Genomic DNA, 60948 nt, shown 5'->3' with positions numbered 1-60948 from the left:
TATCTCACCAGGAATCATCCACGGAGCCCTCCACTCAACATCTTTCGACTGAAGGTTCTGAAGTAGCGCTATCCAATTCTCTTCTGGCACATCCACCTTCCTAGATGAAGCTACTATATCTTTCAACGGTGAGTAATCCTCGAAGAAGACCCGACAAGCCACTTTGTCTATCAATCAGAAGTGACTGTAGAACCAAGCTAAAAGTAACTGAGCAGAACCAACAAACCTACCTGCACTGGCCCTCCTACATGCATTCAAGGACCTGAATGTCTCTGCCAAGATTGCAGGAACAGAAGTGACCTGTTTACTAAGTCGATGGAAGAGATCCGTGGTCACCTCGTCTACATATCCCAAGGCCCTGGGGAAAACCATCAATCCTATAAGCTTAAGGAAAAAATGTCTACCCTCTCCGCCTCGTCTGGATGCGTCTGGATCAGTTCTTTCAGAGCCCCCCACAGAATGCATTTACTCTCACCCTTTTCCTTGATTCTAGCCATGATCCACTGCTCACTCATCCCCATAATGGTTATCAGCTTCTTACCAAAGGCTGGGACACAAGCAGCTCGAGAATAAATCCTATCACACTGAAATCTAGGACACCGAAATAAGGCGGTGTACTCCTCCACAGTAGGCACTAAATCCACCTCCCCAAAGGTAAAACAACTGTATGGAGGGTTCCAAAACTGAGCGAGAGCTCGAAACAAGTGCTCATCAATCTGAATATCAAGTAAGTGAGGTAAATCTCCGTAATTACCGTAGAATGACTGTTTAGTCACATTACCCCACTGATCCCAAATATCCTTAAGCTCCTGCAGATTATTCTGTGTGACACTAATGCGAGTGTAGTCTGACAGCTTCGACATATAACCCACAGCTATACTATCCCCCTTTTCTAGTTGAGTTTGCTCAGACCATCTATGGACGTTAGCGTTGCCCTCCACTCTATCAAGAAGTCCGTTCTCCATAATAAAACTTCCTAACTTAGAAACTGACCGTGAATCGATACCTTTGTAAATGTAAAATGACATGCAAACAAAAGAAAAAAAATAGTTAGTATCACATGATATTAATAAACTCAAGAATGATATGTGAGGGTAATATCTAAAGTATAATTCTAACTAAGTTGAGCTCTTACGGTTTTTCTATATGAGGTTTTAGTTCTAAAGTTGAGGTACCTGAACCAGCAGATTATTCGATCCTCACCCATTATAGGCTCATTTGAATCGAGTTCAGTTCAGGGGAATACATTTCCCTATAGCTACACGGAGATGAAAATCTCACGAAACCATAGGTACGTATGTATCTCGAAAGTGATCAATTATCCTGCACGGAGGCGAAAACCTCACGAAGGCGTAGTTTCTCACTCTCACTTAAGGGTGTGACCACAACGGTCATGCAAATGCAATGCGTATCAGAATATAGCAACACATGTAATAATACAAACACATGTAATGCAAAGAGGATTAAATTTTAAAATTTTTAATTTCCGACATTAAGACAATAGATAATCAATTACACGGCTTGACTCTCTTATTGGTCCCCAGTGGACTCGCCAAGCTGTCGAGACCATTTCTAAATCGAGTTTTGGAAAATGAGAATCAACTTTAAGAAAAACGAAAATGGGAGTCGCCACCAATCTTTTTAGGTGTGATTGGATCACCTTATAAAATATTTTGTTTTAAAACATCAATTTTGGTCTACGAAAGTCGAGAAAATGGATTCGGGAGTCGGTTACGTACGAGGAAGGGTTAGCACCCTCGTAACGCCCCAAAATTGGTACCTAATTGATTATCAAGTGTCTTTAATGTCGAAAATTTGAAAGTTTTAAGATGCAAACCTTTTTTAATTAGAATGTCTCAATTTTGAAAATTAAGGCTCACTTATTTCAAACGAGTCAAAACATCACATCCAATAAGTTAGGACGCAATATTTTAAAACCTTCGAAACTAAGCTCGTCTTTCGAAAATTTCTATCTCGGAATAACAAAACGCCTTATCCAGTAAGTTAGGATACTATGTTTTGAAATCTCGAAATAATTGTTTAAGTTTTGAAAACTCAAAATCACTTAGAAGGGTGCTTGACTATTCGAATTCAACGAGAAAAGTCGCAACCCAGTAAGTTAGGGCACTACCTTTCTCGAAGTTTCCAAACATCAAGCATTGCCTTTTATTTTTATTTTTTAAAAAAACCTTGGAATATTATTTTAAATGACGTTTTAGGATGACATATTAATGCATCATGAAGTATAGATGTACAAAATATTCTAACATTTCCATACAAACATAAATAATATCATTAAGACAAAACTAAATAACATGAACATACATTTAATGAAAAAAAAATCATACTAGGGTAAATATAAGATAATAAACAAATAAAAACATGAGTGAACTAAAAGAAAAACATAATACATGCAAAAATTATACAACAATATATATCATAAAATAGCACATAAAAGAAATAATTAAACATAGCATATAAAAAAAATGAAACTATGCACAAATAAGATAAATGACATACACTAAAAAAATGAATAAATAGAACATTTACAAATTATAAAAATATAATGCAATAGTTCAAAATACATGAAATGATAATATAATATTTATACATGCATAGAAAATATATATTTGAAAATAAACTATATAACAAGGTTAAATATTATAATATATAAAATACATAATCAAATGTATAAAAGATAGGAATAAATATACATATTTGAAAAATGAAGAAGTTAAAATAAAAAAAGGTTGAAAAACTAAGATAGACGAAGAATAAAATAAGAACAAACCATAGAGAGTAAGAACGCAAGAGGGAGAGAAATTTGAGTGAATGCTCTCAAGAATTCTTATTGCTTCTCAAAACTCCAGTGATTTACAATGAAGGGAGAGGCCTCTATTTATAGTTGAGTCTCCCCAAATCCAACGGTACAGATCAATTACATCAACGGTTAAGATTAAAGGATATCTACAAATTAAATCTCCAAGATTACAAAATCATATCTTCAAGATTGCATATCATATCATATCATATCTAAGATTATATCATATCTAAGATTGCATATCCTTAAAGATTATATTTCCATATGAGTCAAGCTTATAGATGGACCTTAAATCTTTTCAAGTAATGGGCCATTCCGATTGGACCAAATTATATGTTTGTAATTTTGTACTGGACTTGGACTTTGTTTTATTTTTATTTTTTGGGGTTTATTATTTTAAATACTGAAATGGGCCGAGCAAAATTGAGTGTCTACAGGAATTAATTTATTTATCTTTTAAATAAAAAAAATATAATCTAACTCTTAATATAAGACATCTATGATACTTTTATCTACCATATTGATACTTAATATGAAACTAAAATAAAAAAATAATAACAAGACCTTAAAAAGACAAAACCTTAGCCTCGATAATTAAATCCGAAACTGAATTAGCAAAAAAAATCCAACCAATAAAAAGGAAGGAGATTTGGATATGTTGAGTCCAATGAAAAGAAAACAAGTTCTAATTAGGGTTAAACATTCTCTAGTCGAGTCGAATTGAGTCAAAAAATTTTGAGGTAGTTGAGTTGGCAAATCTTATTTTAACAACTAAACTCAATTTGATATTTTTGCAAATTAAATCAAATCTAGTAAAAAAATTTCGAATTAACTTGAATCGAGTTAACGAATCTTATTATTTATACTCAATGCTACGTTTACATGGACTGATTATTTAACTACATAAACAATATAACGGTTTTATCTTTAAACTTAATGGGTAAACATTTATCAAAACGAAGTAGTTTTGCATTTTCTTATTCAAATTTTCAGATAACTCGAATTGTGTAATTCATATTTAAGTTAAAATGAAAATTTTGATTTTTTATTCGAGTTGATCTGAATAATTTGATTAGTTCAAATAGCTCAAACTATTTAATTCAAATTTTGAATTTTTTATCAAATTTTTCGAATTGAATCGGATTTTGCTCACCCTTAATTCTAACTAACAAAATATTGAATAATTAATTAAATTAATATTGAAAAATTAGAATAACTAATAACTGAGAATTCAAAACATTAAAAATTTTCACACAAGTATTGCTATTTTTTCGTTAAAAAACAAACATTTTGATTCGAAATTGTAGAAAGCAAATTTGTTTTAAAAAAATGATCAAATGAGATTAATGTGTAAATTTAAGGGTTTTTTTATAATTATTTGCGATATCAATTTCTAGTATAATTTTGTTTTTAAAATTCTATTTTGAATTCATTTTTTTTGCCTAGTTACTATGCTAACATCCGGGCGGGTTATTGTCTGTCTTTTTTTTCTCCTCCACTAACCATTTCTTTATTTCATTCTTCTCGTTCACTCCATATGTCTTCTATCTTTTCAGTTTGCAGATTTATTTTGTGGGTATCTTTGTTGTTTTCACATGTTGTAATGGACAGATGACAATGTTTGTTATTCACTAAAACTTCATCGGTCAAAAGTAATTTTTCTAGAAAAGTGGGTTGCTCTTCATTAGCTTCTTAATCTGTTTCTGTTTTGAGAGTATTTCAGAGTAATAAATAATTTCACAAGTCGATTTGGACTCGTGTTGTCTTAAATTTTATATGTTTTTTATTTGTTTTTCGATTGTTTAATAAATCTTCAGTTTTAAAAGTTTTTGTCTGCTCTTGTAGCACGTTTTTTACTCTTGCTTATGCATGTAATCTTTCTTTTGTAAGTAATTTTAAGGATGATTTTGTTATCGCCCTCTTTAGTTTGGTGAATGCTCGATTCTTTTATCGATTTTTACTCGCTGCTTTGGACCATTCGGGATTGATTTCATATTAAGTGCTTGCAAATTGCAGTAACTTCAGAAATGTCATACTTAAATTGTGACAAACCAATTGTAACGTGTCACAATGTTCTATTGATGTTAAGGCTAAAACTTTTGTTGTGTTAATGAAGCTTGTACTTTTAACATTTACAATAGTATTATTATTATTTCCTATGAATTGTATGATTGAATTCAGCATTAATTCTATTGCGATTAATTAGAATTATTCTAAAAAATAATAGTTACTGTCATATTTTATTTTAGAAAAGAAAATTTCTAAAAGGAATGTGAAAAAACACGTGGAACCACCATGCAAATGCCAAGTTCCAAATTTTCACCAAAAAAATGAAAGGAACATTAGACCTCGTTACAGTGTTCTAAAACACCAACAAAGACAACTACTAGTAGTCAAATCTCGATGAAAGCTAAGTCCCAGCCTCGGTTATGGAACTCAAATGCCACCATTTTTATTCATCTTTCCATTTATTCATATTCCATTCCTTCTTCTTCTTCTTCTTCACGCTTCTGTACTCTTCCTTTAAAACCAACTTCCATCCTTTCCCTTCCTTGATTTTATTTCTCCCCTACACTTACCAATTTTCTTTTTTATTTTTTCTATAATTATTGGAATTTCTTTTTGTTTTTCCCTTTTTTCCTTTTTTGGTTGCAATGTACAGTGCGGATCGTTGCTTGTTCGTTGATTCGATCAGGGTCTCACGACAAGATGGCTTGTTTCTCAGTGACAAAACAGGTCCTTCCTCGTTTGTTTCATCCATTTCACTAAAGACCCAGAAATGTTTTGTCGATAAAAACGAAAATGTGTGTTTGGTTTCGTGTTCTTTGGGTGGTCAAACCCTGGGTCCTGTGAAGTCGAGGAGAAGTGGTGGCAAAGGGGGATGGGTTTTATCGGTGAGTTTGTCGAGGGAGGAAGGGTATGTTGGGGACTCAGGAGAAGATTGGGGGCAAAACGGGGATAACAATTTGGAAACGGTGGAAGAGGTGAAAGAGAAGAAGGGATCAGGTGCTTTGAATACCACCAAACATCTCTGGGCTGGTGCTGTTGCTGCTATGGTTTCAAGGTTTTACCTTTCTTTTTCTCCCTTCTTTTAAAAAAAATTGTTGGAAAAAAGTGGGGATGAAGACAATGATAGGAGATTCGTTTGTGTTTGATTTATCTTTTGTTTGAGATGGAATATTAAATGACAAAACTTTGATGGTAAATATTCACTGTTTCAAGACTTTTCTGCTTTGATGTGTTTTATTTGGCTAACTATAAAAAAATGTAAGAACTGTTTAATCAGAACTGTAAATGCTGAAATAAAGGATAGATTAATAAGTATGAGAGCTGGAATTGGAAGGTAATACAAATTATTACAAAGCATACCTGTTATAACATGTTGCAGAAATGGATGGATGGTTTTGTTTTTATGTTGTACTTTTGGATCTAATGTTTCAATTGTAGTACCTTAACTGCTTGCTGTTTGGTTCTGATTGTTTGATTGAATCGCGGTTTGCATCTCAAAAGGTTTGTTTGTTTTTGCCACAGGACATTCATTGCTCCATTGGAGAGATTGAAGTTGGAATACATAGTTCGTGGTGAAAAGAAAAGCCTTATAGAATTAATTAAGTGGATTGCAGCTTCGGAAGGGTTGAAAGGTTTTTGGAAAGGGAATTTTCTCAATATTCTTCGTACGGCTCCTTTTAAGGCTATCAATTTCTATGCTTACGATATTTATAGAAGTCAACTGTTGAAATTATACGGGAATAAGGAAGCCACGAATTCGGAGATGTTTCTTGCTGGTGCTGCGGCTGGGATTACTGCAACTTTGCTCTGCTTACCAATGGACACTGTATGTAACTATTTAGGACTTTGTTATTTGGTTACATGTTAGCCTGTTGTGTTTGTGGTCTTGGTTCAGGTGTGGGGAACTTTCTAGAATTTGATTTCTTTGTGTTTTGAAGTATTCTTAGTATATGATTTTAGATTTGTCTGCTTGATCTGATAAGAAGCAAGGATGGAACTTGAAATGCTCTTATATGTAGTGTTCATACAAGGGATACCCTCCTCCTGATAGGTCCCACCTTTTCGATCTTTTTGGCTTAAGTGCCCTTTCCAAGGTTTCGCATTATGCCATGCTCAAGCCATCTCTTCCATTCATCAAAACTAGGATTAAAATGCAATAATCGTGTTATTGTTGCTGCAAGAGTGTTATGCTTAAAGTTTATCTTATTTTGATTGGGGTGTGGGAATGTTTCGAGGTCTAAAGTAAATTACGGGATGAGACATTTCCTTTTTGTATATGTGCCCTTTCATGTACACTTTCTAAGAATTCCGTATGCTTTGCTATTGCCTAGTAATTCTCAATTGTTCTAGGCATATGTGTTCCACATTTTGCAGAAAAGTACAAGTTCTATGTGTACCCTTTTGTACCCCCGTTCCGATACAATTGGTTATGACTGATGCTATTTGATTATCGACTCTGCTGGAGTAATTTTATTTGTGTTGATTATGATGTTTGAACTTGCTGTTCCGTTAAAATCATTACTAAATCACCCTATATATCTACTTGCAGATCAGGACAGTAATGGTAGCTCCGGGTGGGGAAGCTTTGGGAGGTTTGATTGGTGCTTTTCGTCATATGATTCAGACCGAAGGGTTCTTTTCTCTTTATAAGGGACTAGTCCCCTCGATTATAAGCATGGCACCTTCAGGTGCAGTCTTCTACGGTGTCTATGATATATTGAAGTCTGCCTATCTTCATTCTCCCGAAGGGAGAAAAAGAATTCTAGACATGAAACAAGGTGGTCAAGAACTGAATGCATTCGAACAATTGGAATTAGGTCCCGTTAGAACATTATTGTACGGGGCGATTGCAGGTGCGTGTTCTGAAGCTGCTACTTATCCATTTGAAGTCGTGAGGAGGCATCTTCAAATGCAAGTCCGTGCGACAAAGTTAGGTGCATTGGCAACCTGTGTCAAGATAGTTCAGCAAGGTGGAATTTCCGCTCTTTATGCAGGATTAATCCCCAGCTTATTGCAGGTACTAAATAAATTTGTCTAGTTAATCAACTATAGCTCAATAAACTGCTTTTGAACTTTCATAGATGTCAAGCTTCAACTGCATCATATTTGATCGATCTGAATTTCTGTTCGGAGATAGATATTGTTATAGGGAATCCAGAAAAATTATAAAGGAACTTGCATGTTGAAGCATATTAAAGATCATTCTCTATCAGTTTTGCGTGCATCAGTTGTCAAGACGCATATAACTCACCAAACATTGCATCAATTTGTTGTTTCAGGTTTCTCAGTTTTTTTCCCTTCTTTTAACTTTAATTCATTTCAGGTATTACCATCAGCTGCCATAAGTTACTTGGTTTATGAGTTCATGAAGATAGTTCTCAAGGTGGAGCCAGCATAGACGAATTTTATCCACTTGACTAAAAACATTGGATCAGAGGTAACTTCGGTGTCGATTGAGGCTGCTGATGTTGTTTTATTTCATGAGAGGGAAAAAAGAAAGGCCTAAGTCGAGTTCGAAATTTACCTATACCATTTTACAAGAACAATAGAGAGATGGTAAACAGTCTTGTTTCTGAAATTCAGTTTGACATGATGTTTGTTTAAACTTACCATATTTCATAGTTCAACCTCATTGGGGTATATGTTTATGCTAAACATGTATTGCAGCTGTGTTTTTAGTTTCATAGACTGCTTCAATGATTATAAATTTATGATTGAATAAACCAGTTTCGAGCAGTTTGCTCTTTTATCAATATGTTGATCAATTTTTTATCAGTCGATCCACTTTCAACAACACTGGAAATGGGGCTCAAGTTGACTGATTTTGAGGGAAAAAAAAAAAAGAAAACACTGAACCTTTTTTTCGGATGTATATTGTTGATGTGGCAAGGTAATGTAAACCACAAATTGATGAGGTTTTCCAAGGAGCAATCAGCTCTGCTACCATAACAAAATATGTGAAAATCTGTATTTGTAACCAATGAATGTACCAAATATATAGGTCAAAAAGCTACGCTATTAAAGTCAACTCTCCTAACACCTACATTCTAATTACAGGACATCCAAAGCTGTAAAAACAACAGCTTCTCTATCTCCTCATTTGCAAATAGCCCCTTCTTATTTCACATTTACTGATTCTAGCATATCTGCACAGTTTGTCTATTTGTTTTTTTTTTTCCTTTTTTACTGATTCTAGAACAGCAACTCATGGTCAAAGCCAAACCCTCTTCCTCAGCTATTCTTGTTTGCACCAAGACTTTCATAAAATAAGATATACCCATGATCTGTATTACTTGAGTACTCCTGGGCTGACCCAAAAAATGTCTGAACTGCAGACTCGTCAATCATCTCCACGTTTTCATCGTCAAAAAATAACCAGTGGTTATGGCTTTTCACCAGGCTAACATAGTGCCCATGGTTAGGCCCGCTTCCCACGTGAACGACTACAGCAAACAGAGAATACTCCGAATCTGCATCTTCCACAGTATTGCTCAGCTTCAGCTCGAGCGGAAACACAACACGGTATGAGAGCTTCTTGTACCGGCCAAGCTGCTCAATGTACTTGAATCGTTTTAAATGGATGACCAGGATGTGAGGAGGCTTCTTTATCTTCATTCTCTTCTGGGCTTCTTGCAAACTGCAAGCAAACAAATATTATCAATAATTATTGAGCCTTAACTCAATTGGCACTGTTGCTATTGTAGCAATCAAGAAGATATAAGTTTTGAGTTAGTTTAAGCACATTTTTCTTTAACGGTTGGCGAGGAATTATATATATATTTTAAGAAAAAGACAATATGGTTAACTGCTCCATGCAAGTTTCATGTTTGAACCACTAAGAAGAAAGAAAAACTATGACCATATTTGACACCATCTACTAAGAAAACCTCAGCTTTACATTTTTGGTCTTTGGTCAGCGATTCTGAAAATCTCACAAAGGATAATGATAGTCAAGTAAAATATTTGTTGTGAATATAAATTACTTTATAAGACGAATCCTAATCATGTGAGAAACTAGAACACAACAAATAATGAAAAAAAATAGAGTATAAAAGAAAATCACCTGCAGCACTTGTCACAGAAAAAATTGTCCTCAGCGTTCAATGTCTCAGTAGAACTAAAATTTTTCAAACAGCTAGTAATTGAGCTGTTCTGTTCAATGTCAAGGCTCAAGTCAAAGAAAGTTTCATCTCTCGCTGTCACTGTCTCACATCGCAAGCATCTGGTCTCATTGGTAAGTATTCCCTGTTTCAAATTGCTCCATGAGATAATGAGGTTTTTCCTAAAATACATGACACACACAGACGTACCCAGAGAGAAGGGCAAAATATTATTAATAAATGAACTGACAATTATATAGCATTCCTTGATAAGCATTGTCAACAAAAAATAATTAGTTAAGTGAAAAAGATAGTAGCAACCACCTTTTCCGTGCCATTCACAAATGTGAGATCATAATTGAAAGAAAAGAAAAGCAGTAGTGAAAGTACCAATATTAATCGAAGATGAAGTGTAGATGCAAGGATGCACATAAGAGGTTTACCGGTGATGTGATATCCTGCAACATTTCTAGATGGTAATGCTTGTATTCAGTTTTCTATGTCTATCAGTGGACAGAATAGATTAATTTGCGACAGCGCAGAGATGATTTCTAGACCTAATAGCTTCTTACAATTCTAGACATGTCGCTGAGGTTTCCAGTTACATGGTATCTTAATTTAAATATAACCTGAGCAAAGAAATAACTTGATTTCATCTATATTTCATATCAAGCAAAATAAATAAAGCACAAAACAAGAACGATTCAGAATATAAGAACACAGTAAACAACAAGAACACTTACCTGAAAATTCTTGTGTACCCATGTAACCAGAGGCTCTTTTTGAACGCCATTTGCTTGAGGATTCTTTGGACCATTTGCAACCTTTTCAGGTGGTGAAGTTTCAGCCTCATTTTTTGCTGTTCGAGCCTCTTTCTCCAATATGTCAACAAGTTCGTTTAGCAAAAAATTCAAGAACTCGTGGGCATCCTACCAAGAGAGAGGGGGAGAGAGAGAGAGAGTTATTCTCTTCCACACTTTCCATTAAAGATGATAAGGAAATTCAATATGGTGGACATGAAAGGAAAAGGCTACTACATCAGAATAATTGAAGCCTTGAATAAGCAAAAGAGATGATGAATTTAGAGGAAGAAATAAGGTTCTTGATTTCTATTACCTGGTGCATATAGCTTCGGAAAAGCTCATTTTGTTTCTTCAATCTCTGTACAAAGCGCTTTGGAGCAATGACACCTGTTTTCTTCTTCTGTGAACTTATCTGAACATAAAGAACAATCAATACTTAGTCCAGGTAGTAATCAAGTAAAAACCACATATGTGGCACCTATGAGAGAAGGGGAGGAAAGATTTACCAGAACATCTATAACATTTGCTAGAAACAGAAAAGCATCATCTTCCCTACAAAATTTGAACTCCAAAAAATTCAAGCAAAACATTTTTTAGGAGCTAAGCAATTTCCTAACGGATAATACATAGAAGTACCAAATGAAACCCTTTGAGAAAAGGAAAGGAAATATATAGAAAAGAAACAGTTATGAGGTGGGTACTCTTGGACAGGAAAGAAACAGATCATAAGCACAGCAAATTATAGGATTTACAGATAAAATTGACTTATTTTAAAAAATTGCACACACATTGTTCTTTCTTGTATGAAGCCGGGACCTCATGCAAATTAAGATGGGAACTTACAGAAATAAGCCAGTTAACAACAATATTAATCTTAATTTCTGATTAGATCCTGTCATATTCATCATGAAGATGGTATATTGAACTTTCATACTTCTATCCATTGCACATGGGCTCCTAAGTGTGTCTAATAAGAAAAGAAAGAAAATTATTAAATGAATCAAATCAGTGGACCATTCTTGAAAACCAAGATCAAGGCTTGACAATGCAACCTATGTGCATTGTTTTGGTAAAAAGAAACTAACGCTGATGTTGACTTTTCGAAAAAACACATGGCAACACCTTTGGCTGACAATAGGACAAATACCACCTTGGAAGGAAAAAGCAACCTACTCTAAAGAACTATTGCTCCTCAACACTGCACTTTTAGCAGAGCTTTTACCTGTGTAAACAGATCAGCCAAGCATATCAGTAGATTCTCTTCAGCATCAGCACCATTTTTATAATTTGAATAATATTCTAGCAGCTGTTCACGGAATGGGACACAAAAATAAAGTGCCTGAAAAAAATTGAGAAAATGAAATGAGACATTGGTTGAAGCTGAGAGGACATTGTCGCCCAACAAATTTAAATACAAACATTCAACACTCAACACAACACATAAAACTATTAGGATTACCATATCCTTCCCAAATAACCATACATGTGCTAATCAAGTAAAACTAATTAGAAAGCAAGGAATAGAATAAAGTATCACGAAAGATCTCAGAGTAAGTACCATAGCACAAATGAAAAAGAAAAAAGTCATAGGGACTAAAGAGTCTGGTAACGAGTATATAGCACTTAAAATTTGAAGTTGCATTCATTCAGAAATGATTGTTCAGACAATTCAAATGAACAATGGACGAAGGAACAAAAGCAATATTAAAAATATTAAATATACGCATGAACAATGAAATCTGAATTGCATAAATAGTAATAATGTATTAGATCATTGTTTAGTTTAGCACCAATACCAAAATTCTAACTCTAGACTGCTTTCCGTTTCTAATATTAATTGATAGCCATTGTGGTCAATATTTGGTCTAGAAAGTATATCTAAAATCTAAACTTTCTAATTTCAATCTAACTTGTGATATACCACCTGAATGCATACACGAAATGAAATTACCCGAGAAATTAACTGCTAAACAAGAAAATGATAGAGTCGAATCCAACCAATTCACTTCAGGATTCACAAATTTACTTGCTTCCTACAGCTATCATTTGAGTCAAATGAACACATTATAAAATCATTAACAAGGATAACCAGATAAATGCTGCTGCGATCAAAAAATAAAAACCTTCAAACTTGCAGATAAAATAATAAGAAACATGTACCAACAATAAATTTGCACAAATGTAGGAATATTAAAAAAATTGTTCAAAGCTTAAAATTTAAAATCAATCAAATTTAAAGCATTGAAACTAACATAGACGATTAAATTCAACATAATCTTCTGGAAAAAGAAATCGAATTAGATTCAAAATTGAATTGTAAATGAAAAAAAGAAACCTGCAACACGCTGTTACAATAGCAAGTGTTGCCAAAGTTTTCAAGGCCAAAATATCTTTCGCCTTCAGGAAACTGGTCGCCCAAAGCCTTCTCGAGTTTTGAACCCGCCGCCCCCATTTAATACAAAAAAATTAAGTTTAATTACAACCTCGAACTCAGATCTTGTTCTGACCGATTCAACTCAAACGATTCTCTCTCTCCATTAACGAGTGGCTCTATCTCCGCTCTGTTTGATTTGAATAAATTGAATCGATTTAGGGTTTGGTTGGTTGAAGGAAAGCTTTTCTTTTCTCCTGTTTATATTTATATATTTTTTTGGTTTTTTTGAGAGAGAATTTAATAGAGACGATAGATGAAGAAAATAAAGGAGGAAAAAAATGGTGGCGCACTACGACTGGCACTAAATATAAATAAAATTAAGATAGGGATGAGAAAAGTAAATATATAAATATATAAAAAGAGAAATTAATGAGTAAAAGGCTAAAATATACCAGCAGTCCCTGTAATTTCTAGGAATTTCATACTTTTACTTTTTAGATTTCAAAATTCAGCTCCAATTGTTAGACTATTAAAATTATTTTATTAAATTCAGGTTCATTACAATGTTATTCTTTTAGTTGCATGACTATCAAGTGAGTATATTTTATATTTTAAAATGTCACACTATTAAATTTAAAAATATTAACAATTGGACCTAAATATTAAACTATGAAAAGAAAAAAGATTAAATTATTAAAAATAAAAATATAGAGACTAAATGTTAAATATGTGAAAAGTATAGGGACTCATGATATATTTTAACCTTAGTAAAAGTAAATTACTATTGACGCTTTCTTGCACTCAACGTCACGTGATGATGCCGTTGCCAAGCTGTAAAACCAAATTATATGGAGATTTTGGATGAATTTTGTAATATTAAATTTTATAATAAACAAATGTTCCAAATTTGCTAGATTTTAAATAAGATTTGAATTTAAAATTTATAGAAGTAAAAAATATTATTAATAAAATTTGTGATTTATTAGTAAAAGTAACTATAAGCAAAAAAAAATTAATTAAGTTAACATATTAGCTTTAACCACTGTTAACTGTAATTATTTTGTTGATGTGATTAATATTTCAATTAAATAGTGACACGTGATATTTTATTGTATGGTCAAATATTTAAAAAAAATTTAAAATACTTAGAATAAATTTTATTTTTTCCAAATTCATTAATAGTAATTATTTAGATAATTATTAAAATTATAAAAAATAGTAGTTATTAATAATTATAAGAAATTGTTAAAAATTATAAAAAAAATTATAGAAATTATTAAAAATGATCTTCATTCGTTCTTTTAAACCAACACCCATTATCTTCACCTTCAATTGCAACCACTCTTGCACCACCCCTGCACTGTCGAGCCACCATCTCCCCGACTCCTAGCCACCCAATGAGATTGCCCAGCTCTCCGTTGCTTTCCACCATCTTTGCCACTCTTTGCAATAAAGCTTTTGCTACACCCTCCCCTCATTCCAACTTCATTGCACCATTGCAGGAACCAAGCGACTTGGAATGGGATACCAGTTCTTGGATAACCAAGACATGGTGACCAAATGATCAATGTTTGAGGTGATAAGGGCAGGTGGATGGGAGCTTTGTATGAAGAGTAGGGATGGGCTTAAACCATTTGGTGAAAGGTGTGGAGATTGAGGACAAAATCAAGGAGATGATGGAGAACCAAATGATGAAAATGGAATCTACAATAATCACTGAAATAGCAAAGCAAAGGTGTGCATGGGCCCGGCTACCCGGCGCAGCCCGAAGGCCCGCCCGAAATGTGGGAGGGTTTGGACAAAAATATATGCCTGAAAAATGGGCTTAGACAAAAAAATAAGGCCCGTTTAAAAAATGGGTCTGGCCTCGGGTAAAGTATTTTTAGCTCGGGCCCGGCCTAGCCCGATTCATTAAATGACAAAAAAAACTGCATTTTTTTATTTTTGAATGCTATTTTCTTGTTATTTTCTCCATATTTTGCTACCATTTTACTATTATGTTTCTACTATTTTGTTGTTATTGTTTGGATATTGTATAAAATTTATTTTATTGTTAATTTTCTTATTATTTTAAAGGCATTTGTTAAATTTTTTTATTATTTTAGAGGTATTTGCTTGTTAAGTTGCATTTATCTCAGTGTTATTTAAGTCTACATATTTTTTAAAATTTATTTTCAATTTATTGGGAAATATTTATTTTAATGTTTTTAGTATTTTTGATGTATTATATATATTTAAAAATAATATAAAAAAATATAAAAATTAATACGGCAGGGCCGGGCCGGGCCTGAGTTTTAGTATTTTTATTCGGGTCAGACTTGGGCAAAATTTTAGGCCCATTTTTTGGGCCTGGCCCGGCCTGAGCCCAATAAATGGACACAATTTTTTAGTTGAGCCCGACCTGAACTCGGCGCGGCCCGGCCCGGCCCATGAACACCTCTAGTCAGAGGTTGGTGGGGGTTGTGAGAATATGAAGACATTTTTCTAGAGCTTGAAAAGGAACCGATGACGTTTTTATATATATTTTTATAGTCTAATAAATTAAATTTTTATATTTTACTATTTTTATAATTCTTAATAAATTTTAAATAATTTTCTATAATTTTTTTATAATGTTTATATTTTTTATAATCATCTAAAATTTAATGTAAGGATGGTTATATTTATTAGGATTTTTTATTTTTTAAAATATTTGTTTACACATAATTATCACGTCATTTGATTGGTCTATCAATCACGTTAACAAAATTTAATGGTCAAGCTTGATCAACATTAATAGAGAGGCTTAATTGATTATTTTTTTCATCTTTAAAGACTCATTTGGGTGCTAAATTTTATTGATGGCTTAATTGATTTTTTATTTTTCACTATGTTTTTTTTAATTAGTAAGCCTTTTATTTTATTTAAAATCCTAATTAACTCAATTAAATTTAATTAAATCTAATAAATTATTAGATATTGAAAAATATGAAAAAACTTTTGTGTCATTGTGATTTCAATTATTATTTTTAGTTATGCTATATACTTTGTCTAAGTGGTACAATTATGAATTGTCTAAAAATAGAGTTATATAATTATCAATAAAGTTATCCTGTCATTAAGATTTAGCTATTAGTTGATACAAGGATCAAATAAGACAAAAATGACAATGATGTTGGGCGGTTCAACTTACTTAGGGTAAGGCAGAGAGCCGCTATGCACGGTGGTCAAGTTATGGCAATAATAGGGTCAGTGGAAGAGGAAGGATGAGAGGGAGAAGAGAGGAAGATGATCCATTTTTTCTGTTAGGACTAAGGGTCTATATACCCTTATGTATGATATTGAAGTGTCACATGTTGTCTTCCCATGAGTGAGCCAGAGTCAAGTTGGCCAAGTGGTCTATCATTGTAGGATTAGGTAAAGTAGCGATTGCACTTAACCCTTCATTAATTTATACCACCACTTGTGGAGCATTTTCAACTCTCTTAGCCTCAGGTTCCCCTATTCTAGCAATTTCACCCATGCCCCCCAATTGCCCTGCGTCTTACCAAAGGCTCCACAAACTCCTCGACTTCTTCAGAAGACATCTTCTTAATAGGTCTTTGACTGCTCGCACCTCCAATTTCTCTATGCCTCACTAAATGCACTTCTAACCCTTTGCTATATTCAAAGGGCACCACTGTAGTCTATTTGTTGGTACACCACTTATGATTTGAGCATAACCTATACCATACAAGGAAAAAGCAAGCCTTAGAGGGTTACTCCAAAGATTATGCTAGCAACCTTATTGGTACTGCCATGAGGCTAGGCTTCCAAATGATGTGGAACCTTTAGCTCTCTATTCTAAAAGCCATTTTGAAAATCATTATATACCTATTGGGGTTTACACTCATCAAACAATGCTTGTACAGCTTTCTAACAGTAATTGATAAACCATAATATATACATATTTTTACCTCATGCTTGGCATATTTATGGATGATTTTTCCTTGGTTTCATTGAATTTGATGTTCCTAATCCTTTAATTTCATGTTTTATACTCAGGAAAGCTTAGGATAGCAAAAAGAGCGAGAAAATGGCCAAAAACAAACAAATTGGGCCTAAATCAGTGTTTCACACAGCCTAGGCACTTCCACACGGGTGATCCACATGCCCGTGTGTCATGGCTATGTCAACATTAATCCTCAGAATTACACACGGCCTGAGCACCTTCACACAGGCGTGGTACACGAGCGTGTCCCTGTCGAGCCCAAGTCTAGTTCTACTCGGAAAAGGCTAATTTTAGGCTATTTTAGGCATTCGAAAGTCTATATAAACACCCTAGAAGAGGATTAGAGGGGACACGAAGAGTTGAAAGCAGAAAATACTCAAGGACAGCCACCAGAATCACCTCAGAGGCAGGATCTACATCAAGACTAAAGAATTCCAATTTCCTAGAAGTTCTTTGGGTTTCTTTATGTTTTGTTGTTTCTCAAACTTTGAGATGTTTTCCATTATTATTGTAACGCCTTCACACCCGAGATCGTCGCCAGAGTCGAGTTTGAGGTGTTACTAAAATTAATTCATTAATTTAACAGCTCAAATAATTTATTTTTAAAATTTCCAGACAAGCTAGCCAACTGCATCACAGTCACTTAAAAATTCATATCTCGAGTTCCGAAAGTCAAAATTAAGATCCGTAAATTTTCCATGAAACTAGACTCATATATATATTTAATAATTTTTTTCTATAATTTTTTGTCAAGCCAATTAATTACAATTTATTAGTTAAATCTCCCATGTTTCAGGGTTCAACTACTCTGACCCCTGTGTATTTTGAATCAGATATCTCCCTGTACAGAGTTTCAATGACTATTCTGTTTGTTTCTTATAAAACTAGACTCAACAAGGATTTCATAAATGTAAGATAAAACTCCAAATTGTTTTTGTAAAATTTATAGTGAATTTTTAAAGTCAGAACAGGGGATACAGAGATCACTCTGACCCTGTTCCACCTAAACTTAAATATCTTACAAAATATAATTCATATACCTGTTTTGTTCCATCCATATGAAAATAGACTCATCAAGCTTCAATTTCATGACTTACTCATCATTTAATTCCATTTCTACTATTTTTAGTGATTTTTCAAATTTATATCACTGCTGCTGTCAGATTCTGTTTTATGGCAAATTTTACTTTACTATATATTTTCATAGACTAAATAGCATTTTAAACATACATAACATCAAATATGACTTAGATTGGCCATTCCAATGGCTAATCATTTACAACCCCTTTTCTCGCCAAACCATAGCCATATCATAAGATCATTTACACAAAGTGAGTATTTTGCCATACATGCCACGTTCAAAACACACAAGCCATTTTACCAATTTAGGCCTTCGGTTAGTGTCGACGAATCTTCAACCTATCCCGATTCTCAAGCCAGCTTGTCAACAACTACAATGAATGAAAAGGAGGGGGTAAGCATAAATGCTTAGTAAGTTCACATGCAAATAGCAAGTAACATAATCATGAAATTCCACATAAAACATCATTTGCATAAACAACACCAAGACATTCATGTTTCATTTGCATTTAATATCTTTCTACGATTTCATCATACCAAGTTCTCAACCCGAGGATTTAAATACATACATGTCAAATTTTTTCATTCACCACACTTACCAATATGTCACCTTTGTTTTACGCATTCTTCTCATTCACTTAAGATTCACCCGTTGAACACATCAGAATATAATTCGAATACGCGGATTTCATGAACGTAAGTGCCATACTCGCAACTAGACAATCTCAATAGCCTGCGGAACTTATGTAGCCAAGCTACCATGTAACCCGCCCATAAGTGAACTCAGACTCAACTCAACGAGCTCGGGCGTTCGCATCCATAAGTAAACTCGGACTCAACTCAACGAGTTCGGATGCCTAGTTACAACTCACGAACTCGGACTCAACTCAACGAGTTCGAAACTCAAGTATCCTAGTGACATGTCACTTGTATTCTAATCTATTCCTAAGGTTCAAACGGGGTTTTTCCTCGATCTCACATCTTTTCCTTCTTCCACGGGATATCGGAACCGATACTCGGTGATAGTTCATACTCATCAAGTAATTCACATAATTACATATTATTCAACAATAACCACAAAACATAACATTTCATGATAATAATAAGCATCATATCATATAAACAACATTAAATTGCTCAAAATGACAATTATGTTACTACATTTACACATGAACTTACCTCGATACAAAATATTAGCAATCGAGCCTATTCTTCGTAAACTTTGTTTTTCCCTCGATCGCAACTTGAATCTTGTTTCTCTTGATCTATAATGCCAAATTAATCTTATTTAATACATACATTCATCAAAACAGCATTTAATACGAACTTTGGAAAAATTACATTTTTGCCCCTAAATTTTTGCATAATTACACTTTTGCCCCTAGACTCGGGAATTAAACTTCATCCCTTATTCTTATGTTTTATGACATGCTGATGGTTTTTCCTTTCTATGGCAACATCAAATTCACACTCTAACATGTACTTATGACTATTAGGTATTTTTACCGATTAAGCCCTTTTACTCGTTTTCGCTTAAAACCGAGTAGCACAAGTTGTCTAACATAATTTAAAACCTCACATTCTATCATAAAACACCAAAATACACAAATTTCACCTATGGGTATTTTTCCAAATATGAACCCTAGGTTGAATTATTGCTAGCATAAGTTAATTTGAGCTACCGGGGTTTCAAAAACATAAAAATCATTAAAAACAGTGCATGAAATCACTTATTATGAAGCTTAAAAGTTGAAGAAACCCTAGCTATGGGGAGAGGTAAAATTCGGCAGCAACAATACGGAGAAGATGATCATTTTGTGTTATTTTTCCCATTTTATTTCATTTAATATTCAAATGACCAAAATGCCCTTACTACTAAACTTTCCAAAAATTCCATCCATGTCCAATTTTTTGTCCATAGACTTAGAAATTGGTCAAATTTATATTTAAGACCTCCTCATTAATATTCCAAAGCAATTCCATACTAAAAACTCCTAGAATGCAAATTTTGCAAATTATTCGATTTAGTCCCTAATTTCAATTTAAGCACTTTAGGCATAGGATTTCATCACGAAATTTTCACACAATCATGCAATCATATCATAAACATCAAAATAATTATAAAATAATTATTTCTATCTTGGATTTGTGGTCACGAAACTACTATTCCGATTAGGCCCTAATTCGGGATATTATAATTATTATGAACTAAACTCCCTAAATACCTAAGGGAGATAAAACCTGAGACGAAACTTATTATTATTTGAGTTATATGATAAACACTTGTTCTTATTCTTAATTGTGAATTTAACTCTTACTTTAATATTCCAGGATATTAATTTAGATTTTTGATGTGCTTATTCAGTGGAGCAAAAATCTCTTTCTAAGAGTAGATCATTCATAATTAAGCGGAGTTGCATGCAATCCTAGAGATAGGACGACATAAATCTACCGAATTAGAGTCAAATCTAATAAGGGAATTCATAGATCGTGTTAATGCGACAATAGAAGTTTTAATTAGAAAGAGATTTTAATTAATCAACCTAGAGTCAGTTGTTTTTAGTCTCGAGAGAGATATTAACATAAATCTAGGATTTCTGCGGATTAAGTCAAGTAAATGAGTCGTCTAATTCAAAGGTAATAATTGAAGTCTAGATGAATTCTTCCTTGGGTATTGTCTTCTCCAATGGTTTTCAAAAAAGTATTTTTCAACTTTAATCTCTGTCGTAATCTTAGTTAATTAGATAATTAGTTTTAGATAAAATATTCTCTTAAATTTAGGCTATATAATAAGAAGATAGTTATTACTAGTACTTTTAGTCTTCGTGGATACGATATTTCCAGTCTCACCATAACTATACTACTGTTCGATAGGTGCGCTTTCCTTAAGTCGAATTTTTAGTTAGTTTCACGACCATCAAGTTTTTGGCGCCGTTGCCGGGGACTAAGATATTAGGAACGCTTAATTTTTATTACTTTAGCCATTCTTTATTTTTATTGCAATTTAATTTTGTTTTTAATTTTTCTTAATTACTAAATATTATTTTCTTTACATCTGGCAGGTTTTTATAGTTTATGACTAGAAGAAACCTGTCAGGACCTCTACTTTTCGACAGTGAGATTGAAAGCACAGCTTGCAGAAACCAAAGAGAAATAAGGCGAAGCCTACAATACATAAAGGAAGGGCAAGAGGACGATATTCACACCACAACCGAGGAGATAGCTGAAAATCAGAATAATGCACTACCTCCTGTAGTTGCTGCAAATCCAGTAAATCAGAATCTTGTTCCTCGTACTATGTATGATTATACAAAACCTACTTTAACAGGAACTGAATCGAATATAGTTAGGCCTGTTGTTGCTGCAAATAATTTTGAAATGAAACCTAACACGATTCAAATGATACAACAGTTTGTTCAGTTTGATGGTTTGCAGGACGAAGATCCAAACACTTATTTATAAAATTTTCTGGAATTCTACGACACTTTTAAGATCAATGGCGTTTCTGAGGATGCCATTCGCCTTAGGTTGTTTCCATTCTCATTGAGGAACAAAGGTAAACAATGGCTAAACTAGTTACAACGAGGGTCAATCACTACTTGGGAACAAATGACCGAAAAATTTTTACTAAAATATTTTTCGCCGGCTAAAATGGCTAAACTAAGGAATGATATTTCTTCTTTTGTGCAAATGGATTTAGAAACACTCTACGATGCATGGGAGAGGTACAAGGATCTATTGAGAAGGTGCCATCACCATGGGTTACCTCTTTGGCTACAAGTTCAAACTTTCCATAACAGTTTGAATCCTTCGACTAGACAGATGATTGACGCAGCTGCTGGTGGGACTATTAACAATAAGACACCTGAAGAGGCTTATGAGTTTATAGAAGAGATGTCACTGAATAATTATCAGTGGCAAGTCATGAGGACAAAGCCGACGAAAGCAGCCGGCATTTTTAATGTCGATTCAATTACCATGCTTTCTAATCAGGTAGAACTTTTGAATAGGAAAATTGATGGTTTACTCGGTTCTTCACAGGTATATCCAGTAATGCAGTGTGATGTAAGTAGAGGTAGAACGAGCACTTTAAACTATCCATCCTACGGCCCTAACATGGAAAATGAGCAAATGAACTTTATGGATAATAATCCTCGACCTCAAAATAATCTTTATAGTAACACTTATAATGCAGGTTGGAAGAACCACCCAAATTCTCATGGGGAGGCCAAGGAAATCAAAGACCACCACCCCCTCCAAGCTTCCAACAACAACCTTACCAGCCAGAGAAAAAGCCGAACCTTGAGAAAATGATGACAAAATTTATCTTAGTAGCAGAGACTCATTTTTTAGAATACTGAAACTGCACTTAAAAATCAGCAAGCATCAATTCAAAACTTGAGAATCAAATAGGACAGCTGGCTAAGATGATTTCAGAGAGACCACCAGAGAGCTTACCTAGCAATACCGAACCCAATCCAAAAGAGCATGTGAAAGCAGTTACATTAAGGAGTGGGAAGGTGTTAGCTAAATCTGAAAAGAAGTTGCAACCAGAACCTGATAGAAAAGAAGGTGAGGAGGAAAAACCCGAAAACAATGGAAAACCGATTTTGATGGAATATAAACCATCAATCTCATACCCAGCAAAGTTGAAGAAAGACCGCATGGATGCACAATTTGGTAAATTTCTCGAATTTTTTAAACAATTACATATTAATTTACCTTTTGTTAAAGCTATCTCGCATATGCCTACATATGCAAAATTTTTAAAGGAGCTTCTAACAGATAAAAGGAAGTTTGAAGACTTGTCTACAGTGAAACTCAACGAGGAATACTCAGCCATACTCCAAAATAAACTGCCAACCAAACTGAAAGATCCAGGAAGTTTTACAATTCCCTGCTTAATTGGTAGTTTGAATGTTGAGAAGGCACTAGCTGATTTAGGCGCTAACAATAAATTTGATGCCATATAAAATGTTCAAGCAACTTGGTCTTGGGGAACCGAAACCCACTAGGATGAGTATTCAACTGGCTGATAGATCTGTTAAATATCCTAGGGGTATTATAAAGGACGTACTTGTAAAAGTAGATAATTTTATATTCCCTGTTGATTTTGTTGTGCTTGACATGGATGAGGATGTTGAGGTACCTTTAATTTTAAGTCGTCTATTTTTAGCCATTGTTAGGGCTGTTATTGATGTGGGTGATGGTAAACTTGTGCTCAGAGTAGGTGACGAAGAGATTATTTTTAAAATTTATGATGCCATGAGATTTTCTAGGGAATAGGATGACTCATGTTATTTTATTGACTCTATTGATCATGCTACTCAAGACTCTTTACAGGAAATCATACATAAGGACACATTGGAACTGTGTCTTACCCAAGGAGAGGAGGTAAATGATGATGACTCTGAGATAAGTAAGATAAAAGCTTAACTAAATTCCAATGAGCCTTCACTGAGACAGAAGAGCTACGAGGGTATTGGGGTAAACAATGAATTAAATTAAAACCCTCTGTTGAAGAACCGCCTAAATTGGAATTAAAGCAATTAGCAGATCACTTAGAATACGCGTTTCTTGGAGATAATTCCACATTACCAGTAATTATTGCTTCAGATTTACAACCAACTGAAAAAGACGAGTTACTCAAAGTATTAAAGGAGCATAAAAGAGCCATAGCTTGGAAGATTTCTAACATAAGAGGGATTAACCCTTCTTTTTGCATACATAAAATTTTAATGGAAGATGAATTCAAACCTTGTGTGCAAGCTCAAAGACGGTTGAATCCTAACATGAAAGAAGTCGTAAAAACTGAGGTAATTAAACTTCTAGATGTTGGAATTATTTATCCTATTTCTGATAGTTTCTGGGTAAGTCCTATGCAGGTTGTTCCTAAGAAAGGAGGCATGACTATTGTGGAAAATAAGAAGAACGAATTAATTCCAACACGAACAGTCACGGGATGGAAAGTCTGCATTGACTATAGGAAATTAAACGATACCACAAGAAAAGATCACTTTCCCCTACCATTCATTGATCAGATGTTGGAAAGATTATCCGGACATATGTATTATTGCTTCCTAAATGGACTCTCCGTGTAACACCCCCTAACCCCAAACCATCGTCAGAATAGGGTTACGAAGCATTACCGAACATATTGGTTAATTTACAAACAATTCATGAATAAACAACAAACATATTAAAATTAAATCATTAAGTCTCTTTTACGAACCCTCGAGGCCTAAATCACGTATTATAAATGAATAGAGACTTAGTCAAGTACTCTGGAATTTTTTTCGTAATATAATTACTTTTTATTTATTTATTTTATTATTATTATTTAAAAAAAACTCAATATAACCTTTTTAGAAACATCTAACCTTCCCTGAAACTTCAAATTTGCAACCAATTCAACACAAACAACAACTCAATAAATACAATCTTCATCCAAATCACATTCATTTCATAACAATATCACTAGTTCTTATTTTATCTAACATTATATCCATTCATACTTTCAAGTAGTATTTAAACATCTTAGTTAATTTCCATTCATATCACATATCAACTTATATTAACTTAACTAATATATTCATGAGTTAATACAAAACATAGTCATATAAGCTCCTATACATGCCATATAAACCATTTAAAGTATTTATAACAAAATCTACTGGAAAATCGAGATATTGTAACTTGAGCGTGATGATCCGATTCTCTGACCCTCCCGTTAATCTACAAAGAGCAATAAACATTACAAGTAAGCTGACTATAGCTTAGTAAGTTCGTCGGCTTTAACTATAAATCTTACCAAATATTAGTTTTCCAAGATTCAAATCATATGGACATTTCAAGTAAGTTACTTTAATCTTGTAAGTCATAATCTCATTTAAAAAAATTTACTTAATTGAGCTCAATAATAATAATGATAACATTACTTACATTTCTTTTTCCACACGTTACATTTACGACTTACCAACTTGTCCATTCAAGGAACGGCTTACGAATTTGAGTATATCGTGATTTGAAGCCCGAAGTCTAGCTAAAGCACATAAGTGCTAAACGGAAACCCGAAGGCTAACTGAAGTACACAAGTGTTAAACGGTAGCCCGAAGGCTAACTGAAGCACACAAGTGCTAAATGGAAGCCCGAAGGCTAACTGAAGCACACAAGTGCTAAACGGAAGCCTGAAGGCTAACTGAAGCTCATCAAAGCTGAATTGAAACCCTAAAAGGTTAACTGAAACTCATATGAGTTGATGGAAGCTTGTAACAGCTAAATAGAAAGAAAACAAATACTTAATCTCGATTTACTTGGGCAATTTACCGTCAATTCATCTTTTTGACTGAACGATCGTACTCATTTCCTGCGTTCCGTTCCTCCGAAATACTCAGTTTAATTTCGTAACTTCTGTACATGATTTACTTATTTTCAACACTTAAAATACATAAATATTAATTATCATTCATAAAATAATATTGAAATTTAATAATTTAACCGTACGAACTTACCCGAAACAATTTGCAGTAGTTGTAGAGATTTCTGGAACTATTCCGGAATTTTCTCTTTTCCTCGTTTATCCTCGATTTCTTGATTGATAATATAAAATTTTTCCATTTATTCATTAGTATTTATTCAAATTCTACTCTAATTTATAGCTTATGCACTTTAATTTTTGAAATTGCACTTTTACCCCAAATTTTATAATTTTTACAATTTAGTCCCTACTCAATTAATCCTCCAATTGAACTAATTTTTCTCAATTAACACTTTATTATATTACTTTAAACTACTTTATAACCTTTTAAACCATAATTTCAGTATTAGACCTTAATTCCAAACTTTTCACAATTAGGTCCTAAAAATCAATTTCCACTAAAATTGCTTAATAAAATCATCATATAATAAGATTAAAACTTCAAATCCATCCTAAATCATCATAAAATTACAGAAATTATTCATGGAAACTTTCAATTTCACTCATAGAATAAAAACAAATGAATTTAATAGTAGGACCTAGTTGTAAAAGTCATATAAATATAAAAATTACAAAGAACAAGCAAGAATTAAATTTACATGATGCAAAAAATATGAAAAATAGGCTTATTTCAGGCCTCATATGGCATTTTTAGCAGATGAAAAAGAAGAAAAATGAAGAAAAACCTAGATAATTCCAATTTAGTCCTAACTTTATTTACTTAGTCTTAGCAATATTCCAATTTTGCCCTTATTTCACTAATTTCCTGACTTTTTCTTAGCTATTGCCATCCAAAATATCTCCCTTGGGAAAATTTTCTCTTTTGGTCCTTCCTCATTAGAGACTTAAGTAATTTAATCACTTTCACAAGTTTTACACCTTTACAATTTAGTCCTTTTTTATTTAATTAACCACCCAAACGATAAAATTTTCTAACAAAAATTTAACAACATATTACTAACACTCCATAAATATTTATAAAAATATTTTTGGCTCGATTTTACGAGATTGAGGTCTCGATACCTAGTTTTCAACTTAATTTATTTAATAATTTCTCTTTAAATTTTAATTTCACCTATTTAAAATATTTCTAACATCTCTCTCACTTCTAAATATTATTTTATTTTAATTTCCTAATTCCAGTCGTCAGATTTAGAGATCTCGAATCACTGTTCCGACACCACTGAAATTTTAGGCTATTATACTCTGGTTATTTCCAAATCTCGATAGCTCCTGAGGACTAAGAGAAAACAACATTTACATGTCCATACGGTACGTTTTCTTATCAACAAATGCCTTTTGGATTATGTAATGCTCCTGCTACTTTTCAGCGATGCATGTTAGCCATTTTTGATGAACTCATGAAAGACATTATGGAAGTATTTATGGATGACTTCTCGGTATTCGGTAACTCTTTCCATCTTTTCCTTAAAAATTTAAAACGAGTTTTAATTAGATGTGAGGAAACAAATCTTGTACTGAATTGGGAAAAATATTACTTCATAATTCGTGAAGGAATTGTGTTAGGCCATAAAATTTCTAGTAAGGGAATCGAGGTTGATAAAGCAAAAGTTGAAACTATTGAGAAACTACCTCCCCCTAATTCAGTTAAGGCTATTCGTAGTTTTTTAGGTCATGCTGGATTTTATAGAAGATTTATTAAAGACTTTTCTAAAATAGCTAAGCCTTTAACGAATTTGCTAGAGAAAGACCTACCTTCTAATTTCAGTCAGAATTGTTTAGAAGTGTTCAATACTCTTAAGGATAAATTAATTAACGCTCCGATTGTAGTTTCACCTGATTGGAATTTACCTTTTGAACTAATGTATGATGCGAGTGATTTTGCAGTAGGAGCGGTTCTTGGACAGTGGAAAGACAAGCACTTTCAACCAATTTATTATGCTAGCAAAAAATTGACAGCTGCACAAGAAAACTATATGACGACTGAGAAAGAATTGTTGGCTGTGGTTTTTGCATTCAATAAATTTAGACCATATTTAATATTATCTAAAGTTGTCGTTTACACTGACCATTCAGCTCTTCGATTCCTCCTTACTAAAACAGATACAAAACCTTGACTAATAAGATGGATTTTATTGTTGCAGGAATTCGATTTAAAAATTCAAGATAAGAAATGAGCAGAAAATCTTGCAGCAGATCATCTATCCAGATTAGAAAACCCACATCTCAATGAACTGAACGAACAAGAGATAAATGACTCATTCCCTGAAAAACAACTTTTTTCTATCTCTGACTCTGAGGAACTTTGGTTTGCAGACATTGCGAATTATTTAGCCGCTAACATTATACCAAAAGGGTTGACACATCAGCAAAAGAAGCGATTCTTCACTGATGTGAAAAACTATTTTTAGGAAGAACCTTTTTTTTCGTATATGTGCAGATCAAGTAATTCGAATATGCGTTACAAAGACAGAAGCGATTAAAATTTTGGAGCATTGTCACTCATGACCGACTGGGGGACATTACAGTGAACCAGAACCTCACATAAAAAACTCGAATCAGGTTTTCACTGGCCCACACTATTCAAAGACACCAACAGGTATGTTGCTACTTGCGATAAATGCCAAAGAACAGGTAATATTTCTAAACGTGACGAAATGCCCCAAACGTACATGCTCTCATGTGAAATATTTGATGTATGGGGTATTGATTTCATAGGTCCATTCCCTAGCTCATTTGGAAATAAATACATATTAGTAGCCGTTGATTATATGTCTAAATGGGTGAAAACCCAAGCCTTACCTACTAATGATGCTAGAGTAGTGGTGAAGTTCCTTAAGAAACTTTTCTCTCGATTTGGAACACCTAGAGTAATCATGATAAGGGCACTCATTTCTGTAATACTGAATTTGATAAAACTCTTAAGAAATATGGAGTTTACCACAGAACAGCTACCCCTTACCATCCTCAAACTAGTAGACAAGTCGAAGTCGCTAACTGAGAACTTAAACGCATTCTAGAAAAGACTGTAGAGTCAAATAGGAAAGATTGGGCAAAGAAAATAGATGATGCTTTATGGGCCCATAGAACCGCTTTTAAGACCCCCATAGGAACATCCCCTTACAGACTTGTTTATGGGAAAAGTTGTCATTTACCGTTTGAATTGGAGCATAAAACATTCTGGGTTATAAAATTTCTAAATCCCAAACTCGCAGGTGAAAGGAGATTGATGCAGCTGAACGAGTTAGATGAATGACGAGCTAATGCCTATGAGAATTCACGAATATACAAAAAAGCAACAAAACACTGCCATGATGCTCGTTTAAAGCAAAACAAACAATTTAAAGTTGGAGATCTTGTCCTGTTATACAACTCAAGGCTCAAATTATTCCATGGGAAGCTTAAATCATGATGGTCAGTCTATTCGTTGTCCAAACGGTCTTTCCATATGTCACAGTAGAGGTAAGTCACCCAACCCAAGGCACTTTCAAGGTAAATGGACATCGGTTTAAACTTTATAAGGGTGAGGATTTCAAAGATAAAGGAGAGGAGCTACGGCTCCGCAAAACTGAATAAACATACCTACCAGGTAAAGTCAAGCTTAGACTCTAAATAAGCGCTTCTCGGGAGGCAACCCGAGCACTAACCCCACTAAATAACTTAGTTGTTTTTCCTTTTGCTTTATAATCTGACTGCAGGTATTTTCGACATGCACAACCATGAACACGTGCGAGGCAGCCATGGGAGTCACACGACCTATCACACGAGCATGCTTGAGGCCGTGTGAGAACTTACCCAAAAATTGAAACGATAAACGAAGTCAGAATAAAACACGGGCATAGGCCATGGCAGTGCTTAAAGGCCGTGGCCTACGCAATCCTGATTAATTGACACGGGCGTGTTGGATTGAACACGGGTGTGGGAGAAATGAAAGGGAGTAGCACATGGCCGTGCGATATGGTCGTGTGAGTCACACGGCCTAGACACATGGGCGTGTCCGCAGGCCATGTGCGATACTGACTTGAAATATCAACCCACAAGCATAAGCCATGAACACGGGCGTGGAGAACCTAACATGGGCGTGGGAGAAATGAAGGAAAGTGTACATGGCCATGCGACGCAGCCTTACGCACCACTCGGCCTGAGAACACAGGCATGTCAAAGGGCCCGTGTACGAACCTGACTACGATTCCGCGAAAAACACGGGCTGGGAGCATACCACCGTGTGGCTCAAAACGGGGCTTACACGACTGTGGCCCCATTTTTATTTCCCCATTAACCCTAATTTCTTCCTATCTCCCTTCACTATTGATAAACCGTAATTTATACATATTTCTATCCTAAGCTTAGCACATTTTATAGATGATTTTTCCTTAAAATTGGTGAATTCGATGCTCCTAATGCCTTAATTTCATGTTTTATACTTAGGTGAGCATAGGAGAGTGAAAGGAACGAGAAACGGGCCAAAAATTGAGAAAATGGGCCAACGTACGAAATCAACACGGCCTGGACTTCCTCACACGGGCAGACCACACGGCCGTGTCAATTTGGCAGAATCAAAGCACGACTCACACGGGTGGACTACACGCCCGTGCCTATTTAACAGGCTTGACCACGGCCTAAAGTAATCGCACACGGGCGTATTACACGAGCGTGTCCCTGCCGAGCCCAAGCTTAGTCCAATTTGGAAAAGGCCAATTTTCAGGGTTCTTAGGCATTCTAAAGCCTATAAATACACCTTAGAGGAGGAGAAAAAAAGGAGACATAGAGAATGAAGCATGGAACTGCTCAAAGAAAGCCGATTGATCCATCTCAGAAGCCGGATTCATAATCAAGATTGAAGATCTCCCTTCAATTTCCCTTCAGGAGTTTTGGGTTTTTCTTTATGTTTTGTATTCATTATTCTTCTGAGATGTTTACCTTTTTAGTTATGAACTAAAACCCCTAAATACCTAAGGGGAATGAAACCTAAGACAGATCTTGTTATTATTATCTGAATTGTGTGATAAATATTTGAGTTGATCTTAATTATGTGTTCTTAATTCTTGTTTTGATATTCCAGGATATTGATTCAAGTTAAGCTCTTATTCAGAGGTGGAATGGACCCTGTCTAAGAGTACATTTGTCATAATTAAGTGGAGTTGATTGCACGCCTAGAGAAAGGGTGACAATATTTTACCGGATTAGGGTGAAACCTAATAAGGGGATCCATAGATCGAGTTAATGCAACCCTAGGGAGTTAATTAGAAAGAGATTTCAATTATTCAACCAAGGGTTAGACGTTGTTAGTCTCGAGAGGGATAATAATATAACTTAAGGATTTCTACGGATCAAGTCAAATGAATAAATCGTCCGATTCAAAGTCAAATAACAAGTGAAATCTAGGTGGATTTTTCCTTAGGTATTGTCTTAATCAATCGAGTTTTTCCAAAAGTAATTCCCCAATTCTATTTTCTGTGAATTCTTAGTTTAGTTAATTAGTTAATTAAAACAAACCCCATTATTCTTTGGCTAGATAATAAAAAACAGTCATTACTAGTACTTTTAGTTCCTTTGGGTTCGATAATCCAGTCTTGCTAAAGCTATACTACTGTTCGATAGGAACACTTGCCTTCATCGTGATAATTGTTAGTTTCAAGAATGATTCATTATAAATATTTAAAACCTGTCACGAATATCACGTATCAAGTTTTTGGCGCCGTTGTTGGGGAACTAAGATATTAGGAACACTTGATTTTTATTACTTTAGCCATTTACTTTTACTGCAATTTAAATTTTATTCTAATTTTTTATTACTAATTCTTCTTTTTCTCTTTTTCTGGCAGGTTCTTATAGTTTATGACTAGAAGAAACCCGTCAGGACCATTACTTTTTGACATGAGATCGATCGCACAGTCTGCAGAAACCAAAGATAAATAAGGCGAAGCTTAAGATACACAGAGAACAAGCAAGAGGACAATATTCAAACCATAACCGAGGAGATGGCTGAAAACCAAGAAAATCCGCTACCTCCTGTAATTGTTATTAATCAAAATCCTGCTCCGCACACTATTTATGATTATGCTAAATCTAATTTAATAGGAACTGAGTCAAGTATAGTTAGACCTGTTATTGCTGCAAATAATTTTGAACTGAAACCTAACACAATTCAAATGATACAACAGTTTGTTCAGTTTGATGGTTTGTAGGACAAGGATCCCAACGCTCACTTGGCAAATTTCCTAGAATTTTGAGATACCTTTAAAATTAATGGCGTTTCTAATGACACCATTCGCCTTCGGTAGTTTCCCTTTTCGTTAAGGAATAAGGCTAAACAATGGTTGAACTAGTTACCGCGAGAGTCAATCACTACTTGGGAAGAAATGACCGAAAATTTTTTATTAAAATATTTTCCACCGACTAAAATAGTCAAATTACGTAATGAAATCTCTTCTTTTGTGCAGATGGATTTAGAAACACTCTACGATGCATGGGAGAGATACAAGGACCTTTTGAGAAGGTGCCCTCACTATGGGTTATCGCTTTGGCTACAGGTTCAAACGTTCCATAATGGCCTGAATCCTTTGACTCAGCAGATGATTGATGCAGCCGCTAGAGGAACTATCAATAATCAGACACCTAAGGCAGCTTACAAATTTATTCAGGAGATGTCACTGAATAACTATCAGTGACAAGTTATGAGAACAAAATCGACGAAAGCAGCCTATGTTTTCAACCTCAACGTGGTTACAATGCTATCTAACCAAGTAGAACTCTTAAATAAAAAGATTAACGATTTGTGTAGTTCTACTCAGGTACATCTAGTGATGAGGTACGATTCAAATGGAGGAAGAGCATGCACAGAATATCAACCCTTCAACCCTAACATCGAAGAGGAACAAGTTCAATATATGGGTAACAATAACTCTAGATCCCAAAATAACCCATATAGTAACACTTATAATGCAGGTTGGAGGAACCATCCCAATTTCTCGTGAGGCGGTCAAGGAAATCAAAGGCCACAACATCCTCCGGGGTTTCAACAACCACCTTACCAGTAAGAAAAGAAGCTAAACCTTGAGGAGATGCTAGCCAAATTCATCTCAGTGTCAGAGACTCATTTTCAGAATACCGAGACGACACTTAAAAATCAACAAGCATCAATCCAAGGGCTCGAAACTCAAATTGGACAGCTAGCTAAGATGATTTCAGATAGAGCGCTAGGAAATCTACCTAGTAACACCGAACCCAATCCAGAAGTACATGTGAAAGCAGTTACACTAAGAAGTAGGAAAGTGTTAGCTGAATCAGAAAAGAAGCCACAACAAGAAGCTGACGGAAGCAAAAGAGAGGAGGTAAAACCCGAAAGCAATGACAATCCAATACCGAATGAATATAAACCACTAATTCCATACCCAGAAAAGTTGAAGAAAGACCACATGAATGCACAATTTGGTAAATTCCTTGAACTTTTTAAACAACTACATATTAACTTACCTTTTGTTGAAGCTATATCACATATGCCTACATACGTAAAATTTTTAAAGGAGCTCCTAACAAACAAAAGGAAGTTTGAAGACTTATCTACAGTGGAATGCTCGGTTATACTCCAAAACAAACTGCCAACCAAACTAAAAGATCCAGGAAGTTTTGCAATACCCTACTTAATTGGTAGTTTTAATGTTGATAAGGCACTAGCTGATTTAGGTGTTAGCATTAATTTGATGCCATATAAAATGTTTAAACAACTTGGTATTGGGGAACCTAAACCCACTAGGATGAGTATTCAACTAGCTGATAGATCTGTTAAATATCCTAAGGGTATTATAGAGGACATACTTATAAAAGTAGATAAATTTATATTCACTGTTGACTTCACTGTGCTTGATATGGATGAAGATGTTGAAGCACCTTTAATCTTAGGGCATTCATTTTTAGCCACTGCTAGGGCTGTTATTGATGTGGGTGATGGTAAAATGGTACTTAGAGTAGGTGACGAAGAAATCGTTTTTAAAATTTATGATGCCATGAGATTTTCTAGGGAACAGGATGATTCATGTTATGCTGCTCAAGATTCTTTTCAGGAAATCATATATAAGGAGACGTTGGAACTGTGCCATGCCCAATGAAAGGAGATAGATGATGATGATTCAGAGACAGGTAAAATAAAAGTTAAACTGAATTTTAATGAATCTTTCCAAAGACAAGCAGAATATGAGGACATTAAAGGGAACGATGATTTTAAGCAAAAGCCCACTATTGAAGAACCTCCCAAACTGGAACTCAAACGATTACCAAATCACCTGGAATACGCATTCCTTGGAAATAATTCTATGTTACCAGTTATTATTGCATCTCACTTGCAACCCAAGGATAAAGAGGAATTAATCCAGGTATTAAAAGAACATAAAAAGGCCACAGCTTGGAAAATTTCTGACATTAAAGGGATCAGCCCTTCTTTTTGCACCCACAAAATTTTAATGAAAGATGAATATAAACCATGTGTGTAAGCTCAAAGATGACTAAACCCCAACATGAAGGAAGTTGTTAAAGCCGAGGTAATTAAACTTCTAGATGTTGGAATTATTTATCCTATTTCTTACAATTCTTGGGTAAGTCCAGTGCAGGTTGTCCCTAAGAAAGGAGGCATGACTGTGGTGGCCAATGAAAAGAATGAACTAATTCCAACTAGGACAGTCATAGGTTGAAGAGTTTGCATTGACTATAGGAAGCTAAATGATGCCACGAGAAAAGATCAATTCTCCTTACCATTCATTGACCAAATGTTGGAAAGACTATTAGGGCACATGTACTACTGCTTCTTAGACGGACTATCTGGCTATTTTCAAATCCCAATAGCTCCTGAAGATCAGGAAACAATGACTTTCACATGTCCATACGGTACATTTTCTTATCGAATAATGCCTTTTGGATTATGTAATGCTCCTGCTACGTTCCAGCGCTGCATGATGGCCATCTTTAACGAACTCGTAGAAGATATCATGGAGGTATTTATGGATGATTTCTCAGTATTCGGTAACTCTTTCCATCTTTTCATTAAAAATTTAAAACGATTTCTAAAAAGATGTGAGGAAACGAACCTTGTACTTAACTGGGAAAAATGTCACTTTATGGTTCAATAAGGTATTGTGCTAGGACATAAAATTTCTAGTAAAGGGATTGAGGTTGATAAATATAAAGTCGAAATCATTGAAAAATTACCTCCTCCTAGTTCGGTTAAGGCTATTAGAAGTTTTTTAGGACATGTTGGGTTTTATAGAAGATTTATTAAAGATTTTTCTAAAATAGCTAAGCCTTTGACCAAATTACTAGAAAAAGATATGCTCTTTAATTTTGATAAGGAATGTTTAGAAGCATTTAACACTCTAAAGGATAAATTGATTAATGCTCCAATTATAATAGAACCTGATTGGAATTTACATTTTGAACTAATGTGTGATGCGAGTGACTTTGCAGTAGGTCCAGTTTTAGGACAGCGAAGGGACAAACACTTTCAACCTATTTATTATGCTAGCAAAACTTTGACAGCCGCATAGGAGAACTACACCAACACGGAGAAAGAATTATTAGATGTAGTTTTTGCATTCGATAAATTTAGGCAATATCTGATATTGTCTAAAGTTGTTGTTTATACTGACCATTCTACCCTTCGCTACCTGTTAACTAAGACTGATGTAAAACCTTGTCTCATTCGATGGATTTTACTATTGTAGGAATTTGACTTGGAAATTCAAGATAAGAAAGGAACAGAAAATCTCGCAGCTGATCATTTATCCAGGCTTGAAAATTCAAATACTAAAGAGCTAGATGAAGTGGAAATAAAGGATTCGTTCCCTGAAGAACAATTTTTTGCTATTTATGACTCGAAGGTACCTTGGTTTGCAGACATCGCGAATTTTTTAGTCGCTAACTTTATCCCAAAAGGGTTGACACATCAAAAAAAGAAACGATTCTTTACTAATATGAAAAACTACTTTTGGGAAGATCCTTTTCTTTTCCGTATATGTGCAGATGAAGTCATTCGGCGATGCGTTACAAGAACAGAAGCATTAAAAATCTTGAACTATTGCCACTCAGGACCAGCTGGAGGACATTATGGTGGAAATAAGACCGCACATAAAATACTTGAATCAGGTTTTTATTGGCCTACATTATTCAAAGATGCCAACAAGTATGTTATTTCTTGTGACAAATGTCAAATGACAGGTAATATCTCTAACCGTGATGAAATGCCTCAGACATATATGCTTTCATGTGAAATATTTGATGTTTGGGGTATCAACTTCATGGGTCCATTCCCTAGTTCATTTGGAAATAAATACATCTTAGTAGCTGTCAATTATATGTCTAAATGGGTTGAAGCCTAAGCTTTGCCTACAAATGATGCTAGAGTAGTGGTACGTTTCCTTAAAAAACTTTTCTCTCGATTTGGAACACCTAGACTAATTATCAGAGATAAGGGGACTCATTTCTGTAACGCCCAATTTGAAAAGACACTCAAGAAATATAGAGTTTACCACCGAACAGCTACCCCTTACCACCCTCAAACTAGTGGCCAAGTCGAAGTGGCAAATCGAGAACTCAAACGTATCTTAGAAAAGACAGTAGGATTAACACGAAAGATTGGGCAATGAAAATAGATAACGCATTATGGGCTTATAGAACTGCTTTTAAAACCCCCCATAGGAACATCACCATACAAATTCGTTTATGAAAAAAGTTGTCATCTATTATTTGAGTTGGAACACAAAGCATTCTGGGCTATAAAATTTCTAAACTTTGATCCCAAACTTGCAGGTGAAAACAGGTTAATGCAGTTAAACGAGTTAGACGAATGAAGAACCTATGCATATGAAAATTCAAGACTATACAAGGAAACAACGAAACGACGCCATGATGCTCGGTTAAAACAAAATAAAAAATTTAAAGTTGGAGATTTTGTACTATTATATAACTCGAGACTCAAATTGTTCCCTGGGAAGCTTAAATCACGATGGTCAGGTCCGTTCGTAGTCAAAATAGTTTTCCCATATGGCACCGTAGAAATAAGTCACCCATCGCAAGGTACTTTCAAAGTAAATGGACATCGCCTCAAACCTTACAACGGTGAGAAATTTAAAGATGACAGAGAGGAGCTATGGCTCTATGAATCTCCTTAAGTATACTCACACGATAAAGTCTAGCTTAGACTTTAAATAAACGCTTCTCGGGAGGCAACCCGAGCACTAACAATATTACTTTCTTTAAATTTTAGTTTTTAAAATCTAACATACTAACTAAATCATTGAACATAGGCTTTTCAGAACCACACGGCCAGGCATACGGGCATGCCATAGGCTGTGCACATACCACGGGATACAAAACGGCTGTGCGATACGGCCGTGTGAAAATAGAGAAAAAAATTCTTCCCCAACACGGGATGCGATAAGTAGCCACGGCCGTGCGACATGGCCATGGGTGAACCTGCCAAAATAACACAGGCGTGCAACACGCCCGTGTTTTGAAATCGTGGGTGAACCTGTCAATTTAACACGGGCGTGCGCCTACATACACAAGCGTGGGTGAAGCGAACGGAGATCGACACGGCCGCGCAACATGGTCGTGTACACTAATGCGCCTAATTTTGAAAACTACGAAACGCACGGGCTGAGATTAAAGCACATAGGCATGCCCTACGGCCGTATGCCCTAATTTCTCTATAAACACTTATTTTTTATTTTATTTTATTTTTATCTCTATATTTTGAAATTATTTTTTTATTTATTTCCTTTTAATACTATTTCATCCTAAGTTTTTACAATTTTTATTCTTCGGCTATTTCATTACGAGTAATTATGCTTCAGTATACCTCTTAAAGAGTCCTTAATTTTATCACAGTCAGCAAGAGCTCCAAAGCTCATCCTCGCATACGGACTAATGAACCTTTACCACCACCAGAGTATTCTCCTCCACCGTCACGCCGATTATTCTCTAAAACTTCAGTTCAAGGAAATTCATTCATCATTCAGGAAGTTTCACTTCTCTCCCTATCTTATGATTATGAATCTATCTTTATCATTATATCTATCTTTGTACATTAAGAGCAATGTACATATTAAGTGTGGGGGGTTTTTTATATCAGAAAAATCCCTAAATTTTGTTTTATTCTCATGTGATCTTCTCATATCATTATTAGAATGAATTCCAATTAGTCTATAATGTTTATTGATATATCTTGAATTAAAACATAGGCATTTATACATTGATTGTTTAAACTTTAAGACATTAGAGAATCAAGCATGATAAGTTGGTTTTTGAAGAATTAAAAACTTTTATGTTGTTCCCCCAAGTTTAGGTATTATTTTGAGTTCGAATTCACAAGTTTAAACATAAAAAAACCATAATTTTTGTGAGATTTTGAGCCTTTAGAGCATCTATTATTTCTTTCATACTCACTTTCATTATGAGTGCGTCAGTATTGAATTGTTATTCTAGAACTTGTTTGATTATGCATGTCAAGACCACACCATTTGATTTGATATGTCAAAATGATAAAGACACTTAGGTTTAACCCACTCACTCCATAAAAGCCTACCTTCACAATTAACCCTTAGTGAACCCCCTTGAGCGTAACAACCCATTCATTAATTTACCCTCAATATTAACCCATAACTCATTATTGTTGAAATCCCCTAAATTAATTTGATCCCTATTTTTGTCGAGATTTGAGTTGGAATAGTTGCTTAGCTATGTTTTATTTTTTTTTGTAATTTGACTTGTTCTTAAAAAAAATACATGTATACATATTAGTAGTAGTGATCTTTTGAGCTAAAGAAGTTAAATCTCATATTCTGAGAAAAAGCTCTGTTGTACGCAATTGATGACTAGTTATTTTTCTAGTTAGGCAATTTTTCAATTCAATCTCAATTCTAACCCTTTCTTTCAGCTTATGACCACACCCTCTAACCAAAGCCACGTTACAACCCTCTAATGACCTTTTGATTGATGTTTCATTTTAATTTATAGTGGTGGAGATTTGATTTTCATGCAAGCCTATGGTAATGACTCTTCATTATTGACTATTGAGTGCTTCATTTATTGTCCTTAAACATCTCGAGTGATTTGAGTGAATCATTAGTGAGGATGTGAAACTCTGTGATATTTTGAATCAAAGGTAATTACTTAGACGAGGGGAGACACCTATGTTTTCATGATAAAATGCTTAACTTGGAATGTTTGAAACTTTGATGTTCTTTCAGTTGAATTTTCAATGTATGATTACCTATGGATTATTTTGAGATATTATAGATAGAAATTATAAGTTGAGAAGATGTAGCACCCCAAACCCGGCCCAGACGTTATGGTCGGATCCGACATGCCACATCGAAGCATTCAAAACATTTTATATTGTTGATCCAAAAAAAACTTACTTAGTGTTTTAAAAGATGATTATAGGTTAAAGTGGATGGAAGCTGTGCACCAGGTAGGAAACCGGAAAAGAGGAGGTGAGTCCATCGGACTGCTTAAGTACCAAGCTCCCTTCAGATCCAATCCTAGACATGCACACCGCCATTGCCACACCTTAACGTCATGTATATTTCTAGGAAACCGATTTGATTAAGTTTTTTTAGGAAAAGTGATAAATTTTGGAAAATACTTTCATTGCGGAAGCTTTGCTTTTCATTGTGGTATTTTGAAATCAATTGTTGTTTTTGAAAACGCGCCCTAAAGCTTTCCAACTTCAACAGTTAAAATAAGTAATACTTATCTTAGTAACACATATTAACACCATCAAAAATAATTAAGCGGCCTTATTACATTTAAAAACCCAAAACTTCAAACGTAAAGAAAAGGATGTCCGGTTCACCAGAAGAAAATCAAACTTTTAGAACGGGTGGCCACTCCGAATTCCCTCACAGCTCCAAACCCACTACGGTTGGGGATTTTCTGCGTGGATGAAAATAAAAGGGGTGAGTTTGGGGAAACTCAGTGTGTAAGAAAAACCCATTCAAAGCCCAAGTCAGCTCAAGCCTATTAGGCTTAAGCCCATTCAGGTAACAGTGGTACTGGGCCAGAGCCCTTTTCAGATTACAATAAACTGGGCCTTAGCCCCTTATTCAGATAACAGTATGGCCCATAGGCCCATTTCAAAATACATGCAACATCAATAAACATATGCAAGCCCATTTGGGGAGACTACTCAACCCACCAACCACTACACTCCATCCGTACCAGCCATACACTCCATGTGGGGAATAGCTCAACCCACCCAGCCCAACACTCCACAGTTGCAGCCTTGCTGCTCAGTTAACAGTAAATTGAGGCAAAGCCTCCAGTACGTGGACAAGCCATTTTCAGTACTTCCTCCGTCAATATCCCAATCCCATGCATCAGATAATAACAACATGGCATGCAGTAAATAACAACAGTCAAACATGCATTTAGGTCAATTTAACCCTAAGGTATTTCGGTAATTTATCTACTAGGGGTAAAACTGTAAATTTTCCACTTTTAAAGGTATTTCAGTAATTTATCTATTTTAGGGTTTTTCATGCATATTCTTACTTTTCACGTACTACAGAATCACATACCGAGGGTTTTTACCGAATTGGACCCGTTGGCCCATCATTCCAATTTTGGCCCATTAAGCCCAAAAAAATCGAGGGCACAGAAATCATGCACTTTGCAGTCCAAATTTTTGCAGTTTACCAAAAACATTAATCGATTTGCCTCACGAGCATTCGTACACTCACAAATCTACAAAATACCGGTTTTCAGCATTTCAGCTTTTCGACTTTTGCCGATCCAGACTAAGAAAGAAGGTGTCAGTTACACACCTGTTTGCGACGATATGCTGACGAGATCCACACACGAACCGCCTACAATTGGATTACTAACACGTTAATCTAACTATTCAAATAAAAACTACGTATTAACCCCTTACAATATTCAGCCAACCATACCTACAGATCATAGTAAGCTTATAAGAAATCAATAAGCAACTCATTAACAATTTTTTTGTCAATGTTTACCACATAATCAAAATTTCACTGCAAGTTATCTTCCTGAGCAACAGTCACTAAATCATTTATAACTGGAGCTACGAAACTCCAAATCAAGTGCCATTAATTTTCCCTGAAAATAGACTCATATATCTTCTATCCATAAAATTTTCAGAATTTTTGGTTTAGCCAATCAATACCAGATTTTTCTCAAACTTTCCTATGTTTCACTATTTGACTAATCTGACCACTCTTCATTACGAATCAAATTTCTCATTGTACAGAATTAAAAATATGTTTTTGTTTATTCCATTTGAAACTAGACTCATTAAGCTTTAATTACATGATTTATGCAGCTTCTAACTCATCTCCCACAATTTATGGTGATTTTCCAAAGTCACGCTACTGCTGCTGTCCCAAGCAGATTTATTACCAAATCACTCTTTCACGCATAACTTGCATGCTTGTTATTTAAACATGTATATCACCAATCAATCATCACATATCTATGATTTTACTCAAGTATAATATACATTTCATCATTTTAAAGCACAACATGTTAGCTGATTTTTCCCTTTAACATCTAAGGCACATGCATGCTCATTTGTTTGGCTTAACTTCACCTATCTTCCATTTTTCATCAAAAGAACATGAAACAACAACCATTTCCTTTATTTTAATTCATGACTAAATGCTCACAACACAACTAAAAATCAAAATATACTTCAAGAGTTAAGGTAGAATCAAGAAGAACTCATGAACCTCAAAATAGAAGCAAGGTACCAAGAACTTACCTTCAATTTTCCTCCTCCTAATGACCGAATACTTAAGAGCTTTCAGCTATGATGAACAAAGATGGACAAAACTTTGTTCTTTTCACCCCTTTTTCTTTTAATAAAACTTCATATTTCATCCATTTAATTCTTTAATACAAAAGACATAAAATTCTTATCATGAAACATTTACCTAACCCATTATCATGAAACATTTACCTAACCCATTATCATGGAACATTTACCTAACCTATTATCATGGAACATTTACCTAACCTTTTATCAATTTATATCAATTTGTACCATAAATTATGGATATCAAGTGTAAATTTTGTCTACAACAACATAATGGCTGGCCACTTCATGTAAAATGAGAGGTTTGTCATGCAAATCCTCCTATTTTGCACTCCTATTTATTTGGCCACTTCAATTTAATCTATAGCATTTTCAAACATTTTCACATAGGTTCTATTTCATAATTTCACCCCCTTTTTCTTATGGAACAAAAATTAACTAAAATTGTCGGGTTCTATCTTAAGCTTGGGCTTTCTAGAGGCCCACTAACATAATTAAACCTATGCCAACATTCACAGGATTCCCGAAAATTGGGGCGTTACAGAAGAATTTCTTTTGATTATGAGTTGAGGATTTTGCTTGAGGACAAGAAAATGCTTAAGTGTGGGGGTATTCGATAAACCGTAATTTATACATATTTCTATCCCATGCTTAACACATTTTATGGATGATTTTTCCTTAAAACTGGTGAATTTGATGCTTCTAATGCCTTAATTTCATGTTTTATACTTAGGTGAGCATAGGAGAGTGAAAGGAACGAGAAACGGGCCAAAAACGGAGAAAATAGGCCAACGTACGAAATCAACACGGCCTGGACTTTGTCACACGAAATCAATAGGTCCTTACCATATTTCATTTGTGCCTCAGTCTCTGCTTATTTGTTCATAATGCTCTCATGCCTATTATTAGTCTAAATTAGTTCCTAGTCATTTTTAAATATTTATCACTATTTCTGGTATTCTCTATTATAACTTGATTTGTCTTTTAGCTTGGCTTTGTTTAGTCTTCGTACTATTTTCCTTTTTTATTTGTTAATATTCCTTTGGCCCTTTGATTCATATGCAGTATCATCACTTGGTTTTAGCCAACTTGAGTTTTTTTCCATATTATTTTACAGACAAGTTATTATTTTGGACTACTCAGATTTTGCTTGCAGATGTGGGGATTGTTATTGATGTCCTAATATTTTATTTGTAGATATCATGACAAACCCAAAAGGCAAGAAAGCTACAGTTCCCGCTTTTAAAAACGAAAATGAGCGACATCCTCCTCTGGCCCCACCGTTGAGATATGACATCCATTCCTCCAATTTCCACAAGGGCCTCAAGAGGAACTATTTCAGATTCTACGTGCCCGACCCCTTGGTGTGGGGCGTTGCATCGATTGGGCCGCACTATAACAGGTCCACCTAGCTGATTCGGTTTGGACACTCTTTGCCACCGCTCTGTGAGACCGTTTCTTTGATATCATCGAGCCAACATATTTGGAATTCACCTTGGAACTCGGTTCGACTTTCTAGTTACAGACAGTAAGGGCGAAGTACGACTACTGAGGAACAGTTCAATTCCACATTGGCGGTCTAATACGTCAGTTGAGTGTCCCTGAATTTGGAGCTGCCTTGGAACTCTATACCGACGAGTTCATGGAGGCCGACCATTTCCCCCACCTCCACCTCCACATACATCATTCACCTTCATCGTGCTGGGTAGACCTCCAGCCTGCTATAAGCATTTATGATCCTAGCCGTTCAAAGGCATCGGCTTTAGCTCCAGCTCTGCGCTATCTCCATGCTGTTTTGGCACACACATTAACAGGGAGGCGAGAGAGCACTGGCGTCGTCAACACCCACGACACATATTTCCTGTAGAGCATGAGGCAAGGGCATATTTTTTATCTCGCTTACTTTGTCGCCCTCGCCTTTCGCCACCGACAGAACGACACTGAAAGGGAGTCATCAGCATCGACCCATATGTGACTCATCTAGCGTGATATTTTGGGCTCCTGAATACAGTGGCACATTCTTTGTCACTCACTCTTATTGGCCAAATGTCCTAACAAGGCATCCAAAGTATGCTCTATATGCGAATTATTGAGCGTCGTCGTGGGTTCGACCTTCCTTAATACCAACTTGCACGAGCTACCGATGAGGATGACGCCGAGGATAATACTGATGATATCCCTGCATTTCAGGAGGACCCACCTTCACAGCCACCATCGAGTCACCGACCAGTTCATACGACTGCTTCATTGGCTGAAGTTTCTGACCACTTTCATCGCTTTGAGCAATATTGCACTCAGCGATTCGATAGCATCGAGGCGACGCTACAAAAAATTTGCCAACATTTTCAATATCGCCTCCAGCACCGGTACCTCACGATCCAGATGTCGACGATGACTTTTAAGTCTATTTAATTTTCAACTTTTTTTCCTTTTATTTTTATTTTTATTTTTGCGTTTCTTTTGCACTTTCGTTATCATTTTCTTACAAGACTTTTATTAGTATAATTTGAATTTTCTTTTATCTAGTTATTTCATTATTACTAACCATAACAACCCTATACATATAAATTCCTTAAATATTATTGATGGCATCGCAGTTTCAAAAGGTTCAGTCGAATGGGTACTACTAAGAAATAAACAAACAATCCTACACGACTGCAATGTCCTGCTCGACCACGACCATAGCCACCACGATAACCTCTTCGCTAGGCACTGTGATTGTGGAACCCAACCTCTACCACCACCTTCACCTCTATCAACATGTCACATACACATCACTTTCAATGCCTCTAAATTTGTTTCCGCTCTTTCAAGGATTACATCCAAATTCAGGGCAGTTTCGCTTCTCTCCCTCTCTTCTGAAATTATGCTTATATTGCTACTATCAATCTCTGTACATTGAGGACAATGTACATCTTAAGTGTGGGGAGGTTATTTATGTGATTATCAGAAAAAGACCTGAATTCTTATCTTGTTATCAACTAATTTTCTCATATTACTATTAGAATGAATCTTGATTGACTTATGATTTTTATTGATATGTTTTGAATTAAATCATAGGTAACTGTGTATTGATTGCTTAAACTTTAAGACACTAGAGGATCAAGCATGATAAGTTGACTTTTGAGAATTAAAATTTCTAGGTTGTTTCCCTGAATCGAGGTATGATCTTGAAGTTTTGAATTTACAGGATTGACATCAAATACCCATAAATTTCGTGAGATTTTGAGATTTTTAGAGCATATATCTTTCTTGCTCACTGATTGTTTTTAGAGCGTATATTCTAAAACTTACATCGACTATACATGTCGAGACCACACCTTTGATTTGATATACTAAAATGATAAAGGCACTTAGGTTTTAACCCAGTTACCCCATAAAAAGCCTACCCACATAATTGACCCCTAGTGAACCCATTTGAGCCTTAACTATTATTTCTCGATTTTCCCCTTAATATTAACCCACAACTTAACCCTTTTTGATTTATTAAGAATTTCTCCCTTTTTATTAACTCCCTTTTTATCGAGATTTAATTTGATTAGTTACCTTATGTTCGTTCATTCCAGTTGCTGAATTATTTCTTATTTTTTATTTTCCATTATTGTTCTTATTCTTAATAAAAAAACCCGTATATTCATTCAAATTACATATTGTTCTTAAGAGATTGGATAAGTTATCATATTGAGAGAAAAGCTCCATTCATTAGTTTTGGTTAGTGTTAATTTTGACACTTGTTTGTAATTCAGTGATTAGCTTTATTTTTCTAAGTTTGGTCATTTATTAAATTAATCTCAATATTAACCCTCTTTTTCAGCCTTTATCCACACCTTTAACCCAAGCCCCATTACAACCCTGTTAAAGACCTTTTGATTTGTGTATCATCTCATTATAGTGGTGGAGATTTGATTTTCATGCAAGCCTATGGTAGTAACTTTTCATGTTTGACTATTGAGTGCTTAATTATTGAACCTTAAACACTTTGAGTGATTTGAGTGAATCATTAGTGAGGATGTCAACCTTGTCAATTTGGAATTAAAGGTGATTACTTAGATAAAGGGGGGTACCTGTGATTTTATGATTGAAATGCTCAATTTGGATTGTTTGAATCTTTAATGTTCTTATAGTTAAGCTCTTAACGTATGATTACTTGTGGATTATTTCGAACATTATTAATGAGAATTATAAGTTAAGAAGGATTTATTTTACTTGTGAGTTGAGGATTTTGCTTGAGGACAAGCAAATGCTTAAGTGTGGTGATATTTGATAAACCATAATATATACATATTTTTATCCCATGCTTGACATATTTATGGATTATTTTTCCTTGGTTTCATTGAATTTGATGCTCCTAATTCTTTAATTTCATGTTTTATACTCAAAAAAGCTGAGGATAGCAAAAAGTGCGAGAAACGGGCCAAAAAAAGACAAATTGGGCCTAAATCAGTGTTTCACACAACCTAGGAACTTCCACACGGGTGATCCACACGCCCGTGTGTGACACATGGATAGACCACACTCCCGTCTGTCATGGCCGTGTTGACATTAATCCAAGTCAGAATTGCACACGACCTGAGCACCTTCACACGGGCGTGTCCCTATCGAGCCCAAGTCTAGTTCTACTCGGAAAAGGCCAATTTTGGGCTATTTTGAGCATTCGAAAGTCTATATAAACACCCTAGAAGAGGATTAGAAGGGACACGAAGAGTTGAAGGTAGAAAATACTCAAGGACAGCCATCAGAATCACCTCAGAGGCAAGATCTACATCAAGACTGAAGAATTCCATCCAATTTCTTAGAAGTTCTTTGGGTTTCTTTATGTTTTGTTGTTTCTCAAACTTTGAGATGTTTTCCATTATTATTATGAACTAAACTCCCTAAATACCTAAGGGAGATAAAACCTAAGCCGGATCTTATTATTATTTGAGTTATATGATAAATACTTGTTTTTATTCTTAATTGTGAATTTAACTCTTGCTTTAATATTCCAGGATATTAATTCAGGTTTTTGATGTGTTTATTTAGTGGAGCAAAAGTCCCTGTTTAAGAGTAGATCATTCATAATTAAGTGGAGTTAATGTAATCCTAAAGATAGGACGACATAAATCTGCCGAATTAGAGTCAAATCTGATAAGGGAATTCATAGATCGAGTTAATGCGACAATAGGAGTTTTAATTAGAAAGATATTTCAATTAATCAACCTAGAGTCAGTTGTTTTTAGTCTCGAGAGATATATTAACATAAATCAGTGATTTCTACGGAATAAGTCAAGTGAATAAACCGTTTAATTCAAAGGTAATAAGTGAAGTCTAAGTGGATTCTTCCTTGAGTATTGTCTTCTCTATTGGTTTTCAAAAAAGTATTTTTTAACTTTAATCTGTGTCGCAATCTTAGTTATTTAGATAATTAGTTTTAGATAAAACATTCTCTTAAATTTTAGGCTAGATAATAAGAAGATAGTAATTACTAGTAGTTTTAGTCCTCGTGGATACGATATTTCCGGTCTCACCGTAACTATACTACTATTCGATAAGTGCGCTTACCTTAAGTCGAATTTTTAGTTAATTTCACGACCATCAGTAATTGTCCTCGAAATATCTAGAGGACTACTTTTCCAAAGAGCCTTGAATTACTCATTCCTAAACTCATCCAACAACTTTGGTTTGGCCAAGCACAACTTGCTCGAAGGTAATGACCAAGTGGTAGGAAAGGTAAAGTTTGCAGCAAGCCTATGATCTACCAGAATGTATTTCTATCTATCCAGCCAGAGCTTGGTCCCTTTCTTCAACATCAAGTGCTCGATCCCTGCACCCTTCCTTTTGTTGAAAGTAAGCAATCCAAGCAACCTGTTTTGGTCAATGGTAGTAAGGAAAAAAAGGTTTCTACAACATCTTGTCTGACGACAGAGTATTAAGGAAATCAATAAGAATCCACCACGAGGCCTTAGATAGCTACCTTGACACCACTCCATAATTGTTTACCACTCACAAATAAAATCGTGAGGTGGCAAATGGAAGCCAACCTCCAAAGCATACAAAGGCAAATAAAAACCTGGTTTCCCACCACTATGTTTTGGCCCACTCATGGTGCTCAACTGGTTTTCTACCTAGGAATGTTGAACTCAAACTCATAATTACTCATATGCAACCCCTTACGCTGAAACAACCTTCATATTTTGTTAACCCCAAAAGTACATCAGGCTGCATTGCTGACATAAGGAACCCTCACTGGCCAAGTATTGTTACCTTTCTTCCATTCCTTACCACCGTTACTACTACTGGTCTTCCCACCACAAAACCCTCTAACCATTTTTAATCAAACACAAACCTTAAAAACTATTGTAAAGCTGATGAACTTACCAAGAAACTGTCCTAGCGCCACTCCGAACAACTTCAATGAGACATAAACTTGAATAGAAGGAAAAAGAAAGAAGAAGAAAAGAAGATTCCAGACTTAGAGAAATTTTGAAGGATTGGAAATCAAGAAGACTTAAAAATTTTTCTTTCTAATCGAAGAAAAGAAAAAGCACTCCAAGAACTTTACAGCTCATACCAAACGCAGGAAGCTTCCAAAAACACATTTTAGCACCAACCAATGAGAACTAAACACTTGGCAACCCTAAATGCTGAAGCGCCAAGTAATGGTTAACAACATTTACCCAAGATACATTGTAACGCATAATTGCAAATGCTAGTACACACATGTGCGATCCTCTAGGCAACATAAACCATGCATGTTCTCACTGTAGCTTGATTATTTAAATTTCATAGCCTAAACTCAAATAAAATTCACTCCACACCTTGGATCACGGCACACATGGCAATGCTACCGTATAACTTTCCTCTCCACTAGGCACTAGGGAGTAATTGTTATACTTTCACCCCTTGGACAAACTCTTTCAGCATCCATCCCCCGAAGACATTATTAATCACTTTAAATAGGACATAAAAATTAATATCAAAAGTGATAATTAATGTGTAAGATTTACATGAATGTATCGTCGAGAAGTAGATACAAAGAATCCGATTGATAAGTAGCCTTCGAAAGGTTATTCGAAAAATGTTTGCTTAAGAATATGTTTGAAGAATAAATGTATAACATTATTAAAAATCAAAACATCTATCACCTTAAATATTAAAAGAACAATAAGAAGTATTAAGCAATACTTGATTAACATCTATTACTTTCGAAAAGATAATTTTTACTGATATATAAATATTACAATTACAGGTAATGAAGATTAATATATTGGAAGTAAATTCTAAATAAATATGTATAAAAGAAAACTTAAACTAAAAGTTATATTGAAAAAAATAATAAATTCTAAAAAATTAACACCAGAAAGCATGTGAGCATCATGAATACAAGTCACGTCATGTGGTGTCAATTATCAAAATAGATCCCCAAAGTAATGTTGGATCGGATAATTATCATACTTTAGTTACTGAATACTTTAGTCAATTTAAATTTGAAAACACAAATCACCATGAATTCGAAAAAATTGAATCATTGTACATCGGAAAAATGTGAGTTTTCACTTAATTAACATGAAATTTATAGAAAAACGTAATTAATACATGAATTAACTAATATAATAATAAGTTTCCAAAATTATTATATCTTTATTAAATAAAACGTGAAATACTTCAATTTTTTTTTAAATAATTGACTGGGTATTTATTAAAAGATTAAAAGAACAAAAGAATTCAGGCTTGTTTTAACAAGCCCAACAGCAAGTCAGACCATGCCTACTACATATTAAAAGGGAACTATTAAAGCAGAAAAGAACATTAAAGAAAAGAAATGAAAAAGTAAAAATTGTAATAGCCAATACTAAAAACTGCCTAAAAAGACTCCTAAATTACCCTTAGTCAAACTTTCAACGGTTGGAAGCATTATCTTCTCGTCTTTTCAAATTACCTATCCCATCTGTTCCATCAGTCTGACGATAGCTCTTCCCAAAGTTTACTTTCTTTGCTATCTACTTATACAACAAAATCTTCCCTTATCTTCTCAATCCAGATTTCTTGCCCATGGTTCTGTTACCCCCCCATTCTGGCAAATCGTCTCTCCATCCTCCAGGCACGTTCTTTCACTTCTTTTTAATGTTGTCTTCACAATATTGTGAGCACTCATATTCTTCATTTTCAGGATGTGCTTGAACTCTATCTTCTGGAAGCCTGATTTCTTAACCTGAATACCTCTGATAATTGATCCAATAACTGAATAATTGATTGTGTTTGCCTGGCATCTCTTTATTACTGTTAAAGAATCCTCCTGTATTTGTATCTCCTGGAAGCCCATCTCGATTCCTAACTTAACTACTTCTAATCCTGCATATGCTTCTGCTGAAAATGGAGATGCAATATCATAATGAATGAATGATTTTGAAACCAAATATTCGTTCGTCTTTCCCCAAACCAGCAGCCCAGTCGCTGATCTAAAATTTTTGGAGTTAAACGCAGCATCAAACTGGATCTTTATAATCGGTAAGTTCTCCTCAGTTCTTTGATTACATACCATATTCAATATACTCTTCTTGGCTCTAAACCCTTCATATTCTGCTATGTGGTTCTGGACTTTTTGTGCAAGATCATTACCTGTTTAATAAATTCTTTCATGCATGAACTTATTTCTCGAATACCAAAGCAACCATAAAGTATAGCAAAAATATCTGCACTGTTCATCTGTTCCTTGTTCGAAGACCATGGTAAGCCACTCAGAAATTTGGTTGCATAATATTTATGATCCAAGCCATATTTAATAATTGCCAGACTTCCATGCTTACAGGACATTGCCTAAAAACGTGATGACAGTCTTCTCCCCCAAAACCACATCGAGGACAAACAGCATTCGTCACTATTCTTCTTTGTCTAAGATTGGCTAAAGTAGGATGTAATTCCAGGCAATACGCCAGATTATGATTGTAATCTTAGATGGTAGTTGTAGATTCCATAGCTTTTCAAAAAACTTCTTATTTTCAGTCTGTAATAAATAATTGCTAGGATCCAGATTAGCAATTTGTAATAGTTTATAAGCGCTACGAACTGAGTATTCACCGGTCGGTTTACCCCTCCAAACTTGGAAATCCTCATGAGCTGATTCCGATAATGGGATTTGTAGAATTTTTCTAGCGAACTCCAAATGAAAGGTATTATTAATCAACTCCACCTTCCACTTTCTATTCACCCTATCAATAAGATCCGATACTAACTCTAGTTGTAAATTGTCTAGACTATTCGGCCTTTCCAATGAATCAACCCCCTGGATTCAACAATCCTGCCAGATAGAGACTTTATTTCCTCTACTGATTCGCCAGCATAAGCCTTTCTGAAGGAGACCCTTAGTTGCCCGAATGCTCTTCCAGGTGAGTGAAGGTAACCTTCCTAACTGCGCCTCTAGAAAATTCGAATTCGGATAATACTCCGCTTTTAAAACTCTGGCTAATAATGAATTGGGATAATTAATCAGACGCCATCCTTGTTTTGCTAGCAACGCAATATTGAACCGACTCCAATCCCGAAAACCTAAACCACCATTTTCTTTTAAAAAACAAAGATTCTTCTAAGTGCACTAATTAATTCCCCCTTTTACCATGACCCTTCTACCACCAATATTTTGCTATGATACTTTCGATATCTATACATAAAGAACTAGGCATTAAGAAACAAGCCATCATATACGTAGGAATAGCTTGGAGAATAGCTTTTATAAAATTTTCTTTCCCACATTGTGATAGAAACCTAGTACTCCAATTACCAATACGTTTTTTAAGACGGTCCTTTAAGTTTTGAAAAGCTTCTTTCTTCCTCCTCCCCACCATATTTGATAGACTCAAGTAACGCTCAGGCTTGCTTGAACTTCGAACACTGAAAAGATTGACTACTATTTGTCAATCTTCCTCCATTGTATTTTTACTGAAAAGAACTGTTGACTTATCAAAATTCACACGCTTCCCTGAGCAAAGTCTATATTCATGTAAAATGTTTTTGAATACCTGCGCCCCTTTTCTTGTTGCCTCCCCAAAAAGGCTACAATCATTGGTAAATAGCAAGTACGATATCGGCGGCTCATTTCTACTAGCCTTCACTCCTCTTAAAAGAACTTCCCTTGCTGCTACTTGCATTAGACTCAATAAGCCCTCACCACAAATAAGAAATAAAAAAGGGATTAATGGGTCACCCTACCGAAGTCCTCTACAAGGTTGAAATTTCGCTCCCAACTGACTATTCATAACCACTGAACAGGAAACAGTAGTAATATATTTCATAATAATCTCAATCCATCTAATTGCAAAACCCATTCGTACCATTACCTGCTTTATGAAATCCCACTGTACCCGATCATAAGCCTTACTCATATCAAGTTTGACTGCCATGAACCCTTTCTTTCCCACCCTCTTCTGCTTTAACGTATTCAGAATTTCGTAAGCTAACAACACATTATCAGATATTAATCTTTCTGGAACAAAAGCAATATGTGCGACAACAATACATTTTCCAATCACTCCTTTAAATCGATTCGCAATAGCCTTTGCCAAGAATTTATACAAAAAATTGCAAAGACTAATTGGACGAAAATGCGTCATATTTGAAGGATTAGAAATCTTTGGGATGAGCACAATATTAGTCGAATTAATCAAACTAGCCTCCATATCACCATTTAAAAGACATAAGCAGAAACCAATGACATTATTTTCAACTATGGGCCAGTATTTTTAATAAACAGTCCAGAAATTAATCCCACGTGTGGCTCCTCGCGCGCACACCTCCACTGTACGGCCAAATCTGCACAAGAATATACCAGATGGATTACTAATAGAATACAGCTAATAATGTAATTATTTTATTGTATTTTTATTCCAAAAATTAGGCTATAAGAAGCCATTGATTTCACCCCTGTAAATGCTTGCTATACAGAAAAGCAGAAGGTGATTTGAAATCTTTTCCATCCTCAATATTTTTTTTTCCTTGTGGATATGTCTGTTTTTTTTTACAATAGAAAAGAAAATATATGAGAAGATTACCCTTGCTAAATGCCTCGATGCAATCTCTTGGCTTCTCCGTTGAAATCGGGGAAAGGCAGGCGAATTTGCTGGTGAAAATGGGCTTCAGGTGTTGATTTTGATGGAAATAAGGGTTGATTTTACTTTTCTCACCAATTTTGATGGTGAATGGAAGTTGAAATGGCTTTAACAAGACTGTGGTTGAGTTGAAACCCTAATAAATTGGGCTTTCAATTCATATTTTGAAGAAGTGGCAGATGGCCATTCATGCTCCTTTAGTTTTAAGTATCCAAAGCCAAACGACGTCGCACAAGGGGCGAGGGTCCGCGTGTTAACCCGCCTGGAGCCCCGAAATTTTGCCTTTGGGCCTGGAATGATATATTTGTGCGGCAGGTCCCTCCTCCTTGTACCGCGGTGTAATCTGCTCCCCTCTGCGTTTAATCTGCTTTATTTTCTTTTAAATTATCCCTAAAATTTGAGATACTCTTATGTTTAGGCCATATTTGAACACTATGTTTCAAGATCAGGGATTATTTCAATATTGATCCTTGTAAATTCATGTGTGTTATATATATGTCCCTTTTAATAGTTTTACTTATTTTGTAAATTTTCTTTTTATTTTACTTTGATTTTGATTAAGTATTTTATTAGATTTATGTTATAAGTTTGGGGTTTATTCACTCATATATTTTCAGTCTTTTTATTAATGTATGTATATTCATCCTTGTTTTGTTTTTATTTTTTGTTACGGTTTATATTATTTGTAATATTCATGGTATTATTTATATTGTTGGTTACTTATTTGTTGTAATTTGGGGTATTTGAATTTCCATATGGTTGTAAATTATTTTATGTAATGTTTTATGTGTTGTTATACGTGTATATACCTCATAATAATTGGTTTTATTCCATGAACATTATTAACATCAAATTATTATACATATATTTAACTATTTTTTTGTCCACATGATATATACGTATTCGTTTTCTAAAATGGAATCACATGTTATATACACTAATTAAATTTTAACTATACTTATGCAAAAATTATTGGTATATATGTAATTTAAATACATTTTTAAACATTGGTATTTTCATACATATAATTTCTTTTAGATTTATTCACATCTATTTCTTATTTAAAAGGAAAATCTCACATATTTTGTATTATTTAAATTATTATTAATAAACATATATTTCGTATTTATATTTAGTTTGCATCTATTATTAAAGCTTTGATATCTTTATGAACTTGAAATTAATTATATTTTTTTATGTATATAATTTATAATAAAATTAAGTTAACCTTATAATTCCTATTTTCATCAAAGGATATTTTGACATATAATTATTTCTAACATTTTTTCACATGTATATGGCATATTTTAATTTATTTTTACTATGGTATGTTATTATTTTCATGTAACTTTATGTAAATATTTTTCTATGTATATATATCTTCTTTTAAAATTATTTATGTGTATAATATTTTTAAGAACCCTTTTAAATCATGTAATTTATTGTACTGCATATTATTCTTATGTTTTTTTATATATATATTTTGTTACTTATATAGTATATATATTTACTACATTTTTTATACATTATTAATTTTATTTTTTTATTATACCTAATATTTATTTGTGTATAAAAGTTTCATAAATTGACTTTGTATATTATTTTATATCATATATTGTTATTCCTTCATATTTAATACATTATTTAAATTATCTTATGAATTATCAATTTTTGAATAAATTTGTGTTTTAAATATTTTATGTATGATTTGATTTGAACTTTGAAATTTATAATAACTATTTCCATGAACATATATCCCAAGTTTTATGTAAATGTGTCAACTTATATATATTATATGACCATTAATTTTCCGTTTTGTTTCATACATATTTTTGTACATCGTTTTATTTTGTGTTATGATCATGTATATTAATTATTCATTATCCATGCTTAAAGAATTTTTTGTTACATTATACCTAGAATGATTGTTAGACGTATTAAGCAAGGTTTATGGTATTTTGAGTATATTATTTCATATTTATTATTTTTTACAATGCATTAAATATTTCATCAATTTTAAAATGAATACACATGTTTTTAAGCAAATTTCTAAATTTTAGTTATTTAAAATTTTTTGGAAATAAGGTAATATCTAATATTTGGGGAATTCGGAAAATTTGTGCTCAATCGTATTGGGTATGACTTTTCCAATAAACCAAATACTAGATAACCTTTTATACTTTTAATGTATGATTTTTCTAAAAAAATTTCCAAAATCGGTCGTATCTTAAAGGTATAAGGGCTCGTATCCAACCGTACTGGGTATGAAACCTCATATCTTTGGAACGAAAGATTTTTGACAGCTAATTTGAGCTATTCAAACATTTTTTATATACTTCGAAAAATATTTTTAAAACTTTTGATATAAGGACAGCATCAAATCAATTTGGTACCAGTTTTTGGGCGTTATGAGGGTGCTAACCCTTCCTCATGCATAACTGACTCCCGAACCCGTTTTTCTTTATTTTACCTAAACCAAATTTATTTTTCATTGAATAAAGCGTTTTAATAGGTGGTCCAATCACACCTAAATCAAGAGATTGGTGGCGACTCCACACTCGGTTTTAAAAAGTCGATCCCTATTGTTTTTAAAATAAAAAAAGAGGGTTTCGACAGCTATGAAAAAAGGTTGTATTTTTATCTTCAGATTGCAACCAATTCAGTTGAGCCCTCTATTCCCAATAGCATTCATCCTTCTCAATCTCAAAGTTTAACTGAATTTTTGTGTCGATTAGTTCTGCCAGGTTATTATCATATCTATCTGCTTTATATAAATCTGATAACTTAGCCATAAGAACTTGTTTCTTCTTCTTTCGATTCTATTGGATCTGACCAGCCCATTTATCCAATCCCCTTTTCACATCTTCTAATTTTTGCAATAGGTCCCCTGAAGACAACTCCCAAATTCGCTTAACTTCATTGAAGAAAGAATCCTCCAACGGCCACCACGCCTCAAATCTGAAGAATTTACCTTTCAACCTTTCCTCTTCTAGGCATGTATTAATTAGTAGAGGGTAATGATCTGAAAAAGAGTGTACTAAATGTTGTACTTTTACCCCTGGGAACATGGATATCCATCTAGTATTCGTCACTCCTCTATCGAGCCTTTCGTGTATATTCGTCTCCGGAAGATTACCTCTCTTCCAAGTGAACCATCTGTCAGAAAATCCTATATCAATCAACTGACATTCCTACAAAGTTTTCTGAAATAGATCCATTCTTCGTTCATCCCTCGGTAAGCCACATTTCTTCTCAGACCCATACATTATTTCATTGAAGTCCCCACAAAAAAACCACGGTATGTCATTATCAGGACTTAGAATTTTCAATACATCCCATGAATTGTTCCTATCTTGTGCATAAGGGGACCCATAGAAACCTGTGAATCTCTATTTTCCCTGTATTTCATTGTCCTCGATCTCCACATCAATATGTCTTTTTGAAAAAGATCAAAGTTGAACCGAGACATCTATTCTCCATGCCATACATAAGCTTCCTCGACTACCCTCTGAACCAACCTCCAAACCATGCACAAATCCACATTTTTGTCGTACCTGTTCCATCTTTCTATTATCCAGCTTAGTTTCCATAAAGAAGAAATTTAGGGATTATGCACTTTCAGCATATACCGAAGTTGCCGAATTGTCCGTGGTCTCCCTAAACCACGGACATTCCAATTTAAGATTTTCATTGTGACCGGTCGGCTTGACTTTTGGCAGCCACCGATGTTGAATGATTGAACTCCACCAATCTTCTATTCCTTACCAATAAGTTGTCAGTTTCATCTCCTACCACTACCTCTTCTAAAACTCCTCTAACTTTCTTCATCCCTTCTTCTTCAATTATTACTCCCTCCTTTAGATCATGCTCCATAATTGTATTCATTCATTCCGATGTCTTTTTTTCTTTTTGTTGATCAAGATTTGATGATCTCCCTTCCAGATTAAAACCTAAGATTAGATCAATAACCTTTCCTTCCCTTACATTATTATCAACACCCCATATTCTATTCGTTGAGCCCTAAATATACCTATTTTCCCCTTCACTTTTACCATCGTCATCCTCCCTAAGCCAGATACTATTCATTGATAAGACTCTACATGATTGAGCTCGCAAGGAAAGATTCCAACCTAATTCAGCAACCTCCACCCCAATCAACATTTTGGCTTCACAAAACGAATCATTATGACCCAACCGACCACAATAAAAGTAAAACAAAGATAATCGTTCATATCTAAATTTGACATATGAACATCTTCCATTAAATATGACCTATTTTTTCCTATTCAATGGTCCTCTAATATCGATTTGAGCCCTTATGCGCATATAATTTCTATTCTCCTTTCCCAAGTTTGCGCAATCATATTCCAAAAATTGCCCTAAAAAATTACCCAACTGTGCGGCTAATTTTTCTGAATATAAACCAACAGGAACATCATGAATTTGAATCCAAAAAGGAGAATAAATTAATGGAACTTTAAGCGGGTTTTCCCTCACTGTAACCTATAAAGGACTAACAGATGATTGTTGAAAGTCCATGAAGATCCCTTGAGAACCCTTTCCATGTCCATAACATGAAAAAATTGAAATAAATATCGTTTTTCTCCTAAATCCCGGATCTGAACCCTACGGACCGGATGCCACAGATTTGCCATTGTACTTTTCATAGCTGGAAAATGGATAATACTTGCCGTTAAAAAATAGCCTACTAATTGAAAAACACCCCTTTCATTACCCGAGCCAGGATCTAATTGGATATGTAAAATTTCATCTTCTTTTTCATTGAGTGACAGATCTGCTAACTCATTTTCCATTGATGCAGATTAATAGTGACTTGACGAAACACGGACTTATAAAAAGACGAAAATATGGGACAAAAAAATAAAAAAAGAAATAAGACCTAAAAAATCATGCCAACGGCGGCAGACTTCAGCGTGTTAGGGTAACAGACCTCAAATGTTTTATTTTGAAATCCTTCAAATTAGATATGAGTGAAATCAGAGAAAATATTTCGAAAACTCAAATCATCATAAATTCGAGAAAATCAAGTCACTATAAACCAAGAAAATCAAGTCCCGAAGCTTTTCAATGGCGTCAAGTCCACCATTTACTTTCCCAAAGAGAGAAGAAAAAATGATGGTAAAGAGAGAAGAAGAAATGACTATGGAGATCGATGACGAAGTGATAGATATATCTTGTTTAATCGATAACCACAAAACTTGTAGAATTTTTTAGAGAGTGGTGTTGTTATTGCAATGCATTTTGCAAGTAGAAAGATATGATACTTATTTTGTTAATAGCATATCTAAGATCAAGTTATCATTTTTAGATGCAAATATGTGTGTGTATTCATTCAACATTTACTTTTGTTTCTTAATTTTGATTGGTTTTAAGCTTGTTCTTTTTTTTCTTTTCCTTTCAATTTTGGGTGGCTTTCTTTTGCTTAAGTTGTATATGAAACCGATGTAGTTACGACCAAATGGATGATCTTCTCATGAAGTTAGGAAAAGAGGGTAGGGTATAGGCTCAGGGTCTTAAAACCTTTTATCCAAGAGGAAATGTTCTACTATTCATGTGAAACTATGCCTCGTTGGAAAGTGGGTGGACAGACTGTACAAGTGGAGGCTTAGGTAGCCTGTTCTTGATAAATTTGTGATCTCCAATTGGTTTCCACTTTTTGAAGTGATGCTTAGTGCATTATATTGTATATTGGGTAGATATTGTCCCCAGGCTGTTATCTTTGCTCGATATGTTGGTTATGCCATTTTATTGCTGTGCACTCCAGTCAGACTTTTCCTGGTCAGTGAAAATATATCTAAAGATTCGAGTTGAAGTTGAGATTAGCTAATAGTTTGGCACTTCTCCAATAGACTTAATTGTAGATGCCTTTTTCTTTACCTTTTATTTACTAAATTGTAATGGTTTTGCATTTTTTGAGGAGAATGTTATCAAAGTAAGTCATTTTAGTGTGGTCAGATATGTTGAATGTAGTTATAGGATTTCTTCGACTGTTAATAGGGGACAAGGACTCTTAAAAGTGTTTGGAGCATGTCTGTTTTAAAGGTATTTTAAACGGGTTGGTTCTGATCATTTCGCACATATTATTTGATGACCAGTCTGTAAAATTATTCATGGTTTCAATATATGTGCTGAATTCAATTAAGGTATATGTTACATAATGTGACACCAGTTCTATGGTCATAGTGCGAAAGAAAGAGATAATTAGTCAGGTGATTGATGATGCTTGTCTTGGGACATTGTAAAGCCACACTTGGAAACTCTTCCTCTTTTCTTTTTGTTTTTCGGTAGGTAGAATTTTATTCATCCAAAAGCAAAATTTTGCTACAAAAAAAAATAGTAGCTAACTCAGCAGTATTACACCAAGATCCCAAGCTTCACAGAGTTGGTTATTACAGGATTACGAGGGATATTCCTAAAATCAGATCATCTATCACGCACAGCAGTATGAATTATTCTGTATAGAATTTGTTCTTGCCTTGCAAGACCGCCATGAATTCTTTTTTCCTTTCCTGCCAAAGAACATAAATGTAGGCATTCCAAGCAATTCTTGAGATGATTGAGATTAATGCCTTACCTCTAAGTTCAGTGACTGCCAATGTAGAAGCCTTTTGCCATGATCAGTGATCACAAACTTGTACAACTCTTTTCCATAACTTTTGAGAGTGTACAGGCAGCTGAAGAAAATGTGATCCCTTGTCTCCTTTTTATCCCTACACAATAAGCATTCAAAATAACTCGGTAGCCTAAAAAATGCAACCTTCTCTTGGTGGGTAATCTGTAAAGAACTGTAAGCCAAGCAATGAATGAGTGTTGGGTATAGACCGAGTGAACCATACCAATCTGTGACACAGGACCATTCCTCCTTGAGCCTCAACTGATTCCAGACAAAGTTGGCCTTATAATCAGAACCTGGCTATTTCCATATGGTTCTATTATCTTGTATTTGCATAAATTGAGCCAAAGTATCTCTCATTTCAGGCTTCAGCAACTTCTTCCAGCATCAGCTGTATCTTTGAAGAAGAGGTAATTGCAGTACATTCCTCTCATTCAATATGTAAGTGGTAATCCAGGCTACCCACAATGAACCAACCTGTACAAATCATCCAGAGGTTCCTTAAAATGCAGAGCTTGTTCCAGATCACCAAGTCCTTCATACCCAGACCTCCCTTAGCCTTAGGATGACAAATAGGTTACCAGCAACTTAAGCCCCTTTAGCATTGCCATCCCCTTTTTTCCATAGGAAGGAGTTGCAAAGCTGTGTGATATTTTACATCACCTTAGATGGAAGCAACAAATTTCTGCACCAAAAAATACGAAAGCTGAATTTGACTACCTGAATAGGCTGCAAACAACTAGCAAATGATAAATGTTTTTCTACCCAACTCCTGATTCATTGAGTGATTTTCTCAATGATGGGAGAACAATCTCTCTCACAAAGTGTTGAAATATGTATATATTTTAAATTTATTTAGGTAGATAAATCTTGAAATATGTATATATTTTAAATTTATTTAGGTAGATAAATCTTATTTAGGTAGATAAATTTTATTCATATTCTAGGAATATTTTTATTTTATCTTTTAGTAGTTTGTTAGAACAAGGGAGCTATTTTCCCTTACGTTTTAATAGTTTATTAGAATAAGGGAACTATTTTCCCAATTAGGATTAGGACTGTTTTCTCTATTTAAGTTCAGTTCTTTAGTTAAAAATAATAGAACAGTTTTATTAAAAGCTCTCTTTGAAACTTTCATGGCATCTGAGCTAGGTTAAAACTTTAGTAACATCATGGTTAAACCTTGGTGCGATCACTATAAAAAATATTGGCACACTCGGGATTCGTGTTGGAAGCTCCATGAAAAACCAACAAATGGAAGGAAAAAGAGTGGCAATGGTCATAGCTCACAATCAAGGGATAACAGAGCTTTCCAAACAAATAATGGAAATTATGAGGGCCAAAGTTCTTTGAAAGGGTCTCCATTCACTAAGGAACAATTAAAGCATCTACACAAGTTTTTCAGTCACCACAATTTCGAATGAATTCTTCTATTCCTAACCCATCCAATAACCCTTCTTCCTCTTTTTCCCAATCAGGTATTGATTTTTCTATTTTTTTTCAGTGTCAAGCCTTGTAAAACAAATATATGGATCATTGATTCTGGAGCTAGTGATCACATAACTAGTAGTCCTTTTCTTTTTTCAACTTACAGGCCTTGCGCAGAAAATAAAAAGATCAAAGTAGCAGATGGGTCCTTCTCAGCAATAGCCGGGAAAGGCACTGTTAAAATTTCGTCTTCATTAGTTTTACATGATGTTTTACATGTGCCAAATCTAGCTTGTAATCTCATATCGGTCAGTAAATTATCCCAGTCCTCAAATTGTCATGTTATATTTGACTCCTCTATGTGTAAGTTTTAGGACCTGG

The 60948-nt window shown here is 34.6% G+C and overlaps 2 protein-coding genes, 1 long non-coding RNA gene and 2 other non-coding genes across 6 annotated transcripts; 1 reads left to right on the top strand and 4 right to left on the bottom strand.

The window, feature by feature from the left end:
• The first annotated feature begins 5096 nt into the window (after window positions 1-5096).
• On the top strand, window positions 5097-8583 carry LOC107937233 (probable mitochondrial adenine nucleotide transporter BTL3). The gene is made up of 4 exons (XM_016870082.2): window positions 5097-5885; window positions 6353-6656; window positions 7380-7847; window positions 8154-8583. The coding sequence occupies exons 1-4, from the start codon at window positions 5476-5478 to the stop codon at window positions 8226-8228; spliced, it is 1257 nt and encodes a 418-aa protein (XP_016725571.2). The 5' UTR covers window positions 5097-5475; the 3' UTR covers window positions 8229-8583.
• A 193-nt stretch (window positions 8584-8776) lies between these two features.
• Window positions 8777-13486, bottom strand: LOC107937234 (ubiquitin carboxyl-terminal hydrolase 3). Of its 2 annotated transcripts, XM_016870083.2 has the most exons (7): window positions 13069-13441; window positions 11956-12072; window positions 11240-11299; window positions 11047-11145; window positions 10674-10859; window positions 9894-10075; window positions 8777-9467 (listed from the first exon to the last, which is right to left on the bottom strand). In XM_016870083.2, exons 1-7 carry the CDS (start codon window positions 13183-13185, stop codon window positions 9062-9064), a joined length of 1167 nt encoding a protein of 388 aa, XP_016725572.2. In that variant the 5' UTR covers window positions 13186-13441; the 3' UTR covers window positions 8777-9061. The 2 variants fall into 2 exon arrangements, with proteins under 2 accessions (XP_016725572.2, XP_016725573.2); XM_016870084.2 differs by lacking the exon at window positions 11240-11299 and having other exon boundaries at window positions 13069-13486.
• Window positions 13487-21814: 8328 nt separating this feature from the next.
• On the bottom strand, window positions 21815-21921 carry LOC121216791 (small nucleolar RNA R71). The gene has a single exon (XR_005913011.1). It is a non-coding gene; the product is annotated as a small nucleolar RNA R71 (small nucleolar RNA).
• A 10084-nt stretch (window positions 21922-32005) lies between these two features.
• On the bottom strand, window positions 32006-32112 carry LOC121217375 (small nucleolar RNA R71). Its single transcript, XR_005913481.1, has one exon. It is a non-coding gene; the product is annotated as a small nucleolar RNA R71 (small nucleolar RNA).
• A 19045-nt stretch (window positions 32113-51157) lies between these two features.
• LOC107937217 (uncharacterized) lies at window positions 51158-53389 on the bottom strand. Its single transcript, XR_001694625.2, has 2 exons — window positions 52449-53389; window positions 51158-52209 (listed from the first exon to the last, which is right to left on the bottom strand). It is a non-coding gene; the product is annotated as an uncharacterized lncRNA (long non-coding RNA).
• Between the last annotated feature and the right edge of the window lie 7559 nt (window positions 53390-60948).

Source organism: Gossypium hirsutum, chromosome A02, assembly GCF_007990345.1.
Source record: "Gossypium hirsutum isolate 1008001.06 chromosome A02, Gossypium_hirsutum_v2.1, whole genome shotgun sequence".
NCBI lineage: Eukaryota > Viridiplantae > Streptophyta > Magnoliopsida > Malvales > Malvaceae > Gossypium > Gossypium hirsutum.
Note: the sequence above shows the minus strand (reverse complement) of the source record. Positions and strands in the feature narration are given on the sequence as shown.

Coding starts and splice junctions, on each gene's coding strand:
- LOC107937233 (XM_016870082.2), top strand. CDS start 5,476: ATGTACAGTGCGGATCGTTGCTTGTTCGTTGATTCGATCAGGGTCTCA. Junction 6,657..7,379: donor TCTGCTTACCAATGGACACT/GTATGTAACTAT, acceptor ATCTACTTGCAG/ATCAGGACAGTAATGGTAGC. Junction 7,848..8,153: donor TAATCCCCAGCTTATTGCAG/GTACTAAATAAA, acceptor AATTCATTTCAG/GTATTACCATCAGCTGCCAT.
- LOC107937234 (XM_016870083.2), bottom strand. CDS start 13,185: ATGGGGGCGGCGGGTTCAAAACTCGAGAAGGCTTTGGGCGACCAGTTT. Junction 11,146..11,239: donor CAAATGTTATAGATGTTCTG/GTAAATCTTTCC, acceptor CTTTATGTTCAG/ATAAGTTCACAGAAGAAGAA. Junction 10,860..11,046: donor TCCGAAGCTATATGCACCAG/GTAATAGAAATC, acceptor CTCTCTTGGTAG/GATGCCCACGAGTTCTTGAA.